A 72,089-nucleotide genomic window follows, 5' to 3' on the forward strand; every position below is an offset into this window, starting at 1 on the left:
TAGTTCCCCCCTAGCCATGAGCAATTGACATTTTTCCAATTGTTTACCTCAGACTTTATTCATGTGAAAAGCATTCTATAATTGTGTTTGTATAATTCCTGGGTTTGTCTTGGCAGTGAGACTCCCCAAAATTTCATATTGTCTACAGCTATTTTCAGTGGAATTTCTCTTTCTATCTTTTGCTGCTGGGCTTTGTTGGTAATATGTAGAAATGATGATGATTTATGTGGGTTGGTTTTATATTCTGTAACTTTGCTAAAGTTGGTGATTATTTAAAGTAGATTTTAGTTAGTTCTCTAGTATTCTATAAGTATACCATCATATTATCTGCAAAGACTTATAGTTTTATTTCATCATTGCCTATTCTAATTCCTTCAATTTCTTTTTCTTCTCTTATTGCTGCAACTAACATTTCTAGTAGCATTTTGAAAAATAGTGGTGATAATGGACAGCCTTGTTTCAACCCAGTCTTATTTGGAAAGCTTCTAACTTTTCCTCATTGCATATTATGCCATGGTTCTCTTGAGTATTGTACTTGAAGACAGAATTTTATGTTTTGGTCTGGTTTTCTCATGAGGGAAAGTTTGAAAGTTCCCTATTCCATTGAATGCCCATGTTTTCCCTGAAAGATTATGTTTAATTTTGTTGGGTAATTGATCCTTGATTGTAATCCAAGCTCATTTGCCTTCATGAATATCATATTCCAAGCCCTCTGGTCTTTAATGTACAATCTCCAGAGTTCTGTGTAATCCTGACTGTGGCTCCATGGTATTTGAATTATTTATTTCTGGCTGCTTGAAGTATTTTCTCTTTGATCTAATAATTCTGGAATTTGACTACAACATTCCCATGTTAAGATCTCTTTCAGCAGGTGATCAATGGATTCTTTTAATTGCTATTTTATCCTCTGTTTCTAGGATATGAGGGCAGTTTTCCTTGATGATTTCTGAAAAAAATATTGTTAGAGCTATTTTTTTGATCACAGCTTTTAAGTAGGCCAATAATTCTTAAGTTATTTCCCCTAGATCTATTTTCCACATTTTTGTCTACTCTTCAAAATTCTTTTGATTTGGTTTGATTAATTGTTGATGTTTCATAGATTCATAAGTTTCCACTTACCCAATTCTAATGTTTCAGGAATTATTTTCTTCAAATAGCTTTTGTACCTCCTTTTCCATTTGACCTATTACACTTTTTAAGGAGTTGTTTCCTTCAGTCAATATTTGTCCTTCCATTTCCTACAATTTTGCTGTTGACTCTTCTCAATACTCCATTTGTTTTCTAAATTTTTCTTCCTCCTCTCTTATTTGATCTTTGAAATTCTTTTAGAGATCTTCCAAGAAGGCTTTTTGGGCTTGAGACCAATTCATATCCACCTTTGAGGTTTCACATGTAGGCATTTTGCCATTGTTGTTCTCTTCTGAGTTTGTTTTTGGATTTTCCCTCTTTCCTGGTTTTTCATTTGTTGGTTTGTTTGTTTTTATTATTTTATTAAAGTTGAGTTATACTCTTGGGACACAAAATATACTGTCTTAAGCTTCTTGTGCTGGAGTCAGGGACCTGGTTCCTGATTTTCTGCTGCAGGGCCTAAAGTGGGCAAAGTGCTAGTACTTAGTCAAGCCTCTTGTTGCCTGGGTACTAGGGCTTCCAATTTGCCTGTGCTGGGCCTGGAAACCTTAGAGCTAGTCTTCTGTGCTACTGGTGTGTTGAGGTAGGACCAAGGGGCTTCAGTTGCTGATCTGTGCTAAGAGCTGCCCATTGGCTTGCCCAACACTACCTGCACTGCACTGCACTCCTCTTTTGCCTAAGTGAGAGAGACTTTTGCAAAATTCTAAGTTCTCTTGGGCTAGAACATTATTTCCCTCTTTCATTTTGTAAATTCTCTTACTCCAAACTTCTTTTAGAGGCTTGATTTAACGTTGTTTCTGAGGGAAATTGGGGAGAGTTCAGGTAACTTCCTGGCTTCTCTCTGCCATCTTGGCTCTGCCCCTCTCTTTGGGTCATTTTATTTCTCTGTCATCTAGCATGACACATTAGTACTTGTGTCATCTATCATGACTAATTCTGACCTTTAGGAGATTTGTGGATAGCCCTCAGAAGTTATAGTGAAAATGGTAGTATTAGTGGCAATCTTTGGAATACAACAGGATTGATAGTAGAAACTATTTTATCAATCTAGAACACCGCCACTGAGTTGGGTCCATATTTAGACTGAGTAGCCATAGCAAAACAGAAATGAAATTAAAATTTAAAAAGGTTTTATGTCTTCTCTTGCTCCTTCCTCCCCTGTTATAGTTATAGCATGGACATGTTATAATTATGTTGTTGTCTTTGAATGAGTAGCCTTGTGGATAGATTTGAGTGGCAGTATGAGGCAATGGAAAAAGATCTGGTTTTGGAGTTAGAAGACATCTTATCCTTATTACTCATTACCTTTAGGTTATATAATCTCTTTGTGCTTCAGTTTCCTCATCTGTGAAATGAATGAGAGGAATTAAGAAATTTCCAAGAGGACATCATATCTATGATGAGTTTTTAAGGTCTTAAAAATTCTTAGACATAGAGGTGTGTTCCAGCATAAGGGACATGTTGAACAAACGTTAGGGATTTGTGAATATGCCAAATTTGGGCAACAGTATTACAGTCCATCTGGATTATTGAAGATAGAGCTCAAATTAGGATAGGATGTTTGGGGCTTTGCTCTAAAATTCTGGAATTTACAAGGATATGATGATGATGATGATGATGATGATGATGATGATGATGATGATGATGATGATGGTGGTGGTGGTGGTGGTGATGGTGATAATTATCTAGCAATTATATAGCTGTTAAAAGTTTGTAAAATGCTTTAGAAATATCTCATTTTGTCCTCTCAACAATTCTGGGAGGTAGAGGACGAGTATTGTCCACATTGTATGGATGAGATATCTAAGGCAGACAATACTTAAGTGACTTACCCAATGTCACACAGCTGTTAAATGTCTGAGGTTCAATTTGAACTAAGTCTTCAAAACTCCAGGTCCAGCCCTCTATCCACTGAGATGCCTAGCTGCATCCTAGATAGATCAGCAAATTGGAATCAATATTTAGCAAATAATAAGCTTGCCTTATTAGTTAAAACTTCCTTTTAATTTTCTTTTAACATGTGGCATTCAATCTCATGGCACATAATGTAAGCCCTCTTCTCACGGTAGTTTCTCTAGCAGTGAGCTTATTATATAACAAAGTCTCTCTGCTACATAGCATATCCTTATAAATGGGGGCCTTAGGTCTGATATGCTACATAGCATATCCTTATATATTTCCCTACCTCTATGCACACACACACACACACACACACACATACACACACACATACACACACACACACATACACACATACATGTATATGCTCATTTGAATTTCTCTGTCAAGGACAATTTGAAGTCACCTTCTCTGCTGTTTTCATGGGTACATTTTGTGGTGCTTACCTTAGATATCACAACTGCTAGTTATGGCTGTGTGTGAAAGATTATAATGTGAAATAAGTATAGAATGGTAAGATGGAGACAGATTGGTAAGGAGGAGAGGTGGAGACCTACAGAAGAACTTGAAATGACAAGCTCCAGACTGTTTTCCTAAAGTCATTGAAAAATGGGAAAAGACATGGTCAGGCCTATGCTTTAGGGAGACTATTTTGACAGATATTTGAATAATGAGTTAGAAAAGTGAGGGATTGAAAGGGGGAGGGAGGGAGAGTTAAGAGAGTATTTCAATATTCTAGATGAGAGGAAATGAGAGCTTCAACTAGAGTGGGGATTGTGTGAGGAGAAAGTGGAATGAATGTGAGAAATGCTATTCAGGTAGAATCAATAGGTCTTGGTAATTGGTTGAATATATACATGACAAAAGGGAGAGAGAAGAGCATGAAAGCCCTAATTCACTAACAGTTGTTGAGTCAGGGTTGGTAGCTTGAAATCTAACATCAGTGACTAATGACAAAAAAAAAAGTTCTAATTTGTTTTATTTTGCCTTTTAGAAATTATATCCTATAGCAAAAGAAAGAACCAATGGGGTGAGAGTCTAGAGATCTGAGTTGCTATCCTGACTCTGTTATTAGCTATGTGACCATAAGCAAATTACTTCACCTCTCTACACCTAAGTTTTATCACCCATAAAAGCAGGATATTGAACTATGGAATCTTTAAGGCCTTTTCTAACTCAAACCTTCTATGAGTCTATGAGTCATCATTTCAGGGAAGAAATAGTCTTCTTTACCTCAGATGATATCCCTATTTGTTACTGTACACTTTAGCACTGAGGTACTTAATTAAGAATTATGACATGTTTTAAAATAACTCTCATATAAAAATATCCTGAAGTAGTGAAATAAAATATTTCATTGTCAAACTGAAGAACTTTTAGAGTGGATTAATAGGACAACTTCTCAATTAAATCCTGTACTTGGATGCTAATTAGTGCATCATACGTAATACTTTCTGGCAAACTTCTGCTTCCAACTAGTTGAGATTCTATATTATTTTAAAGATTATGTTGGCATAATAGAAATACAATGAATATTTTATTGAGTTTTAGTTTGATATGGATTTATAATTTAACCAGTATGAGGAAGCTCCTGGAGTTGAAACTCCCTGTGCTGATACAAATTGACAATTCACAGTCTGAGAGAGTTCCTTCTCTCATACACTGAGAAATTAACCTGCCCATTGTTACATATATAGTATGGGTCAAAAGTATAACTTGAACCCAAGTCCTCTAGATGCTGAAACCAATTGTGCAACCATCATTCCATATTACCTCCCATTTCCATGGGAGAAAAAATACAGGTTAGATAGAAATTCATTTCTATTCATTGATCAATGAAATGAAAATTTTCCAAATTGCCTGATCATTGCCCCATCTTGGAACAACTTCCACCATTAGAATCTACTATCTTGGACAAACATCAATTTTGTGGTCTGGCTCAACAGAGCAGAATGTAGCACTGACATTTGGGGAGAAGAAATGTTGCCTCAGAAAAGGCAATGCCTGCTTTGATTTCACCTTCGGTCTCACAAAGCAGTTTCTGAGAGGACTGGAATAGATTTGATGACATTTTTTCCTTGCTGTAAATCTCTGGGATCTCCAACAGTGATTCTGCCACGTGTAATGGGACAGAAAATCAAGGACAGCTCAGTGTGAACAAAAACACTGTACTTTCCTTGAAGGCAAAAAGGTAGAGCCATGGAAACTAGGATTAGAAGTGCTGGTAACTGCATGGAAGTGTCAAATGTGAATTGCCTATGGAGTCATCATTTAGAGAAATGAGAGTGAGAGAAGCAGAAGAAAGAATAAGCAGATGTAGATTAGCTCTTATAAGGATGTGAACAGAAGATCATAACCTTAGAAAATGGTGATTTCTTTAACTATATAGATTTTTTTTCTTTTTATATATGTACTATATATGTTTATGTAGGTATTTCAGTTGGAGGACTCATTAATTTTTACCACTGCTGGCCAAAACTGATTCAATTATCAACTTATCACTATCATTTTTCTGTTTTAAGGAATGAGTCCTTATTGATCTGTCAATTGATCTGTCAATCCTTATTGATCTGTCAATCGAGCATTTAATAAATATTTATTAAGCACCTATAATGCCAGATATTCTGCTAAATACTGGGGATACAAAAAGAGAGGCAAAAGACAGTCCTAGTTAGCCAACAAGAAGTTTACAACGTAATAGGAGAGACAGCATGCAAACAGGTAAATAAGAAGTAAGCTTTGTACAGAATAAATAAGCAATCCTTAACAGAGGAAACATGCTAAAATTAAGAAGGATTGGGGAAGACTTCCAGTAAAAGATTTTAGTTAGGACTTAAAGAGAATCATGGAGGTCAGTAATCAGAATAAAGGAAAAAGAGTGTTCCAGGCATGGGAGACAATCAGAGAGAATGCCTTGAGCAGAGAGATGGATTATCTTGTCTGTGAAACAACCAGGAAGACAACGTTACTGTACCAGAGTAAGTGGGAATACCAAGCAGAGCATTTTGTATTGGATCCTAGAGGCAATAGTTTACTGAGTAGGAGATTGGGGTGAAGGAGGGAAATAATCTTTCCTGTGCTTTAGGAAAATCACTTTGGCAGCTGAAGGAAGCATGGATTGGAGTGAGCAGACACTTGAGGCATCTGATTTTGTCTGCTTATGTAGAGTTGTCTGTTTTTAAAGCATCCTATTTAAAGTTGTACTACATACTTTGATTTCTGTTTATCCTTAATTTTTTTTTCACTCGACTTACTTAATTGTCACTCAATAAGGTTTTTCAGTCCAAAAATCCCTTTTTGAAGAGATAGTGGGGGAGAGGCAAGAGGAAAAAGAAGGGTGAGGATGAATATGGGACACTTCTTTATAAAGTCACTCTAACATGTTGACGTTAAAACAGCTACTGTGTACCTGAAATAGTCTAGGTTCTGTGGCATAAGGGTGGAAATACAAAGAACTGCATTCTTGCCTTGAGAAAATTACAATTTCGTTGGGGAGACAAAATGTGAAATAAAGTAAACATCTAATTGCCATAATAGAAAAGACAATAGTTTGGGAATTAGGAAACCTAGATTCAGATCCAGCTCTGACATTAAGTGGCTTGGTAACTTTAAGTAATTCAGTTCACCTTTCTGGATCTCAGCTTCCTCATCTATAAAATGAGGGTATTGGCCTAGATGATCTCTCAAGTGTCCCACCACCTCTCCCATTCATTGAGTCTAAAGTGTTTGATTATGTGGTACAGTCTAAAAGCTTCCTCCACTGGCTTAATGATGCCTGAACTTTCTCCATTAAAATGCCACTCCTTTGGCTTTAAGTGGTCTTCTCCTACTTTAAAATGCAAATACCTCAGGGAAGACTACTCACTAAAGCCTTTCAGTTCATTTACATGACATTCCCTTTTCTGCCTCCTACCTTTGCAGAGTTCCTCACTCATGCCTAGAATGGAGTCCCTCTTCACCTCTCCCTTATAGCATCCCTGTTTCCTTCAAAGTGGACAGCAAGGTAGTACACTACATAAATCATCAGGTCTAGAGTCAGTAAGACTCTGCTTAGTGAAGTCAAATCTGGCTTCAGACACTTATTAGCAATGTGACCCTTGGCAAGTCACTTAAACCTGTTTGCCTTAGTTTCTTCATCTGTAAAATGAGATGGAGAAGAAAATGGCAAACCATTCCAGTATCTTTTGGGATCAATTTGTGCAAAACATGGTGATAAAACTAAGTCCTCTTGTAAGTCATTTATAGCTTAATGTTAATGAGATCATATTCTTTCCTAAGAGCTGGTTATTGCGTTAGGACACTGGACATTGGGGTAACGACTATGCAAGAAAAGAGTATTAATGAGGAGGGAGGGGAAATAAAACAGCAAAAGTGAACTGAAGAAAAGTCAAAGACTGACAGACTGTTTGTTTATTAATTTGCTTATTTGTTATTTTTTTCTTTTAATTTGGATGAGGATCTTCCTTCTCAGGAACTGTCACTCTTGTATCTTTCTCTCTGTCTCTCTCTTTCCTTTTCTCCTCAGCCCTCATCCTCTCTCTTTCACACACACACACACACACTTATGGTTGGGGTGGGGTTAAAATAAAGTACACATGATCTAATGACAAACAATATTTTCTCCTTTTTCCTTTTCATTGCAATTAGAAAGGTATGCAGCATATATATTGGTCCTAACTAGAGAACAAGGGTTCCATGGCAAAAGAGAGTTCACTTGTGGTTTGACTTTCTGTCATATCTCAGAGGGATGACATTGTCTGTTTCTTCCTCTTAGCCTTAAGCTGTGCCACTGTATCTGCATTCTTTTCTATCAGGACTTCTTTCTGGATCTTAAATGTAAGAAGGTTGGGTTTTATAGAACCTATCTGTTCCATAAACACTAGGCATCTATTTTATAGGAAGAAGCTTTGTTTCCTCCATGTTTTCAGGGAATTCTCAGAAACATGTTACCTCTTCTCTAAAATAACGTGTGCATACCCTTCCTCCATTTCATTTCACTGAAAGAACTTTTCAGCTTTTAAGAAAAAAAAATAACCAGTGGTACTCATTATGTTGTTCTAGCCTCTTTCTGTGGTTCATTTGATATAACGTGAGTGACAGGAAGACATGAAATGAATTTAAAGAGATGGAAATTACAAGTTTGGTAATTTTAAAAAATGCACTTCCTCAAATGGATTTTCTTTAAATTAAAAAAAAAAAAGATATTTACTTCACAACACAATACCTCAAACTATGGGGTTCCATCCATGGGGTATAATATAGCTGAGTAAAATTTAGTTGTGGAAAAAAAAATAGAACACATTGAGATAAAGAGAGAAACTCTAAACCACAGTCTCCGTGAAGCAAAATCATTTTTTTTGTGTAAAAACGATCTGTCTTCTAATTTAGAATCTTCAGCCATAAATGTGAAAATTAGAAACAATGGCCATTTGAAGCTATTTTCCAATGCAACTTTAGGCTGAAATTTGGCTTCCCATGTAAACCTTTTGTTCCTTCCTTTCTTCCCTTTTTCCCTCTTTTTGAACTAGGTGTCTTCAGAGAAAACCTCATTGACAATCCCTGAGATCTTATTAAAGTTCTTTGCTACCATACAGGGTCTGGGGGTAGGGAAAGGAGAGAGTGAAACTAAAAAAGTAAAACATATTCATCACCTCCCTGTAACTTTGCTTCTCATCATGAGTCCCATTCTGGGTGAACCCCTTGATGGAGGGGAGTGGGAATTCCTAACACCATGTAGCACTGAATTAGCAATAGCAGCTAGGGTCCAGGATATGTAGGCACCACAGAGACTCATTACCTGAAAGGAGAGAAGTAGCGAACGCCTACCACAATATTTTTCCACATGTAAACCATGCGGAACTTTTTGTTTGTGTGTGTGTGTGTGTGTGTGTGTGTGTGTGTGTGTGTGTGTGTGTGTTGTTTTTGCTTCTGCTTTTTGTGGTTTGGAGTCTGGTTATTTGAAATTTAAATGACTTCATCCTTCCATCATACTGTGACTGACTCTGGGTAGGATCCCTATTTTAAATCCCTTTGCATTTTTGTGTTATATTCCAGGCCTACCAGGCCTGGTAGAATAGAGGGGATAGATCACAGGGATCTATATCATTGGAGACATTTGAAAATCACACGTATTTTCTCACAACTGCTGTTATGAGAGACGAGGGGAAAACCACTTTAATATGTTTGAATAAGAAGTAATTTACAAAATGTGTCAAAGGTAATGTCTTTCAAAGGCTCCTTTACCTTTGTCTAGAAATGCTAAAACTCTGAAGAAATACTGGGAACCTACTTCTTTCTCTGACCCATCTTCCACACAGCTACCAAATTGCTATTCCTAAAGCATATATCCTTGTCCTGGTCAAAAAGCTGTGGAAGCTTGCTCTGGCCTTTTGGATAGAATCCAAAGTTCTCTGTTAGGTATTTATAGCCATTCCTAATCTAGCTTCAATTTATCTTTTCAGGCATGTTACACATAACTTTCTTTTATGATCTCTAGTTTATAGTCAAACTCAATAGGCTAATCCCACTATTTTAAAGGTGAGCCTCTAGTATTTTCAAGACCTCCAATTCCACAAGATATTGTGATAGGGTTAATTAAGAGACCACAACTCCTACCAAAATTTTCTGATGATTTTAATTACAAGGAAATACAAGTACAAGTACAGACCAGATCTTTGTTGATTCCTGAGACAAGGTTAATAAGTTACTACCCTAAGGTTAAGACAGTCTCCCTGCCCCAAATTACCTGATGCCTAGTCCTTATTGTTAAACGTCTCAAATAAGGAAAGTGGCTTATCTACACACAATACAGAATTGCATTGGTCCAGAAATAGGCTAAAGAATAGACTTTGACAGACCTATCTTGACCTTTCAGGAGGTCCCACCAAGCTGACATAGACAGTAGATAGGTAGGCTATAGGATGGCGAACAGGGCCACTTGTTGGTCAAATGCTCATGGTCATCTTCCCATGTTGGGCAGCAGAGGTATGGAGGGGCCACAAAAATAGCTGGGGGACCTTCCATGTAATTGAAACACCTCTGCCACACTGGGCTTGGTCATCACAACAAGGAAAAATAAGGGTGGAGTTCCTCTGGTTAGCTTCTTATAATTGAACAAATGAACTTAAAACCTGCAGTTCATAGCACAGAGGCCTAATATCAGAATTTATAATCTATGGAATCATATCAAACTGATTAATACTGATTAGAATAAAATAGGGGTATAGTAATATATAGATCTAATTAATCATCCATCACAACATATGTACATATATATTTCTGTTATGTATTTCACTTTGTTCAGTGGAGTTGCCAGCTACCTGGCAATTATCTATTAGCTGGTGCTAATTAAATGTTTATTTTCTAGCTTTGAATCTCAATTTATTGACATGCTGTTAAAGGGACTATAGTGGGAGAAATTACCTCAAAGAGGATTCTAGGTCCTCTAGATTAAGGAATTCCCCAATAATGGTGATGGTGTATGTTCATCTCAGGTATGTATTCACATGCTTGGTTCTCTAGATACATCTGTCCAACAATAATACATTGTTGTTTTTATGAGATGTCTTCAAGCACCTTTTGAGGACTTTGAAGACCTGGAAAAATGACTATGTATTCATTGCACTCATCAGTGCAAAGGTGAAGTAAACTTATTCTACTCAAAATGCCCACTTATATGTCTGCCCACACAAGGTTCTGTAGAAAGATATGACTTGCAAATATTATTATTCTGTCAGCACCTTGGAATGCTTTCCACATTTAAAATTGCATGTCTTGAAAGAGCCTGCTTCTGTCTTCAGGACTGACCTACACAAAATGAAAATAGGGTATAAGGATATGGTTGTTAACTGCACAACTGAAATCACAGCAGGAATTTTTTGAAACATTGACAGATTTTGAAGTATTCCATTAGCAGTGTGATAGTGTGTGTGTGTGTGTGTGTGTGTGTGTGTGAAATTACCATAATCAATGCCTGATAGCTTCTATATAGAAGAGTAATAAAGATATACATGCCATTAGATTGAATTGATTTCAAATTTTTATAAGAAAAGGCGAAATTGGTCCTTTTCATCATCTTTGGACCTAAGTTAACTCTAGAGTACACCTTTTGTTGATGTCCCCACTCCACCAACACTCCCCTACACACACAGTAGAGCTTCCTTTTATTTGTCATCTTATCCATTGAAATGTAGACTTCTTGAGGGTGATTATTATTGCCCTCATATGATTAGTAGTACTCCAAAAGATCAGCACAATGCTTGGTACATATTAAGTACTTAATAAATAAGCATTGAGTAATTGTCAATTTCCAGTTCTCTGGAGGTTTAGAAAATTTATGCATAATAGGTCTTAAGAAAGATGTTCAAGGAAAGCTCTCTCTCCCCATACCCCAGCTTAGTGCTTTCCAATCTAAGGTTCATCTAAAAACAAGGGAGGGTGAATTTTAGAGAAAGAGACTTTGTAGTGCTTAAGACATTCTAAAAAGAACAAGCAAACTTGCCTGATGAAGAATGTAGAAAATACTAAAGGAGAATAAGCTAGATCTAGTGAAGGGAACCCTGGGAATTGAGTCCAAAGATATGTGTTCATGTCGTGACTTAGACTCTCATAAAATCTTGTGCAAATAAATTATCATATTTCTCAGGTCCTCAGTTTTCTCAGTTATAAAAGTGAAAGAATTGGATAAGGTCCCAATTTATTTTCCCCAGCACATTCAGGGGTCTATATCACAGCACTATTACATATATTAATTAGGTAATAAATTAAGATGAAGAGGATGATGAATAACAAAAATAATAGCATTTATATAGGACTTTTAACATTTGCAAAGTTCTTTTAAGTATGTTGACTGATTGGATCATTACAAAAATCCTATGAAGTAGGTATTTTTATTATTCTTGCTTTATAAATAATAATAATAGTAATAAAAATAATAGATCTTACAATATGCCAAGTAGTATGTTGAGTTCTTTATAACTATTATCTAATTTGATGTTCACAATAACCCTGAAAAGTAGGTGCTATTATTATCTTCATTTTACAGATGAGGAAACTGAGGTAAATGGAGGTTAAGTGATTTTCTCAGGGTCATAAAGCTAAGTATTTGAGGCAAGATTTGAACTCAGATATTCCTGACTACCAAGTCTAGCACTCTATCCATGTAGATGAGTCAACTATAGTCACCTTGACTATGGATGTAACCTAGACTGGAAATTTATAGTCATAGAACTTTCCAGGCATAAGAAAGCTTAGATTGAATATTGTGCAATCTCTCCTATGCCTCATTTTGTAAATAAAGAAACAAACTTACAAAGATAAAATCACTTGCCTAAGGTCACATATCTAATTAGAGACAAAGGTCCTATTGAATCCTGGATGTCTGCTATCCCAGACTAATGATTTTCTAATTATACAACACTTTTGTATTGTGTAATTTATTTGTAATATTCTAGGTGTTTAGAATGGGAAGGGACTTAGAAGTAAACTTTCCTTAATAATAACTATTTTGCAGGGTTTTTGTAAGAATCAAATAAGATAATGTAATATAAATGCTCATTCCTTTTCTTCTTTTGTCTCACCCCTCCCAAATTATATGCCTTGTGTCTTATATATTATTTATATAATTCAGACAAGTAGTTGAGAGTCCTCCTATTCAAGTCACTGTTCTTGGCCAGGTCAAGAAGATCATGACAATTCCTTAGACCTCACTTGTAAAATGGGAACAATATCTTCCCTATTTCTTTTTCAGGATGAAAAAGATCATAGCTCTAGAGTCGCAAGAGATTTCTGTGACCATCTAGTCCAACTCCCTCATTTTCCACATGAAGGAACTAAGGCCCAGAAATATCAAACAAGTAGCATGTTTCGGAGATAAACTTTGAAACCAGATCGTCTGATGCCAGAGCCAATGTTCTTACTCTAGCAAGCTGCCTGTTGTTTATATAATGAATTGAAAAAAAAAATACAAGTACCAGAGGAGGACTGGTGAAAAAAAGTCCCACTTACCACCTCCACCCTTGTTCGTTTGTGATGTGAGTCATACTTGTACAGGGAAATGTAGATTGTGATCTGCAGAGCAGATCTTTTTACATTATCTTTCCCCTCAGCTACCCTTCTTCCAAACTCTCCTATTACTGTGAGAATTCAGGAATTCCTCCTCCCTGAGTTATTACTTCAGTGTCATTAATGACTCATTACTCTCCCTCAACCCATTTAGCTAGCATGTCATCCCCTTTTATTATTTCCATCTCAAAAAAAAATTTCACATTCATCCCTTTCTCTCTGCTCCCTTGTTTAGGTTTTCATCACCTTATTGCAATAATACTCATTGCAATAAGCACCTAAATGATCTACATATCTCAGATCACTTTCCACTCCAATCCTTCCACATAACTGCTAAAGTGATGTTCCTGAAAGTATATCTCTGATGGTGGCAACAGTAGGCAAAAGAACAGAATTATGAAATTGGACTTGGAGTCTTGAAGGCCTTGACACTATTTATGTGACACTGGGCACTTAATCTCTATATAGCTAAAGACACTTCATAGTAAGTGATAGAAGGGATATGATCTCCTTTGGTAGTGAGTTTACTATACTGCTGAAATAGTTCCTTTATGAAGTTGCACAAGCATCATATATCATATTCTATATGCTTTCACATTTGACTCCGTGGGATTCTAAGTATAATTTTCATTTGGACAATATTCTATATATTCAGAAAAAAAAGGAAAGGGGAATGAAAAATCTACAATGTGGAAAGAATTAAGTTAGAAGTATAGTTAACCATATTTTAAAAAATTATAATTTATTTTAATAACAAAAGATAAGGCTATTTGCCTTTCTGTTTCTGAGTGAGGAACAAGAATATTGGGCTTTAGGTGAGCCATGCTGGGAAAGGAGGGTAATATTTTCCTTCAGGCAGACATTGTCCAGGGAGGAGATATCTTACAATCACTTTTATTTTTCCAATTTAAGCATTGTGGAAGGGTTAGGGAATTTGTTTTTTGTAACAAAAAATGTTTGCAGTCATAATTAAGAAATGTGTTAAATCTGCTGTCCCTTAGCCTAATTAATGTGAGAACCTGATTGGCTAATAAGAAGGGTGGATTTCTCTGGGGCAGCTTTATTAAAACCCAACAGAATTTAGAGGAGATGGAGGATGGAGATTGAAAATCCAATATAGAAAGACAAGAGACTTTGGGGTAAAGAAGTAGCTGCTTATTGGCATGTTAATGGCAGGAAGGGTTTATGCACACTTTAACAGGGGTGCAGTTATCAAGCAGTGGAGAAGATTAAAGTCGGTGCAACTGTGTGAGAGACTGATTAAATGAGAAGTCATCCAAGAGCAAGGAAAAAATGTAGCAATATTTGGGTGGCAAGGAGATGAAAGATAAGATAATATTTCTGAAATAAGATAGGGGAATCATGAGATGGGCAAGGCAGTCATGGAAGGAGTGAACTTCCTATTAATAGCTCAGTGGAAATGGAAATCAGGAGGTTGAGACATGGAGCTAATGATTAAGAAAACCACTACAAAAAATGAAGAGATGATAATTTGAAATTCCAGAGAATCTGAATAGCCCATGTGTTGATATTCATTTATTATGGATTCATGTCCAAATAAGAAGAGCAATCATAAAACAATAGTGAATTAGAATCTCAAAGCCACATGGAATCTTTGCTGTGTGATATGGATTAAATAGCATAGGCCTTCAAACTACTTTGCATGAATGTATCCTGACCTTGCCAGTTATTTGGCTAAAATTTGATCAGATACCTCACAAATTGTGACTTGTTGTTTCATTGGAGAGGACCACAAGTCCTTTGCTGCAGGGGGGCATAGAATCAGCCAGGGGAATAAACACTGAGCCCAAACTGACATAGGTATGCAGAGGTCTGCGTATCTAGTGGGTGGTTAGGGGAAGAATTTGGGATTTGGAATTGCTGATGAGGTCATTAGTGACCTTGGGTAGAACTGGCAATGAATTTCAAAGTGTTAACCCCTTATAGCAATGTCTGTATTTGGAGGATTTCCAGTGAACCTAGGGTTATTTTTGTATTTATCTTCACTACCCCTACTCAGAAATTAGCAGTTACTATTCCTCTATTCAACACTAAATGACAATTTATTCCTTAATTGAAAAAATGAAAAAAATAAAATAAAACAGTATCATAAAGGATTTAGCAAATGCTCAATACTGCAATAGTTTACAAATATGTGTATTGTGAAGTCTTCCAGAACCTGAGAAAAATATTCTTTCTCTGGCAATCAAATGTCAGGAAATCAAATGTATAGTCTGTATCTTTAAAGTTTTTGAAAAAAGTATTATGAAGGAATGAAAACAGAGTCATTTTATGGCATGGTTAATTCTTTTCTGTGTAGATATATTAATTATTTTGAGGGTCACTAGAGCCATCATGGTTGCAGATGTTATGACTTTAATTTCAGTCTACACACAGATCGTATCATAAGCAACCAGGCCTATTTTGAAATTCTTAATCAAAGATCTATTTATAATGTCGTTATTACCACAGCATTTAAAGACTTGGACAATATAATTATATTCATTTGGGTTACAAGTGTCAAGAAGGAAAGGGGGAGGTTAGGAAATAATATCACTGTAGCTTCTCCTTTCTCAGAATTACTAGTATCTCTAAGGAAAGAATATGGGTTATTTCTATTGCCAAACTGACCTTTTCTATATCAAATTAAGAGAAAACTTTGCTAAAGAGATATGACTGATATTCTTTTCCACACTGAATCAGATTGGCACACAAATGTGAAATTCTAAAATCTAAAAAATTTTAGTAACCATTTTCAGTCTTTACTTCTAGACAAATAGGCAATGCATTTATCTGTGGCTCTCTCCTCTATAGAAGGCAGGCAAAACAAACAAACAAACAAACAAAAAAAAAAGCCTTTTCTAACTTAGAAAAACTTCTATTAAGGCTTTGTAAGAACAATCAATTCAATGTTAAATTGAGTGGTGAATGACTCATGTATTCAATTAACAAATGAATATATATTTATCCCATAAATACGCCCCATGCATAGTGCTGCATGAGTGAAAATAGAAGAAATTATCCTCAAGAGATTTACAATCTAGTCAAGGGCATAAATCAGGAGCAGGTGAAACAAGAGTAAATATTACCAATCATTTTCTTTTTCTGAACTTTGACTTCTTAATCTGTACAATGCAGGAATTTGACTGGATAATATTTAAGATGTGTTGGAGCTTTAAAACTTTGGTTCTTAATTGATATTTCAATTATTTTCCTCTTTAGATATTCTGATTATGTTGATAGTATTTGACATCAGTTTAGCACTTCTCCCACAGTAACCCTCTCAAATAATACAAGTATTATCATATCCAGGCATACATACCATCATACTTTTAAGTTTAATCTACATTATTAACACTTTTTCTATCACTCTCTTATATCTAGATAATCAATGAAACAATAAACCAACTATGATTTGTAATGTCTGCTCATTCCTGGGTGTAAATGTTCACACTAAAAGAAGAAGGAGTAGACTGGATCATCTAATTATGTTGGTTTTATAGATCAAGAAATTAAGGTTCAAAGAATATTCATGATTTTCCCCCAAGTGGCATGGCCAATCAGTATCAGATCTGGAATTAAAAACCAAATCTTCTGATTCTAAACTAAGGAGGTTTTTTGCTACACTAGGTATTTCTGGACAGAATGATAATCTACCTTAAAAGACATCTAAAATGCCGGATGAATGGAGTATCTGGTTGCTAAGCATAATCAACAAGTTATACATGTGAGAAGAATCGCAGAATACAAGCAGACTCACACATATCCCCTAAGGAGACAAAGCTTGTTAAATGACTCTTTATGAAAACTAAGTCCAGTTACATGTCAAACTACTAGAAGGCTTTCCATTTTACATGTCACCAAGAGGGGAAATTTACATGTCACCAAGACAGCAAAGAAAATCCAACAAATGTAAATATCATGAAACAAACTGACACAATATAATAATGATCAACAATATTAAATAAATAACATCATTTCCTTGTGACTTAGTAACCCACTCTCAATGTCTATTTAACAGGACATTTCATTTTGAGACTCAGAAGTCACTTGTAGTCATTTGGTCCCTGGAAACATCTTCCCTTGGACAATCTGTAATTTGCCTTGTCTTCAGGGTAGATCTGAAGTCTGTTTCTCCTAGTAGATATGCTTCTCTGGCTCCAGTCACTTGCATAGATTTCTAGGTAATTCTGCTAAAATTTTCTAGTAACAAGACCCAGTATAATTTAGTACAATCTCCTAAATTTGGTTTTCTAGTAACCAGCTCATGTGGTAAAAACCAGCTCATGTGGTAAAAACAAACTCAGATGTTATGGTTATGATCTTATTACAGTGTTATAAGAAGAAGACCAAATTAGGAGCCCATAATTCCCTCAAAGTTTGGAGGATTTTAGTTTGTACACACCACTGGCTGTTTCCATCTTTATCTAAATCCTGTTCCTAATATGTACACTGTCATTAATAATCTGAAGGAAAAAACAGTCTTACAAAAAAAATCCATGAGAGCCTGACATGCAAAATGAGGACTTCTGTCGCTTATTATTATCAGACTAAAACTTCAAAACAGGAAAATGATCTTCCTTTCTTACTATTACTGATGCAATTTTATATGTAAAGTGCTTAATCCAGTTTTGAGGATTTGTTACTAAAACATACTCAAAGCCTGATTATCCCATTAGAAACATTTAGAAGCTTATATACAGACATACATGTGTGTGCATATATATTAAAATTTGTATATATGTGTATAAATATATACACACATACACATATGCATATATTTATATACATGTACATAGATATACTTATATACACATATGTCATGCAAAAGTATATATATGCATACATATATACACACGTATATGTATAGATGTATGTATGTGTATACATGTGTGTATCCTAGTTCTTAGAGAAAACTGATCCTGTTGCTTTCTCTAAGTTTACTACTCCATTTAACTAAAGAAAATTTAAAGAAAACTTTTATGTCTTTGTCTTATTCCCTCTTTTTGAAGATATTATCCCCATGTCATCTTGAAAGAATGAGATACTTCAAAGACCTAATCTTATACACAGATATATAACTATTATCATGGGAATAGAAAGCCCAAAAATCATTTATTTATTTCTTCAAATATGGAATTGACCATGATTAACTGACATTTTAATTAATTGGGGTACAGTGTCCTGAGCAAAGGGAACAAAGCCACAGTTCAAATGCAAAATCTGGAAGCATTTATGGGGCAAGTATAACACATGTCCATGTGGAGAACAGCAGAACCTAGTCTAATGTTCTAAAGATTAGGGGCTTAGAGAGTGGCACATAAGCCTTTATACCAAAGGGAGGAAGGACAATAGGTAGAAGACAGAGTATCCAGATCCAGAATGTACCTGTAAGCTCTGCTCATTTGTGGTCAGTTTGATCTGGTCTTGTGGTTGCTGGCTTAGCAGAGGTGTTTTGGATTCACCCAGTGGACACTGCAAAGGATCATTAATATGTCAAAGTCAAGCAACATTTACTCCATCTTTTGACTGGCTGATTTTGATTCCCAGGTTATTTCAGCCTTTCCTGGAGAATAAGGGAAATAAGAAAATCAAAGTCATTGATAAATTCATTATTCATTCCATTTCTACAATCACAACTTTAGATTAAAATAGTAATTCTTTTCTACATACATCAATAATAACTCAGATGTTTCAGTATTAATCTATTAAGTACTAGGGTTTAGTACTGCAACAACAAAACTTATACTGTTCACCTGCCTTGATCACAGAAATTTACCATGAAAGGAAACAAAAGAGGGACATAGCATTATAATGTCAAGACTGTCTCTTCAAAGGCACAGACTGATCTGTCATAATCTATAACAGAAAAAAATTTCCTTAGCTCTGTTTTATTCCAGACATGAGTAATATTTGGTAGCTAATAAAACTGCAAAATTCCACATTATTCATAAAGTGTCAGAAGTCAAGCTCAGGATTAACCAGTTAGGAAAATTTCCTGTTCAGAAAGGGAAAAAGAATAATGGAGAAACTGAATCAAGAGTCTCCTATCTCTGTTCATCCTTTAACTTTTCCAGACATAAACATTTGCCTATAGCACTTCACATACTGCACTACCTACTGCTTACATATCACACGTTGCACATGACATTCCCCTTGAATGGTGCACCATTGACTTAATGACAATTCAGACAATCATACCTGAAATCAAAACCCATAGCAATATAAAATTACAGTCTTATGGGATTTTACCTCAAATAACAAAATTTCATTAATCGCAGCACAGAGCTAGATTATTATTATTACTTTCCTCATGTTGGAACAAAAAGTTAACAATGAGAAAACATAAGGATATTTCATTTTTCTTCATCTAAAAGGATGGAGATTAAGGTTTTTCAAGGAACAGTTTACTAGAAAAAGAAGGTAAATGATCCTACAGGACTGAGAATTGGACAATAGAGCAGAGGATTCCTATCACAATCTATTCCTCATCTATCCAGAGAAACTAAAATAATTTTCTAGGCTAAATGTTGCCCTCTACTTGACACTGAGAAATGACTTTGTCACATGCCAAATTATCTTAATGTCTTGGAGAGGGAGATCTTGAATTTAGTCTCCTAATCCTTCTATTACTTCATTAGATTAATGATATAAAGAGCTAGAAGTAGAATTCCATCACTTAGTCTGACTCTTTCAGATTAGAGATTAAAAAAAAAATATCGTAGAGAAACAAAATTATTTACTTAATGTCAGTTTCCTACTTCAAAGCCTCAGTCCTTTCTGGCCCTTAGTTGAGGGGGTGAAAGCTTCTAGGGAAAGAGCAAGTCAGCTAATATTTACTAAGCACCTATTACACATATAAGATGTTGAGGGAATAAAGACCAAAAAAAATTTCTGATTTCTAAGACTTTATATTCCATTGGAATATAATATATAAAGGGAATCACATTTGCTAAGAACTGGAAGGCATAGGGGTGGAGCCAAGATGGCAGAGTACAGCACACACTTTCTCTAGTGCTGCCCCCAAGCCCAGACAAATATGTGTAAAAAATGGCTCTAAACAAATTCTGGAGCTGCAAAACCCACAGAATGAAGGAGTGAAACAAATCTTCAGTCCAAGACAGCTTGGAAGGTTTCTGGGAAGTGTCTATTGCATCACGCAGAGGGCTAGGTGCAGTCCACCATGGGCCTTGCTAACACAGACAGGACCTGAGAAGGCCTTGGGAAGAATGAATCTCTTGCAACAGTGGCATTTTCCAGACTTCAGGATCCCCAAAATACCAAGGACAAATTGGAAGGTCAGTGGAAACCTGTAGGACCAATGTAGGAGAGTGCCATGATGTGGCCCAGTCCCAGGGCAGCAGGGAGGGAAGGGGGTGGAGGAAACTGCAGCAGCCTCAGAAGAAGCAAGGGAAGAGACAGTGGCTGTTTCTGGATCTCTAGAGTGTGGGGGAATCAAGTGCCTGACAGTACAACCCCCAGCTCCACTGAAAGCAGAGGTCCACCTTGACAAAGAGCTCAAAAGTCAAATAAATGCCTGGGGAAATGTGCAAAAAGTGAAAAAAGAATCAGACTATAAAATCTCACATTGCTGATAAAGAAGACAAAAACATACAAACAGAAGACAACAAAGTCAAAACTCTTCCATCAAAAGCCTCCCCAAAAAAATATAGATTGGTCTCAGGCCATGGAAGAGCTCAAAAAGGATTTTTAAAATCAAGTAAGAGAAGTAGAGCAAAAATTGGGAAGAGAAATTAGAGTGATGTAAGAAAATTGGGGAAAACAAGTCAACTGCTTGCTAAAGGAGACCCCAAAAAAGCTGAAGAAAATAACACTGTAAAAAATAGACTAACCCAAATGACAAAAGAGAATCAAAATTCAACTAAGAGAACAATGCCCTAAAAAGCAGAATTGCCCAGATGGAAAAGGAGGTCCAAAAGCTCACTGAAGAAAATAATTCCTTAAAGATTAGAATGCAGCAGATGGAAGCTAATGACTATGGAAAAATCAAGAAATTATAAAACAAAATCAAAGGAAGGAAAAAATAGCAGACAATGTGAAATATCTCATTGGAAAAATAACTGACCTGGAAAATAGATCCAGGAAAGACAATTTAAAAATTATGGGACTACCTGAAAGCTGTGATCAAAAAAAGAGCTTAGACAACATCCTTCAAGAAATTATCAAGGAAAACTGTCCTGATATTCTAGAATCAGAGGGTAAAATAAATATTATTATATTATAAAAAATCCACTAATAGTCTCCTCAAAGAGATCCTGAAAGGAAAACTCCTAGGAATATTGTAGCCAAATTCCAGAATTCCCAGGTGAAGGAGAAACTATTGCAAACAGCCAGAAAGAAACAATTCAAGTATTCTGGAAATGCAGTCAGGATAGCATAAGATCTAACAGCTTCTAAATTAAGGGATCAAAGGGCTTAGAATATGATATTCAAGAAATCAAAGGAACTAGGATTACAACAAAGAATCACCTATCCAGAAAAACTGAATATAACACTTCAGGGGGGAGAAAGGTCATTCAGTGAAATAAAAGACTTTCAAGCATTCTTGATGAAAAGACCAGAGCTGAATAGAAAATTTGATTTTCAAACACAGGAATCAAGAGAAGCATGAAAAGGCAAACAGGAAAGAGAAATCATAAATGACTTACTAAAGTTGAACTGTTTACATTCCTGTATGGAAAGATAATATTTATAACTCTTGAGACTTTTCTCAATACTAGGGTAGTTGGAGGGACTACATACATATAGATAGAGGGCACAGGGTGAGTTGAATAGGAAGGTATGATATCTACAAAATTAAAGTAAGGTTTGAGAGAGGAATATCTTGGGAGGAGAAAGGGATAAAAAGAATGGGACAAATTACTTCTCACATAAAAAGGCAAGAAAAAGCTTTTTCAATGGAGGGGAAGAGAAGGGAAGTGAGAAGAAAAAAGTGAACCTTACTCTCATCACATTTGGCTTAAGAAGGGAATAACATACAAACTCAATTTGCTATTAAAATGTATCTTACACTACAGGAAAGTAGGGGAGAAGGAAATAACCTGGGGTTGGGAGGATGATAGAAGGGAGGGCAATTGGAAGGAGATCGTAATTAGAAGTAAACAATTTGAGGAAGGATAGGGACAAAAGACAGAATAGAATAAATGGGGGGCAAGATAGGATGGAGAGAAATATAATTAGTCTCTCACAACATGACTTTTATGGAAGTCCTTTTCATAACTACACGTCTATAACACATATCCAATTGCTTTCCTTCTAAGTGGGGATGGGTGGAGAGAGAGGAAGGGAGAGAAGTTGGAACTCGAAAGTTTTAAAAACAAATGTTAAAAATTGTTTTTATATGCAAGTAGGAAATAAGATACACAGGCAATGGCGTATAGATATCTATCTTGCCCTCCAAGACAATAGAGGGGAGAGGGATAAGAGAAGAAAGGGGTGTGGTAGAAAAGAGGGCAGATTGGGGAAAAGGGCAATCAGAATGCGTGCTGTTTTGGGTTGGGCAGAGGGGAGAGATGGGAGAAAATTTGGAACTCAAAATCTTGTGAAAATGAATGTGGAAAACTAAAAATAAATAAATTAGAAAAAAAAGAATTGGAAGGCACCTCAGCAACCATGTAGCCTAAAGCATAATAGGACAAGAATTCATTTTACAATATTCTCAACAAATGATCTATCCATTCCTCAATCTTCTGCTGTGGAGATGATGGTCCCCATGTATGGAACATAACATAAAATTATTTTGATGTATTAATTGGTTTTAGTAATATTTTCCCTTCCTTTTTTGTTTAAAAAAATATATTTGATATATAGGATTTCTCTCTGGAAGGGAACTAGCATGTTTGGGGAGGGTATATAAGAAATCTACGTGATGTAATATGATGAAAGATAACAAAAAAAGACTATTAAAAATAGTCATCTAGAAAGAAAGATAGAGATCGTAAATTTTGGAGGGATGAAAACTTGAGTGGAAAGATTAGTACACTAAAGGACCATTGAAGGAGCTATAACTTGGTTCAACCAGTCTGGAAAGCAATTTTTAAGTATCCAAAGAAAGTAAGTAATGTGTTCACATCCTTTGATTGATACATTCTACTGATATACATATATTTCAAGGAGAAAAATAACAAAAACAAGAATCTATGTACATGAAAAGAGTTATAGCAGCACTTTTTGTAGTCATGAAGAATTAGAAACAAGGTAGATACTCCTTTCCTGATTATGATGAATACAGAGAAGCATGGGAAGGCTTATGTAAAATCAAGCAATACAGCGTAAACAGAACCACAAATATAACATACACAGTAACTACAACTCTAACTGTTCATAAGTCCATCATGTTTCTCTGAATCTGAATATTATAATATTAACCTAATATACCCGATTATTAACCTAATTAACCTGAATAAAATTTCATATATAGTAAGACTATTCAGGGCAGCTAGGCAATGAAGTGAAGAGAGACCCCAGCCTAGAGACCAGAAGATCGAGTTAAAATCTGGCTTCAGACACTTACTAGCTGTTTGAACCTGGGCAAGGTTCTAAACCCTGTTTGCTGCTGTTTTCTCCTCTGTAAGATGTGCTGGATAAAGGAATGGCAAACCACTCCAATATTTTTGTCAAAAGACAAAACAAAACCAAGGAGGAAAAAAAATGGAGTCACAAAACGTTGGACATGACTGAAGAATGACTGAACAATAATACTATCTCCTTATGTCTGTGACTGACAATTTGTTCAGTTGGTGATTGTGCAGTGTTTGTGCACCGATTCTGTTTGAAGTTCCTGCATGATTTTTTAGTTCTTGTTGATGGATTATTAGCTTGTTACCCTAATAATTCTCCCACTTCATTCAAAGTTTAACAAAGGATATGTTCAGATAATATGCCACAAATTGCTCGGTGAAAACTATTTGGGTTTGTTCATTAATTAGTTCAGCAATCCCTATCTAATAAAACCAGGCAAACCACTTTTCCAATAAACTATCTACATTCTTTCACCCTCAAAGACTGGACTAGTAGGCTTAGAAAAGATGAATATTACCAATTATATTTTTTATAATAGTAAACAACACAGAGATTTAGATAAGTGTTTCAACAAGGCATTGGCTTTGGAAAAGATCATAATCATATCTTTGCTCCTTAGAAGCAGGATATAAAAGGATTACTGGTTAAAATTCTGTTGTCAACCTCTCCAACTAATGACTACTCCAAAGCAATGCAATCTCAGTCCAACATTCCAGTTCTGTTTTGCATCGTTTGTAACATGTTTCCACATTCTCTTGAGATTTCATAGGGTTCTCTTCCTTTTCAGGCATTGATTCATTTTCCTTTGTCTTGAAATATTTATTCTAATATATTTGAATTTCATTTAGATGTGCTGGAGGACATATTTATTTTGTTGATATCTTCTCTGTTGGTTAATATGCTTGGAGACACAAAAATTTTAACTGCTTTATTCCTTTTGAGATATTGTGTAATTTATTTTCCCACCTGACATCAATTGTTTGCATTCTAATTCCCTCATCTTTCATGTTGGATACTCCAAGATCTGGATCTCAAATCTCCTTCAGCCTCCTCCTAGGTCAGGGAATTCACTTTTTAAACAGTCTCAGTTTCTTCCTTAGAATTGTTCTCAGCTAGATGCTAGTCCCCCTTTCCTCAGGCTTTGTAGAATCCCATACACACGATAGAACCCTTCTCCAGTTCTCTCTCTTCCTTAATTTTCTGGCTAAGCAATGTTATGTCATAGCAAAAAGTCCTAGAAAGAACATGCTTATGCTTTCTTTTTTGAAGAGTTTGTGTTTTGAATAGAGAATGGGGAGGAAGATGGAGTTGTATTTTATTGCTTATTGCTTCAGAATGGTGGAGTGCATAGAATGGTAAAGGTCTGAGAATCCTATAATAGAAATGCAACAACAAGGGAATTGATGAATAAATTGCAGAGTAGGAGTCCATGTGTACCAATATACAGCCCTGTCAGAGTATAGAGGCTGGAAGGAAAAACTGCTGAATGACAGAGTAAGGAATTAGAGGTTTGCTTCTTTATCAGCTAGATCATCAGGTTGTTAATATCGCTAGAGTTCTTGGTGTCAGATCACGGAGACAGCTGCAATAGTTTTACCTCTTGTGCTTAATTCTCATTTTGTAGAGTTTTGAGAGGTTGTGAAGTTTGGAGAAAACATCTCCTTCATTTTATAGTTCTTGTGACCCAGAACTCCCTCAGAATGAATAGCTAGTAAAGATTCTCAAGAATTTCTTTTAGTAGTCTTTCCCTGTTGCTGCTGAGTTGAGCATGAGGTGGAGGCTCCCAGGTGTTTTCAACATTTAGATTCACCCATGAACCGCTGCCATGGTAGAAAAAGGCATTGAGGTTGGATGTTTAATAGACATTAACACCACTCTATAAGAAGTACCAAAGACCTCACTCATCCAAAATGACCTAGTTTGTGGAATTCATGAAGCTGCCAACGTCTTGGACAAACTCCCAGCCCATCTTTATGTTCTTGCTTCAACTGAGATGAAAGTGTATATGTAAATCTGGTTGAGGCACTGTGTGCTGAACACCAAATCACCTTGTTCAAGGTTGATGACAAGAAGCTGGGCTAATGGGTAGACCTCAGTAAAATTGACAGAGAGGGGAAGCCCCCTGTAAAGTGGCTGGATGCAGTTTCATTGTTGTTAAGGACCATGGCAAGGAATCTTCAGGCCAAAGATGTCATCAATGAATATTTCAAATGCAAGAAATGAATAAATAAAAGGCTTGTTCTAGAGCAAAAAAAAGGGGGGGATTCTTTTTCTTGAAATGTTTCTTCAGACTCACTCAAAGATAGCAGATATTTCATCAAATCTTTTATAGTTATTTCTCTATGACAATTAACTCTGTCTCCTTGGAGGGGTGAGAACTGGGGAATAATTATATGAGTATCTGTCAGCACTTCACAAAGACTTCCTTAAAGATAATAGTTAACTGTTAGTGCCCAAGGCTCTAGGCAATCTTACTTAAAAATACATGGATAATGTCCATAGTCTCTGTGAGGGGGATTATTTAAACTGGGGTCACATGTATTATAGTATTAGATAACTGTGAGATGTTATTACTTGTAAGTAGTAATTTAATGGATTAAACAGCATAAACTAATTGACACCACAGTGTTCATTTTATTATAGATTTGTTCTTTATAATAAAATGAATATCAGAGCAAGAAAAATAGTGGTATCAAATTAAAACCAAAACAAAACAAAACAACCCCAAACCAAAGGAATCCTTGTGGCCCACACATTCACTTAGAAAACTATCAATTAACATTATCTCTATTGTGTTATATTTTTACTTCTTTTGTTAAACATTTTCCAATTACACTTGAGTCTGGTTTTACTGTGGGTGCTTTATAGTCCAAAGTTGATATCTCTGATTTAAAATCTTATCACATTTGTGTTCTGGCATTTGAGTATAAGGCAAATTTTTTAAAAAAAGTATTATCCCTCACAGAAGTTGATTTTAAACCTTACAAGTCAACATTGTACTGTGAATATAAATTTGCAAGTCAAAATAAGTCTATCTGGGGCTGATTATATGTAAGCAAAAATAAAAATCTTTGTGAACATGACTTCTCCATGTAGCCTTGGAATTATCAGCACAACCTACATGATAATGTTTGATGGTTTTAACATCATTATGAATTAGCCTGAAAGACGTACTGATGAGTACTCAGGTATGGCTTTCAAGATGCTGGAAAACATTAAATAAAAAATAGTTATAAGGTGAGATGATTTTATTGAAGAATATATACAGGTTCAGGTAAGAATCCTGCCACTAGATCCAGTCCCACTAGCCCTTCTGAGCAGGCTTACAAACTTTCTGTAGAGGCTCCCAGACCTTAAATTCTGGAACTTTGAAGTACTATACTCCCTATGCTTCTAGTCTTACTTTGGTCAGAAATATCCAAATGGACAGCACTGACAAATTGAATTAACTCATTTGCTGGAAAAATGGTTAGCCAAGGGCCCCAAATCCACATTACTTGCCTGTACAAAATACCAGAATAGATATGAACACATATGACTAGGTTGATGGAGAGATAGTTAAATTGATAAATACATAGATGGATATATAGAAAGATATATAAGTAGATTAAATAAGTAGAGATAGAGATATATGGAGAAGGGACTAGTCTTGTGATTTCACAGTGCTTCTTAAACTATGGATTTCAATCCCATATAAGATTTAAGAATCACTGAAGGGGTCCTGAATGGAAAAAAGCTTAAAAAGCCCTGGACAGAGAACTCCCAGGTAAATAAATTCCCTCAACCAATATAAGATGGCATGTTCTCTACAAATTACAGTTTTGTACTATTGTCTAGATGCAGGGGTGGGGAACCTGCAGCCTTGATGCCACATGTGACCCTCTAGGTTCTTAAGTGTGACCCTATGACTGAATCCAAACTTCACAGAACAAATCGATTTGGCTAGAGCACTGGGAGATTAAGTGACATATCTAGATCCTACAGCCAGTATAAATTAAAGGCTGGATTTAAAACCAGAACTTCGCATTTCTGGGGCCAACTCTCCATTCACTACACTACAACACTCATCAGTATTGTGTATATACTCACATATATTATATATATGATATTTCTATTATACACATAAATGTACATACAGCAGTGTGTGTATGGGTGTGTGTATACACATTCATACCTATATTTACATGTAAGAGGGGGATGATAATTGCACCTACACCCTAGGTTATGAAGACAAAATGAAATTTTGGCTAAGCACTTTGAAAACCTAAAAGTGCTACAGAAATGCTAACTAGTATTATTACTATAATAAAGAAACTTTTTCAAGTGAAAATTTACTTCAAAAGGTGAAATGAAAATAATATAAATGATATAAATGTAAGTTCATCCCATCTAATGGTCTAGGCCTAGTAAGCAGACCTCATGACCTATATTTAACCTGTTCATGACCAGTGTTTAACCCTGTTCTATGAATGCTTACACATGCGTAGATACCAGATGTGCTACATGCACATTCTCACCCTTTGTCCGTGGTTTTGCTTCCTGGGATGAGTTGATTATTCTCCCATTAACCGAACATCCTGGGATAATGAAGATGTCTTTCATATGTGATAATGCCATATAATTAACATGGTGTCTTCTTTGTTTGAAGGAGAACATAAAGTAGATCTATTCCAATCAGATGTTGGAATCTCATCCATGTAGTGGATATTCTGCCCAGGCTATTTCCTAACCAAGACTCTAGAAACTGAAACAGTACTCCCCACATATATGAAGGTATTCTCAATTTGGTGATATATGTAAACTTTCGTCTATACTTATAAGCAATGAACTATAATCTTTATAACCCTTATTTTTTGTGTGAGTATGATTTATTGTAAGTGCAATTTAAACTGTAAGCAAATTCAACCATGAGCACATTGCATTGACAATACAGAAGGCAGCCAATCTAAAAAGAGGCAGAGACAGACAGCCAATCTAAGGAAGCTACCCATACAAAGATGGCAGTGGATGGAGGGGGATTCCATGCATATAGAACTGGGCATGCTCAGAAGCTTCTCAGAGCCATCTCCATGTTAGAAGTGAGCATTCCCCAAAACAAACAAAAAAAACCCCTGGTATTCATAATATTTACTAATCATTAGGCAAAAGCAAAAATAATCAAACATCATAATCCACCTGTAAATTTGGCTTGTTCTTGCCCATTGATATATATACATATACATACATGTATATGTATCATACATGTATGCATAAGTATGTATATATGCACACACAACACATGTGTATTATATGTATACATACAAACATACATGTGCACACACATATATACAACACATACATGTATATATGTATTCTATGTGTATGTATATATATATAAGTATCTATTTACACATACACACATGCATATACACATATGCCTACACACACATACACACACATAGTATTTGTGGGTGATAAGAGAACTCAAATATTGAAATACAACAAGGAGGCACATAGGGAATGCTATAAGTCCAGAGCAACTCACAACTTAGCAGGTCTTGATGTATTTGGTACCTTAGAATTCATTGACAATACACAGTGCTAATGGTCTGCTAGCTATTCCTTCTCCCGTTCTCCAGTTGGGCAAAATTGTTTTTCTTAAGCAGGTCTTTTGACTCCTAGTCACCTTTAGTTATGCACTAAGAATAGTGTTACACTCTTTCAGTGACAAGATTTTCACTTAAACAGAGAGTCTCTGATCTGCAAGTAGCAGGGATTGTTTTTTGTTCAATTAGCTCCAAGTCTTTTCTCACAAGGCACAATTCTTAGAAAAAGAGAAGTGAGATGTCTTTGTCTCCTTGTTTTCTCCCTTTCAACCCAGAGAGGGCAATAGAGAGCAAGACAGATAGTCTCTCCACCCACCGCCATCCCTCCAGATTTGATTTTTCTTAGACTTTGGATGGTACCAGAAAATAAAGAGATGAATAGGTTTTCATAAAACAGAAGGGATGAACTGTTGTCCAATGAATTTCTAGCAGCTTCTCTGGACCCCACTTATGAAATGCACTTCCTACTCACCTTGGCCTTAAAGAACCACTAGCTTCCTTTTTCTAGGATCACTAGCACAGATCAAGTGACTTTCTGATCCATTCCACATTCCCTCCATTTATTAGCAAACCTTCCTCTTGAAAGTAGCTTGTATTCCTTTGCAAATACTTTCCATTCACCTACTTCAGTACATTTCATGTCCTTTTCAGGGCTTCTTAAACTTTTTCCATTCAGGATCCCTTTAGCTTTTCTTAAACTGTGGGTTGTAACCTCATATGGGGTAGAAAGTTTAGGTAAAATGTTAGCTCCTTAAGGGCAGGAACTGTTTTTATTTTGCCTTGCTAGTCCTCAACATCTGACAGAGTGCTTTGAAAATAATTGGCACTGACTAAACATTTGTTAAACTGAATTGATTTACATGGTACTTGATGGAGTTGGTTGTTCACATTTTATTTGTGGTGATTTGTCATTTTATAATATCCAATGGTTTCTACAAGGGTTTTGAAAAAATGAACAATAAATATGCCATATGTTCATTTAATTCTTTGAATAAAGTTCTTCACTAGTAGATATCAAGGAGCTAATTATTTACACTGACTATTTCAGAGTTAAGCTTCAATTACATTATTAAATAGAATGGGTCACAGATTTTCCAAGCTCTGTCATGCTTCCAAACAATTTGAAGTACAGCTCAGTTATTGTGGTGGGGCAGCTGCAGATCTTGGTTCAATGACTAGAGGTTCAAGTAGTTCTAATATTCACATTACATTATTTTATTGACTTGTCCATCCTTGACATATGGCCTCACTGCAAGTGGCCATATAAAAATGAAGAATTTATCTTTCAGACAGAAGGTAGACTTGATTTTAATCTAACTACTAATATCTACTGTTCTTTTAAAGTGTATCTGTGAATTCTTGTGTTACTCAGAATACCTAAAACATTTTTCACCAAAGAAATGTAAAAAATCAAACAAAACCATAATATCTCCGGACTCCATTTTTATAGATCATCAGTTTACCAAATAAGGCTAGTAATCATTTCAATTCAGCAATGAAATAATCTTGCTCTTTTTTTTTTGCCTTTAAACATTTATACAGTTTCTTTTATGTATATGTATTTTTAAAGTCAGTCTGTATCTCTTACTATTCTCCATGGAGGAAATATATTTTAAAAATAACTAGAAAAAAATTCCTCAAGACCCAGACAAAACAAAATCCCATATTTGCTATGTCTGAAAATGTATCCCTTTGTGCATTTTAAATTTACCACCTCCCTATAAGGAGCTGGGTACCATATTTCATCTTACTTCATCATTTTTCCTTGTCTTGATTAGAGGTCAAATTTTTAAAAGTTATTTTTTCCTCCAAAATATTATCATTTATAAAGTAGTCTCCTAGTTCTGTTCATTTCAGTCTTACTCAGTTCAAAAAGGTCATCCTAGTTTTTTCTGAAATTCTCCATTTCATCATTTCTTACAGCACAAAATATTCTATTACGTTCATATATCACAATTTGTTTAGTCATTCTCCAAATAAGACATTCATATAATTTCTTTCCCTTTTTTTATTCATATTCATGGAGAGTTTCTTTTTTATTTCTTTATTTTTAAGTTTATTTCTTTATTTTTTTGTTTTAAATTTTCTTACCCTCCCACCCTCTCCCACTTCCAAAGAGAGCACACAATCTGACATAGGCTCAACGTATAGGCTCAACATTCCTGTTACACACATTTTCAAATTAGTCATTTTGTATAGAAAAATGAGAATGAACAGGAGGAAATAGGAGAAAGAAAAAAAATGAACAAAAAAAGAAAATAGTCTACTTCACTCTGCATTCAGATTCCATAGTTATTTCTCTGGATGTGGTTGGCATTTTCTATCTTTTGGAATTGTTTTAGGTCCCTGTATTGCTAAGAAGGACTGTCTATCAAAGTCAGTCACCACACACTGTGGCTGTTACTGTGCACAACATTCTCCTGGCTCTGCTTACTTCACTCAGCATCAGTTCATAGAAGACATTCCAGGTTTTTCTGAAGTCTACCTGTTCATCATTTCTTATGTTCATATACCACAACTTGTTCAATCATTCCCCAATTGATGGACAGGCTCTCAATTTCTAATTTTTGGCTACCACGAAAAGAGCTGCTATAAATATTTTTGTACATGTACATCCTTTCCCCATTTTTATGATTTCTTTGAGATACAGCTGTATAGTGCCAATGTGATATTCACAGGGCCTTTGGTGGCTATGAATATGCCAGCATAGTTGTGAATTGCAAAGCATAACAGATTCTCCCCATGGAAGATAGTCTAAAACATTTATTCAGACACCAGAAAGCTGAATCCCAACATGAGAAAACTAAATCCATCATAGCAACAAAGAAATCTATATACAATTACAACGTAAGGGGCAATACCATTCCCGAGCCTTCCCTCTGTCAGGCTTCCCACAAACCATCTCCCTTAAACAAATCACAAACAAGCTCTCCCACTCATGTAGACTGTGGCCTGCTATCTCTTTCTCAGCTCTGACTCATTTCCTGCTCCACCCCTTCCTGCTCCATCAGTTCAAAAAACTCCTCCCACCACAGAGTTCCTGTGGCTAAGACTTCCATGTGACCACAGAGGTCACATGGGCATATTAATGGATGGGAAAGAACTTCTCATTTAAATTACCATTACATATATTACCATGGAAGTGATATTGCTGGGTCAAAGGGTATGAACATTTTTGTAGCCCTTTGGGCATAGTTCCAAATTGCTCTCCAGAATAGCTGGATCAACTCACAGCTCCACCAGCAACAATTTAGTGTTCCAACTCTCCCACATCTTCTCCAACATTTATCTTTTCCTGTTTTATCATGTTAGTCAGTCTGATAGGTGTGATGTGGTACTTCAGAGTTGTTTTGATTTGCATCTCTCTAATCAATAGTGATTTAGAACATTTTTTCATATGACTACATAGATGGTTTTAATTTTTTCCTCTGAAAACTGCTTGTTCATATCCTTTGACCATTTATCAGTTGGGGAATGACTTGTGCTCTTGTAAATTTGACTCAGTCCTCTACATATTTTAGAAAAGAGGCCTTTATCACAGACACTAGTTATAAAAATTCCTAATTTTCTGCTTCCCTCCTAATCTTGGTTGCATTGGCTTTGTTTGTACAAAAACTTTTCATTTAATGTAATCAAAACTATTGACTTTGCATTTCATAATGTTTTCTATCTCTTGTTTGGTAATAAATTCCTGCATTCTCCATAAGTCTGACAGATAAAACTATTCCTTGCTCCCCTAATTTGTTTGAAGTAAAAGTCTTTATATCTAAATTGTGCACCTATTTGAACTTTATTTTGGTATGCACTGTCAGATGTTGGTCAATGTTCAGTTTCTGCCATACTATTTTCCAGTTTTCCCAGCAATTTTTGTCAAATAGTGAGTTCTTATCCCAGAATCTTGGGTCTTTGGATTTATGAAACAGTAGATTGCTATAATCATTGACTGCTATGTCCTATTAACCTAACCTGTTTCACTGATCTACCCCTATTTTTCTTACCAAGTGAGAAGTAATTTTGATGACTGCCACTGTATAATACAATTTAAGATCTGGTATGGCTAGGACACCTTTCCTAGCATTTATTTTCATTAATTTCTTTGATTTTCTGGACCTTTTGTTCTTCCAGATGAATTAAGAAATTATTTTTTGTAGTTCAATAAAATAATTTTTGTCAGTCTCATAAGTATGGCACTGAATAAGTAAATTAATTTAGGATATACTTAGAGAATCAAGAAAAAATTGCTACTTGAAATAATAAACAGCTTTAGCAAAGTTGCAGTATATAAAATCAAACTACATAAATCATTGGTATTTCTACATAATCACTAACAAAGCCTAACAGTAAGAGATAGAAAGAGAAATTCTATTTAAAGTTACTTTAGACATTATAAAATATTTGGTAGTCTACCTACCAAAACAAACCCAGGAACTACATGAATACAATTACAAATTTCACATAAATAAAGTCAGATCTAAATAATTGGAAATAAAAACATCAGTTGCTCATGAGTAGGCTGAGCTAACATAATAAAAATGACAATTCCACATTCATATAATTTCTAAAGGAAATGTATGAGCCATTAGCACATTTTTATAGCCTTTTTTTTTCAATTTGGTGTCTGAATTTTCATTCTGTGTTTAATTGATTTTTCCTGTCTTTAAGAAGAAAAATTTCAGGTGACCTGATGGAAAGTTTCATGTGAGGCATATATATATATATATATATATATATATATATATATATATATACATATATATAAGCTGTAGCATATTAGCAACATCATTCTATAGGTGAGGTGTGGTGTGAAAAAAATTTATAGACATGCATAACCCAAAAGAAAATAGGTCAGACATATAGCCAGAGTGAGGAATAATAAATTGGTAGTCTCAGTATTTCATTTGTGTCCACAGAGTTTACATTATTTTCAATCTGGATATTTGTTTCTGTATTGGCATATTCACAAGAAAGGCCTGTAGTTAGATACTTTATGGAAAAGAATATTCTATGGAAAGATTAAAAATCACATGTGATGAAAGGTATGAAGTAGTCATGAAATGCCTTAGTAATGAAATATGAACTTTTTAAATGATAGATTCAAAATAATTGAATGCTCTGAGATACTAATTTCTTTCAGTATTTAATATTTCATAAATAATACATGTCTGCTATTTTTTAAATTTTAACAAATAAGAAACCAAACAATGTTAATATTTAATTGTCTAGGAAAGATAATAATTTTTTATAGCTTTTTTCAGGGAGTGTGATGACAATCAGCTTAGGATCTTTTGCTGTTTTTGTTTCACTAAAAGTATCTCTGATTGAAAGATCTTTCTCACTCAGTGATGGACCTGCCCATTTGGGAAGCTTGGTTAGGGGAGTTATTTTGTTGGAAGGTCCCAAGTACCTTTTGTTTTCTCTACTGAGGCATTGAATCAGAGAGTTATGTCCTCTAGCTCTAAAAAATTTATAAATACTCTGAGGGTGTGGTATTACTTTGGGGCTAAGTTTTTGTAAGAAAGTTGGAGTGCCATATAACGGCACTGGGAAACCACTTTAAGAAGCCCTGGCTTTGAAAATGTAGATGTCAGTGCTTCCCTGTCTGGTAACTATGGTCAGACAGTCGGGATTCAACTGTTTGTTGAATTCAGGCAGAGGAAACCATGTCTGTTGATCTTTTGATTTCTCTGTATTTTTTTTGAAGGTCAGGGTGCTAACTCCCCTGAATCAGGGGAATTATATATGTGTTTAGTTAAAGGAATGATATATGTGATTAATTAAAGTGATTGCTAACACCTCAAAAGTTGCCTTTCTTTTTATGAATGCAGATCTAAGAACCTGTGATAGTAGGGCCCCCTGCATATGTTGGGTAGAGAGATAGGCTATAAACTAACTACGTGTATGTGTGAGAATGGGAGGGGGGCTATGGTTCTCCATACTAAATTCAATTGACAGTAAAGATTCTATAAATATCCTTGTTTTGCCTTTTCTCCCAATCACCCTAATAATCCTGTAATACACCCCATATTTTAGTCAAGGAAATCTATTTATCATTCCTTTTGTAAATACTGTAATTTTATTCCTTTGTGTCTTTGCTTCTGCAATTCTTTCCACTTTTAATATAACACCCCCTTAACCAGCCTCTTCAATATCTATCTATGTCAATTTTAGTCATGCTTTAAAGTTCAATTGAGAAGTCACATTTTCTATCAAGTGTTCCCTTATTATATGAGCTAGAAATGAGCTCTTCCTCTTCTAAATGCTCATAGTACATGCCCTCTGATGCAATTCTACATACATGTCAGACAGTCAGTTGGAGGAAATAACATTTGAAATGATCCTTGAAAGCAGCCAGGGTTCAAAAAGAGTAGACATAAAAAGTGTGTACAGGGCATGGAAACAGGACTGAACATAGGATCAGAGGGAATTATGTAGTACAGAATGATTTGACTGGAACATACATGCTTCTAGGGTTGGTGGAAATGGGGAATAAGTAATAAGCCAGGAAATGAGCCAGGTAATAAAAAGCTTTACATGACACAGTTTATATTTTAGAGGTATGTATACATCTCTACATATATGCCTAGAAATAATAGGCAGTTGTTACAGCTATCCACTGGCTCAGTGGATAGGGTACTGGACCTGGAGTCAGGAAGAACTGAATACAAATTTGATCTCAGATATTTATTAGCTGTTACTGTCCGTCCTTTATTCTGGAAGAGGACCATGGGTTCAGTGATCATATATAGGTCAGGATGGCTAGAGATAGCCCTGGATGCACTGGGAAACCTTTATTTTTTCAAGTTAAAGGCTTTAACAGGTCTCAGCTTGATTGAAGCAATGCTCATTCAGTGACTAAGGCTTAATAAGAAATAAGACAGACAATGCCCTCTTAAAAAAAAAAAAAGATCTGGGAGGGGAAGAAGCTCAGGGTTTCTGGGCAAAGCAGATGGTTATTTACATTCATTTTGAGCCAATCAGGATCCAAATGATAACCAAATAGGGCTTGACCTGGGACCTACTGTTGGTCAATCAATGAAAGCAAGTGACTGAACTTTTATCTGCCTTAGTCTACTAGAAAAGGAAATGACAAATCACCTACTTATCTTTGCTTTAAAAATCCCTGGGACAGTGTGTTCTCTCAGATCACAAAGAGACTTACAGTGCTGAAGAATAACAATCAGGGAGTCATGGAAGTTTCTGGAGTTGGGCAATGGAATTACTAGACTTCTGATGGCCAATTTTTTAGTCTTTTGTGATGTTGCTTGGAGAAGGGATAGGCTCTAGGCAGGGAAATTAATGAAAATTTATTATATTCCAGAAAAGAGGTGATGAGTAACTAGCCTGGAATGGTTTTTCTATACATGAGCCAATAGGATGTAGAAAGGATAGTAGGATATAAAGGTGAGGGATAGTAAAGAATGAAGGATGGCTTTCAGGTTGTGACCCCACAAAGACTTGGAGGATGTTGATGCCTTTGACATAAATGAGGAAGTTAGGAAGAGGGTCAATTTTTATTTATTTAATCTACCTCAATAATATTATTTCTATTTATAGCTCAAAAGTTCTATCTATTGTTCTACATATTTGTTTAATTTCACTCCTAAAAGACTGAAAACAGAAACAGTTTTTGTATCCCACAAAGCGTGCAGCACAATGTGGTCAACATAACAATTGCTCAAAAATTATTTTTTAATTCAATTAACAAATTAAACTGTAGCAACAACATAGCCTCAAACAGTGCAATTGAATAAAATGCATCCAATAATCTCTTCACATTAAAAAAATACCCCTTGGAAATTATAGTGACAAGAAATATGTCTTACATTTTTCACATATATCCTATACCCTAGCAGTGTTTTGACTTCTACTTTGAAATTTATTTGACAGTTGGGAAATTCTTGTGAATCAATAGTGATGTATAGAGGCCAATATATTCAATGGTCACTCCAAGAATTTTCTATAGAAAGTTCTCTCTCTCACTCTCTCTCCCTCTCTGCATCCCTCCCTTCCTCCTTTCCTTCCTCTCTTTCAAAAAATTAAGATTAAGTTTCTATTAAGATTAAGATGAACTAAACCATCTTAATAACCTAACAGGCTTTTAACCACAGGTAATATCAAGAACAGATAATCTATCCACCTTAGACATCTTTCCATCTGCCCTGATGTCTCCATCTATTTATTTAAACCTCTTTCTATAGGGAAAATAATCAAATAAATTCTGCCACTGCTATTGGAAAAAGCAGATTGAGCTACAGATCCATTCACAATCTTCAGAAATCCCAGGTCAGTCAGTTAATCAATGGCATTTATGAAATTTTCACCATGCTCTGTACTAAGTGTTGGAGAAGCACATGCAATAATAATAGTACTAATACTACTAATAACGATAATAAGGGTCTCTTCCCTTAAGAGCTTACAATCTAATAGGAAAGACCACACATGAAAAGGTCTTTGAAAAGGTATAGATGGTGCAGAAAGATATCCTGTCCTTGGGGTCATGATGAAGAATTTAGAAGAGTAATATAGTCAGAGAGAGAAGTCCTAGGGACAATAAGAACTTTTAAGATGTGAATTGAAGGTTGAGGATTGAGGATCTACAAGAATGAAGAGAACACTGGGGGCTTCATAGAGATATTCAAAAGCCTGAAGGAATGTAGCTTGGTGAATCTATGAGAAAATCTCCTTTCTCAGGCCACTGCTTTCCCTATATATCTTAATTCTATAATTCAATTATGGGAGCAGCTAGGTGACAGTGGATAGAGCTCTGAGTCTGGAGTCAGGAACAGCTATGATAAAATCTGGCCTCAAACACTTGCTAGCTGTGTGATCCTAGGCAAGTAACTTAAGTCTCTTTGTCTCAGTTTCCTCTTCTGTAAAATGAGTTGGAGAAGGAAATAGCAAATCACTTCAGTATCTCTGTTAAGAAAACCCAAAATGGGGTCACAGAGAGTCTGACACAACTGAAGTGACTGGACAACACTTCTATCATAAATTCCCTGAGGAACTGATTCAACCATTCTTGAGAGGAATTTGAAATTATGTTCAAAGGGCTTTGATGTAGCAATACCACTATCAGGTCTGTACCTCAAAGAGATCCAAAATGGGGGAGGACCTATGTGTACAAAAACATTTATAGCAGTACTTTTTGTGATGGCAAAGAAGTAGAAATTGAGGAAATGCCCAGTAAATGGGAAATAGTTGAACAAACTGTGATACATGAATGAAATTGAATACTATTGTGAAATAAGAAATGATGAGCAGGTATATTTCACAAAAAATCTGGAAAGACTTACATGAACTGATGAAAAGTGAAGTGAGCATAACCAGGAGAAAATTGTACACTGTGACAACACTGTACAAAGATCAAACATGAATGACCTAGCTGTTCTCAGTAATACAATGATCCAAGACAATACCAAAGGACTCATAATGAAAGATGCTATTTACATTCAAAGAAAGAACTAATGGAAGAGTCTGAATGCAGATCAAAGCATACTCTTTTCACTTTTCTGTGTGTTTTTTCTTGTCTGTTTCTTCTTTTACAACATAGCTTACATGAAAATATGTGTTACATGATTGCACATATATAACCTAGGTCAAACTGCTTACTATCTAAGGAAGAAGGAGGGGAGGGAGGGAGAAAATTTGGAACTCAAAATTTAAAAAAAATGATGTTAAAATCTGTCTTTACATGCAATTGGAAAAAAATAAAATTGTTAAAAACAAACTCTTTGAGAGCAGAATGTATCTTATTTTTGTATTTGAATCCCCATTGTGTGGAAAATAAATACCAGTGATATTAAATATAAACAGATGCCAAGTGACAAAATGATTTAGAAAACTACCAATTAACGTCCTTTGTATTGTATTATGTTTTTATTTTATTTTAAAAATATGATTCAGGTCATATAGGAGTTTTGAGGACTTCCTGTGGTCTGCAGGCCTTTAATTTGACTCCTCAGATCTGCGCCATTACATCATATGCCTTTGTAATTTTCAAGAAACTCATCTTTCACAAAAAAACCTGTGATTTTTAATGTATCAAAAGGACCACTAGGTGCCTTATTAAAATTGCTTCATTAACTAGCTAGAAAAACACATTATTGTGAGGGGAAAATTTTTCAAGAAGCCAATAGATAGCCTTATATAATGGAGACAAGGTTTAAAAATTAAGAATTAATTTTAAGCATATGTGAAAGGACTATATTTAGAAATTATTTATGTATTAATGCAACATTGCACATCTTCTCTTTGGTGTCCCCAAGTGTTACATCTCTCCCAGCCCGATTCTCACTGTACTTGAAAGGTAGTTCCAAATTCTTGATGCAGTGAATCTCTGAAGATTGCAAGCATAACACCACCACTACTTGTCCATATCCCTGTTAAGCTACTTCAAATTGCTAGGAAGAATGATAAGATGAGAAGTATTCATTGGTTAAAGAATGAGGAATGGGTATTTTGTTCCTGACTTCCCAATCTTTTTCTTGTCCTAGCTTTTGGAAATGTGGAAAATGCTGGTTATCCAACTTCTAATCCTCTTCCATGTGTTAGTTATCCCTCCTCTGGTGCCCTTGATGAGTATTACTGTTGCATATATTTTACCAAATTCAAACTCTGGATTATTCTCACAATCTACCTCTTTAATTGCTACCTATATGATACTGAAGAGAGCTAGAAGTCACAAAAATGTAGAAAACCACTTGATACTGGCTAAGAAAAAGAGGGATAGACAAGCAGAGTCCGTTAGATACTCAAGACACAGCATTCAATGAATATGGCAATCTACTGTTTGATAAACCCAAGGACCCCAGCTTCAGGGGTAAGAACTCACCATTTAACAAAACCTGCTGAGAAAACTGGATAACAGTGTGGTGGATCCTGGGCATAGACCAATGCTTGGCACTGTAAATAAGAATGAAGTCCAAATGGACAGATGATCTAGGTATAAAGATTGATGCTTTAAACAAATTAGGGGAGCAAAGAGTAGTGTATTTGCCAGATTTCAGTAGAATGGTGAAACTTTTGCCCAAACAAGAGATAGAACATATTATGAAGTTTAAAATGGATAATTTTAATTACACTAAATTGAAAAGTTTTCAGACAAATAAACCCAATGCAACCAAGATTAGGAGGGAAGCAGAAAACTGGAAAAGAATTTTTGTAACTAGTATCTGTGATAAAAGCCTCATTTCTAAAAGATAGAGAACTGAGTCAAATGTACAAGACTGAAAGTCATTCCCCAATTGATAAACAGGCAGTTTTCAAAGGAAGAAATTTAAGTTATCTATAGTCATATGAAAAATGCTCTAAATCATTATTGATTAGAGATGCAAATCAAAACAGCTCTGAGGTACCACATCACACCTATCAAATTGGCTAACATGACAAAACAGGATGATAATAAATGTTGAAGAAGATGTGGGAGAGTCTGAACACTAAATCATTGTTAGTGGAGCTGTGAGCTGATCCAACCATTCTGGAGAGCAATTTGGAACTATGCCCAAAGGTCTACAAAATATGCATACACTTGACATATATTGACCCAGCAATAAGGCTTCTAGGACTGTATCCCAAAGAGAACATGAAAATGGGAAAGGGTACCACATGTACAAAAATATTCATAGCAACTCTCTTTGTAATTGCCCAGCACTGGAAATCAAGGAGATGCCCATCAACTGGGGAATGGCTGAACAAGTTGTGGTATATGAATGTAATGGAATAAGAAAGTGCTATAAGAAATGATGAGCAGGAAGACTCCAGAGAGGCCTGGAAGGACTTATATGAACTGATACTGAGCAAAAGGAGTAGAAACAGGAGAACTTTGTACACAGCATCAACCACAGTGGAGGAATTTTTCTGGCAGCCTTGGCACTTCACAGCAATGCAAGGACCTAAAAAATTCCCAGTGAACTCTTGAGAAAAAATGCCATCCACATTCAGGAAAGAATTATGAAATGGGATGGCAGAATGAAGCAGATTATTTTCTCTTGTGTTTTGTTTTGGTTTGGTTTGGTTTGGTTTGGTTTTTCTCTTGGTTTCTCCCATTCATCTTCCATGAAACATGATTAAGGTGAAAATATATTTAGTAAGAGTGTATGTGTAGAACTCATAGAAGATTGCATGCTGTCTCGGGAAGGGAGGGGGTAAAGAGGGGGAAGTACAGGGGAGGGAGGAAGAAAAAATCCAAGATATATGGAAGTGATTGTAGGAAACTGAAAACAAATAAACAAATTAATAAAAATAAAATTAATAAAAAATTTTAAAAAATAATTAAAAAAAACTTTCTTTTTACCTCTGTCTTTCTATAGCATATCTCTCTCCTACTTCTTTTCTACTAACAATCCTGTTCCTGTCCTCAAGGACTCTGAGTCCTCTCCAAAAATAGAAATGATGCATCAAAGATGAAACCATTTCAGCTATCTCCACAGTGTAGGACACCAAGAATCCAAAAGGAAGTTTAAAAAAAAAATGACTTTACACTGACACTGAGCTCACTTAATATTGCTCTTCCACTTCCCACATTACCAACAGTAAGATTGTACAGGCAGACCCAGTGACCCAAAGACACAGGCTTACAGCAAAACTCACTTCTACATTTGGTCTCTCTTCCCTCTTTCTAGTGCAATGGAGACCCTAGTTCCAGGTTGCAAAAATTTTCCCGAGTTGTGATATACATGCAGCATAACCATAGCCCTTCAGATTCTAAAGCTTGCCAGGGGGCTACAATACTATAGCACCAGCACAGCAAAACTTTGAGCTGCTAGTTCCAGTATAGACAATCCTGAAGCACAAACATGGCAGTATTGTCCATGTGAGATCAAAAAAGTAAGGGACAGTGGGAGTGGGGCAAGACAACAGGACAGGAGACCATGTGTGTATATAGAGTTGGTTAGCTCAGCATTCCCCTAAATGTGAAGGAAGGAGCACAGTATCTAGGTGAGGCCAGTTTTACTTCCCCAAATGTTACTTATGACAGAGACTTAGATTGGTGAACTGCGAACTGCCAGTGTGTGAAGAGGCCTGAGATGCTTTGAGATCGAGCTTCCAAGGAAACACTCATTGTGGGGGACAGAGTCAGAAGGTGAATATGGAAAAAATCATGTGAGAATAAAAGACAAACAAATTACCAATGGTCTTAGGGAAGAATAAAACTCAAAGATACTAAGCAAAAGCAGATAAGTCAACAGGAAGCACAGAAAGAAATATGGCATCCAAAAGTCATCAATGAGTTCAGATATGTATGAATAAATACAAAATATAAAAATAAGGGAAATATTATAAAACTTATTAAACACAGCAACCCTTCTAATATGAAAAGAACATGGAATCACAATGCACTGTTCCTGAGTGGTTCAAAAGAGAAATGAGAATTAGGAGAGCAAAATTTATGACCTGCACAGCAAAAATAATGAGCAGAACAGAAAAACTGGAATCTGTAACAGCAAGTCTCACCAAAGAAACAAAATACAGAATAACAGATTAGAAATGAAAATACATAGAATTACAGGACAATCTAGGTTAAGCAAAAAACAGTAAGTGGAAAAAAAAAAACTATAATCAAGATGCAAGCAAAACATGCTGATGTTGACTGGATATGTATAGACAACCTAAGGGTCATAGGTCTCCCAGAAGAATACAATAGGACAAAAACATCATCAACTCAACATTGTTTATCTTTCATTCTCAGAGAGGACTATGGCATCATGAAGCTGATGCTAATGGCATGATTGGGTGCTTGTGCTTGGACCCCAATTACAAGCTCACATTTCTCCCTAACACTAATCTTGACAGTTTTCTCCCTGGGCCTAGGATACTATGCCTAGCAGTAACTCATGAGTGGACCCCAGTAAGACAAACTACCTTTCTCCGTGATTATTCATGAGTGGGCCTCCAGTAAAATAAACTATCTTTCTCCATCACAAGAACAGGTTGACCTCTGAAGGAATCTTCTTGTAAAAACAGGACGATTTTGTGACCACAGAATTATCATGCATTGATTCCCAAAGTTACCATATTCAATCCAGAGGTCAAGCTATACACATCAGCTCTCAAAACCATCTTGCTGCAAACGTAATAGATCAAAATACATTCATGAGAAACCCTTTCCCCTGATTTCCAGTAGTGAATGACACCTGTGATCAAGGTTGTAGGCTTTCATCTATTTAGTGTATCTGGCAGATAAGCTACTACATTTCCTGTGTAAGCTTTATCATCATTCATGTTAAGTTGCAAGCTCTTTAAGGGAAATGATGACATGACTTGCAGCTGGTTTTGATCTGAGTGAGGTAGGGCTGTACAAGGTCACCAGCTTTACTTTATCCTCCAGAGTCATCTAGATCCAGTGGTCAGATATTCACCAGGGTGACTGGAGTTGACCCAGCATACAATGGGAGACCTTGGCCCTTTTACGCTAAGGTCTTTGGGCAGCGCACCCTTAGGTAAGAGAATAATACCATATGTAGACATCTTAATGAAAGACATAATAAACTAGAGCTGTACAAAACTTCTGAACATAAAAATGCAATTCAAAATGAAAGAATTCACAAATCACCTTCAGGGCACAACTGGGGGAGGGGGTGGAATAATTAGGAGGGGAGAAGGATGCAGACTTGAAGATACAATGGTTAAATTTAACAATTCAATTCAGAAACAATAAGCTCAGTAAGTGATCTGGAGAAAGATCTTGAAAAACAAAGAGAAAGAAATTTGAAGAATACAAGTCTATTCTGTACTTACCAGAAAATGTAAGAGAAAAAGGAATAATGTGGTCCAAAAAAACACTGAAGTTCAAGATAAACCACAGGATAATTTTCCCTGCAAATCGGATTTTAATCAGAAATGAAAAAATAGAAATAAAAAAGAAGTATTTGAAATATTTTTAGAAAAAAAACCAGAAGGAAAATTTTATTTGCTTCTTGAGTAACCTAAACAACAGAAATGCAGAAGAAGTGAATAAATGCACCAGGCAGGACAACAATAGCAGCAGAGTGAGGGCAAAGAGACAAGTGAGAAACTTTTTCCTAAATGTACAAAAAACAAGGACAAAGGTGGAGGTCTGGTGGAAAGGAGGTCTTGGAGCATTATAGACTGAATCTAGTGATACCCTTCTTACAGGTGAATCAATGTTGTGGGTTGTGTGTGTGTGTGTGTGTGTGTGTGTGTGTGTGAATATACATTAAAATATGGGAGGATATGTAAAAGGGGGAGGAGAGCAGAAAGATAAAAAGGAATCTATGATGTACTAAGGTCAAATCAAAGGCTAACAAGGAGGGGAAATTGACTCCTGTGTTCTCAAAAAAAGAAAAGCCTGCAGGGCAGTGGGTCAAGAGGAAATGGTTAAGGAAGAAAAGAGGGGAAATTAAGAAAACTTTGCTTTGGTAGTGAAAGGGGATTCCCACTGAAAAGTATTCCAATGAGGGAAAAGAGACCGTCTTTGAAGGGATTTTGAAGATCTTGTACTGGGTTTGACCTCTCAGATTTGGTACTTGGACAATCTACCATTCTACCTGAAGAGGTAGGAAGTTTCCTGGGGGCAATTGGCACCTAGGGGAGTGAGAGAAGAGGAATGAATGAAAGTTTTGACATTTGGGGAAGAGAAATGAGGGAAGGATATACATGAGCGGTAGTCTGAATAATAAGAAATGTGGAGAAGAGGGAACCTACTGTGTTCTCTCTCACACCTGCAACAATTGGCATTGTTCTGGGAGTGAGGCATAATGGTTAAAGGTAATCTTTGGGTAAATTCTCTCAGAGCATGAAGGTCTAAAGTAGACAGAAAGGAAGCATAGATAATGAAGACAACAAGATAAATTATTTTTGGAGAGGGGCATAACAACAAAATTAAATGAAATTTTCAGAACTCATGAATAGGACTAATTGAAAGGGAGGAAAGGAAATTCTACTTGACTGAAAGGAAGAAAAAGGGGAGGGAAGAGAATTTTATAGTCATAGAAAAGCAGGAGAGAAAAGGAAAACAATAAGAAAAATCTCAAAGGGAAAGGAGTAACAAATGAGAGGAGGGGATAAAGGAGGAGAGGAAGAGGGTCAGTGAGAAAAGATGAAATAACTAAAACAGCACAGTGAATACCTTTATTACTGTTTTTAATAGAAGAGGGAAAATCACAGTATGAAAAAATGTCAGGGAGAAATGGAGAAAAATATAAGCGTGGCTCCCATAACTTCAAATGTGAGTGGACTAAGTGCTCAAATAATGGAAAAAGGTGAAAAATTGGATAAGAAAATGTATCTGTTATAATCTGTTACTTATACAAAACATATTTAAAAAACAGACACACTAGAAATTAAATTGAAGAGATGGAAAAAATATACTATGAATCATATTTTAGAAAGAAAATAAAATTCCAAAAATGTAAGAATTGCAGTCATGTTCTCTGATGCAGCAAAAATAAGCATTCCAAAAACAAAAAAGAGATCAACAAGGAAACTATACTATACTGAAATGAACCATAACAAACCAGTATCAGTAATAAACTTAAAAACTTTCAAAAGCCTTAGAATTCAAATTCATAAATAAAATATTGTTTGAGCTACAAGAAGACATAGATCATTGTTGTTGTTGCTGTTTGTCCTTCATTTTTGAGGACCAATGTCATCATGGGTGATGTCTTGACTCATGTATGAATTGGATTTATCTGAGACAGATTTGCACGATGTTACTAGCTTCACTTTCTCTTTCAGAGTCAACAAATTTCAGTTGTAAGACAAAAGTCAAGATGACTAGCAATTGCCCAGGATGCAGTGGATGACCTTGGAAATTTCTGTGTCTGACCAAGTTCTTAGCATTCCATAGTGCCTGCTTCAGACACTATCATGGCCATTGGAACAAATCTCATCCACCCATTCTACTAGGGAAATTTTTCACATGCTAGGGGTAGACAGCACCTAACTTTTGAGGCCCTATTACTCTCAGCCTGGTTTAGCCTGTCATTGTTTTACCAGAGCAAGGCCTCAGTGCATATAGTAACATTTCTCTCTCTCTCTCTCTCTCTCTCTCTCTCTCTCTCTCTCTCTGTCTGTGTCTGTCTCTCTGTCTCTTTCTGTCTTTCTCTCTCCTTTCCTTGGTTTTTGATAAATCTCAAGTAAAGATAAACAAAAGAGAAAATATAGAACAGAAAATAAATTGCTGTGGAAACCAGAGATAAAGGATTTATGTTGCCTAATTGAGACAACAAAAGGAAAATATACATACATAGATATATAGATATAGATATACTTCTCAGCAATATATGGAATTTTTATTAATTTGTTTTTAATTTTTAACATTCACTTCCACAAGATTTTGAGTTCCAATTATTCTCACCATCTCTCCTTTCTACCCACCCCAAGAAGACAGGCATTCTGGTTACCCCTTCCCTCAATTTGCTCTCCCTTCTAACAACTCCCCCACACCCCCCTTATACCCTTCCTTTCTCTTTTCTTCCAGGGCAATACAGGTTTCTATACCCCATTACCTGTATGTCTTATTTCCCAATTGCATGTATAAAGCACTTTTAACATTCATTTTTAAAATTTTGAATTCCAGTTTCTCTCCCTTCCTCCATCTTCACTCACCCTCATTGAGAAGGCAAGCAATTTGATAGAGGATATTATACATGTGTAGTCATACAAAACACTTCCATAATACTCATGTCATGAAAGAGTAGCTTTATTTCCTTCCATCCTATCCTGTCTCCCATTTATTCCATTCTTTCCTTTAACCCTGTCCCTCTCAAAAGTGTTTGCTTCTGATTATTCACTCTCCCATCAGCCTTTCCTTCTATCATCACCACAGCTCTTCTTATCCCCTACCCCCCTTCTTTCCTGCAGAGTAAGATAGATTTTCATACCTAATTGAGTGTGTATGTTATTCCTTCCTTAAGCCAAATCTGATGAGAATAAGGTTCCCTCATTCTCTCCTCCTCTCTTTCTCCTCCTCTGAAAAAGCTTTTTCTTACATCTTTTATGTGAGATAATGTGATAGTAATTTAACATGGGGAAATCTTTCATATTCATTAATAGGCCATGTGGCCTGCTTGGGTCACATGGAAGCCTAAGTCACATGGAGCCTGAGGTGGGAGGAGTTTGCTGAATGGGTGGAACAAGAAAGGTAGAACAGTGAGAGGCAGAGCTACAGCAGTGCTGAGAGGAAATTAGTCTTGAGAACAGTCAGAGCTAGGAAGGATGCAGGTTGTTGACTAGTGTGAATGAAGGAGCTTGTTTGTGATTTTGTTTAAGAGGGTCTTCTTATGATTTGTTCCAAGCTTTAGGGATTTTATTCAGCTCTTTTCATAGATACTTTTAGGGATCTAAGGCAGAAACTTTCATTTCCTCCACAGTGGTGTGATCAAAGGACTGATGTTTACTCCTCTCCTGGTTTGTGTTCTGGTCTTTGAGTGACCACAAGCAACTGCTTCTGCCTTGGAACTATGGGGAGAATTCCCTTTCCACAGTCACCACAAGCACCCTCACAACAGGGTTCTTTCTAGCCCCAGCACCACCTTTCAGGACTGTGAAGTAGATATAAGCATGGGCAAAGCAAGAGAATTCTGTCTCAGTGCCAGCAAAGAGATTCCTGCAATCCCCCTCTGATTAGTCTCTCTATCCTCTCACTGTCTGGGAGCTGAGAGCTCTAGAACCTGCCAGTGCCACCTCCACCACCTTCATTGCCACATTGGGCCAGCCTGTGTTCCTCTTTCACCCAGGCCCAACTGGACTTTCCTACTTACCTTCTTAATTGTCTTTGACATTTGTGGGTTAGATGTTTGGAAACCACAATAGATACCAGTGATTTAGTCCCCTAAGGCCTGATCCAGGTTTGATGGGGGGCCTTTCTGTACTGGACTGTGCTCCTCTCTCAGACTGGTGCAACAGATCCTTCCTGTTCACCTTCCAGGTTATTTTGGGCTGGAAATATGTTTCAATCTGTCATTTTGAGGTGTTGTCCTAGAACTTGTTTAGAGTCATTTTTTTTCTTTTTCTTGTTTTTAAATGTTTATTTATTTATTTTTAGTTTTCAACATTCATTTCCACAAAATTTTGAGTTTGAAAATTTCTCCCCATCTCTCCCCTCCCACCACCCCATAATGCCTTGCATTATGATTACTCCTTTCTTCAATATGTCCTCCCTTCTATCATACTCCACCCTTCCCTTATCTCCATCTTTTCTCTTTTCTTATAGGGCAAGATTGATTCCTATACCCCATTATCTGTGTTTCTTACTTCCCAGTTGTATGCAAAAAAAATTCTCAACATTTGTTCCTAAAACTTTGAGTTTCAACTTCTCTTCCTTCCTCCCTCCCCACCCATCCTCACTGAGAAGGCAAGCAATTCAATATAGGCTATATAAGTGTAGTTTTGCAAATGACTTCCATAATAGTCGTGTTGTATAAGATTAACTATATTTCCCTCCATCCTATTATATAACCCATTTCTTCTATTCTCTCTTTTGATCTTGCCCCTCTCCAAGAATGTTTACTTCTAATTGCTCCCTCCTCCCATTTGCCCTCCCTTCCATCATTCCCCCCCCAACCTGCTTATCCCCTTCTCCCCTACTTTCCTGTAGTGTAAAATAGATTTTCATACGAAATTGAGTGTTCATGTTATTAGTTCTTTGAGCCACATGTGATGAAAATAAGCTTGACTTTTTCTATCTCACCTCCCCCCTTTCTCCCTCCATTAGAAAATCTTTTTCTTGCCTCTTCTATAGGAGATAATTTGCCCTAATCCATGTCTCCTTTTCTCCTCCCAATATATTCCTCTCTCACCACCTAATTTTATTTTTTTAGATATGGTCCCTTCATATTCAACTCACCCTGTGCTCTCTGTCTCTGTCTTTGTCTGTCTGTCTGTCGGTCTGTCTGTCTCTGTATGTGTGTGTGTGTGTGTGTGTGTGTGTGTGTGTGTGTGTGTGTGTGTGTGTGTGTGTGTGTAATCCCTCCAACTACCCAGATACTGAGAAAAGTTTCAAGAATTACAAGTATTATCTTTCCATGTGGGAATATAAACAGTTCAATTTTAGTAAGTCTCTTGTGATTTCTCTTTCCTGTTTACCTTTTTAAGCTTCTCTTGATTCTTGTGTTTGAAAGTCACATTTTCTTTTCAACTCTGGTCTTTTCATCAAGAACACTTGAAATCCCCCTATTTCATTGAATGACTATTTTTTCCCCTGAAGTGTTATACGCAGTTTTGCTGGGTAGGAGACAGTTGGTTTTAGTCCTGGTTCCTTTGACTTCTGGAATATCATATTGCAAGCCTTTTGATCCCTTAATGTAGAAGCTGCTAGATCTTGTGCTGTGCTGATTATATTTCCACAATACTAGAATTGTTTCTTTCTAGCTACTTACAATATTTTCTTTTTGACCTGGAAACTCTGGCATTTGGCTACAATATTCCTAGGAGTTTCTCTTTTTGGATCTCTTTCATGAGATGATCGATAGATTTTTTTCAATATTTATTTTGCCCTCTGGTTCTAGAATATCAGATCGCTACTCTTGATAATTTCATAAACGATTATGTCTAAGCTCCTTTGTGATCACAGCTTTCAAGTAGTGCTAAAATTTTTAAATTGTCTCTCCTGGATCTATTTTCCAAGTCAGATGTTTTTCCAATGAGATATTTCACATTATCATCCATTTTTCAATTCTTTTGGCTTTGTTTTGTATTTTTTTGGTTTCTCATAAAATCATTCGCTTCCATTTGTTCCATTCTAATTTTTAAAGAACTATTTTCTTCCATGAGCTTTTGAACCTCTTTTCCATTTGGCTAATTCTGCTCTTTAAAGTATTCTTCTCCTCATTCACTTTTTGGACCTCTTTTGACAGTTGAGTTAATTTATTTTTAAAGGTGTTATTTTCTTCAGCATTTTTTGGCTCTCCTTTAGTAAGCTGTTGACTTGCTTTTCATGATTTTCTTACATCTCTCTGTCATTTCTCTTCCCAATTTGTCCTCTACCTCTCTAACGTGATTTTCAAAATCCTTTTTGAGCTCTTCCATTGCTTGGGACATATTTATTTTGAAAGTTTTGGATGCAGAAGCCTTGACTTTTATGTCTTCCCCTGATGGTAAACATTGTTTGTCCCCATCTGAAAGGATAGGAGAGAATACCTGTTCACCAAGAAAGTAATCTTCTATAATCATACATTTTTCCTTTTTTGTGCATTTTCCCAACCAGTTACTTGACTTTTGGGTCCTTTGTCAAGAGTAGGGTATTCTCTGGGGACCTGTAACATTTTATTTCCTCCAAGAAGGCACAATCTTTGGAGAGTTTATTCCCTGGCCAGGCTAGCAGATGAGATTCAGAGCAGCTACTCAATTCCTCCAGGGGCTTTAGCTGGGGGGACAGGGCTACCACTCAGGGCTGAGATGCAGATCAACTGTTCAATTCCCCCAGAGACTTTATGTAGGGGGCTGGGCAGGACCGCCACTCAGAGCTAAAGTTCACATTAGCTGCTCAATGCCCCCAGTGGTTTTAAGATGAGGCTCTAGCAATGGAAATTGGCCACTGCCTATGGTGGCCACTGTAACTGCAACTGCTGCTGCCCACTGCTGCTTCTGCTGCTGCCACCACCTGGGGCCAGGGCTAAGGGGGAGACACTGCTCCCTTTGCAGGGAGATGAAAAAGCTCTCCCACTGACCTTTGAAATGTCTTTGTTGCCTGTGGGTTGAAGGATCTGTGAACTGATGCTGCTGCTGGGGATTCCACCCCTGAGGCCTGCTCTGGTCCTGCTCCTCCCAGAGACATATGGCCAAGGCTGGGCTGTGCTTCTCTGTGCATCCAGTGAGAGAGACTTTTTCCATTGTCCTTCCAGGTCTCCCTGGGCTGGAAATCTTCTCCACTACATTTCATGGCTTCTGTTGTCCTAGAATTTGTTGAGAATTTTTCTTTACAGGTATTTTATTGGCTGTGGGGGAAGAGCTAGAGTATGTGTGTCTTTCTACTCTGCCATCTTGGCTCTGCCCCTAAAGGTGTGATTTTCTTTGGCCTTTTTTTGGGTCTTTTCCAGCTACCTGTTAACTCACTTTTCAAGCTCTTCCATGGCCTGAGCACGTCATATTTATTTTGCAGATACTGGATGCAGAAGCCTTGAATTCCTCTGACAGTATGCCGTGTTCTTCCTTATCCAAAAGGATGGAAGAAAATACCTTCACCAAAAAAGCAACCTTCTATAGCGTTATTTTATTTCCATTTGGGGGGCATTTTCCCGGCCAGTTACTTGATTTTTGAGTTCATTTTCAAGAGGAGCACATACTCTGAGGACCTGAAATTTCTCAGTTCCTCCAAGGTGGCAAAATCAAAGGAGAGGAGTTCACTCCTCTACTGGCCTGCAAACTGGTCTGGAAGCAACCAAAAACTTTTCTACTCAGAATCTGCAAGTAGTAGACTTCCCTCTCCACAACCACCTTCAGCTCTGTCATGACAGCCCAGTGATCCTCCTCAACCGAGGACTGTGCTAAGGGGCTGAGGTCCAGATCAATTCCCTCAAGGACTTTAGGCTCAGCTGCTGCCACTACTGCTAGCACGTGGGACTGGGGTTAGGGGTGGACCTTGCTCCCTTTTTGCCCAGTTGCAAAAGCCCTCTCACTGACCTTTGAAGCTTTATTTGACACTTGTGTTTTCAGGGGTTTGGGAAACTCTGCTACTGCTGGGGATTATGCCCCTGAGGCCTCTTCTGGTCCTGTTCCTCCTGGTGCTGCACAGCCAATGCTGAGCTGTGCTTGTCTCCATGTGATAGACCTTTCCTTTCAGCTTTCCAGGTTACCTTTGACTGGAAATCTCTTTCACTCTGTCATTCTGTGGTTTCTGTGCTCTAGAATTTGTTGAGAGTCATTTTTACAGGCATTTTATGGGCTGTGGGGGAAGAGCTAGAACATGTGCATCTTTCTACTCTGCCAACTTAGCCCTGGCACCACATTTAGAGTCATTTTTAATGCTATTTGGAGGACTTTGAGGGAGAACTCAAGCTAGTCCCTGCTTTTCTTATACCATCTTGTCTCAGACCCTGACCATAAAGATTTTTTTTTTTAGATTGGCGATGTAGTTGGGAAGAGAGGTATTGCAAACAAATGTTAAAAAAGGTAGAAATAATTGTTAAATTCTTGAAAGATAATAAAAATAAAAAATTTGTTAAGGGAACACAAAGGAAGATAAATAATGATAAGTTATTTAATATTTGATTAAGTTATTGATAAATAAATATCAAATAACAATAGCAATTAAACTCTAAATAATAAGGTGATTGAAAGAAAACAATCATGAAAGCAACAACTACACAAAAAGGAATAACAAAGATGAAGCAATATACTAGAATTTCTAGGATACAACTAAAACTGTTCTTGGGCAGAGACATATTAAACACATTAAACATATTAAAAAAAGGAAAAAATAGTTAATACATTTTTTACAAACATACAAAAAAAATAGAAATTGGTTCAGGGACCACAGACACAGGATATAGTTCCAAACAGAGACAACAATTAAATCCCAAATAATAAGCTGTTGAAGAAAAAATCATAGAAACAGTTACAGAAAAGGAAAAGATAAGGATGAAACAACATACTAGAATTTATAGGTTACAGCTAATGCAGTTGGGGGGGGTAATTTCCTTATAAATGAAAACTAAGAAAATAGAAAAAAGGAGGATCAATTAACTGAATATACTACTTTTTAAAACGAGAAAGCTGATTTCCAGTTCTGGGAGCCAAGGTGGCAGAGTGATAGGTAATTGCTATCTCCCTTACCTTCTTGACCTTGAACAGCCCAGAGATTATGTCCCCAGAAAACACCCTACAACAATGGGAGCAGCAGAAGGGGTAAATAGATTCTAAGCCCATGAAAGTAGATAGATTGCTAAGGAGGCTTCCTCTTGCTGTGGAGAAAGGTGACAAGTGCAGGATCAGAGCTGTCCCAGACAGGCATACCTCAATAAACTGGGAGAAGATCCTGAACCCCTGGGGGGGGGGGGGGAAGCCAGCAACTGTCAACACCAGGATCCCAGGTGTGCCTCAGTACCTCAGTGGAATCTGGAAGGCACTAGCACAGACAGCTTAGTTAGCCTATACTCAAGATCAGTAGAGCAGCCACTGGTGTCCAGACCACCCCTCCCCTACATTTAACAAGCTAGCTCCAGGGTAACTAATTGTGGGGAAAATCCAAGAAGACCTCACCTAACCTTTGCTTTCAAGTACCAGCCAACTAAGCACCAGGTAAGCTGAAGCATTTTAGCTTCTGCCTGAAAAAACCAGAGGCCACAACACACAAAGTCTCAAGTTTTATATATAAGAACTCTGCAACACAGCTCCCTGTCCCACAGATGCAAAGATCTACTTTAAGAGTCAGGTAAAGGGTTATTAAAAGGAGTAAGAAGCAAAGCAGAAAAGAAAAGACTATAGAATTTTTCTATGGGGACAAGGACCAAAACACAAATACCAAAGAGGTCAGCATTGAGACAGTACTTCCATCTGAAACTTCAGAAGGGAATATGAACAGGTCTGAAGCACAAGGAACCTTCTTGGAAGAACTCAGGAAGGATTTTAAAACCCAAATTAGAGAAAGGGAAGAAAAACTGACAAATGATTTTAAAAATATGAAAAAAGCTTTCACTGAAGAGAACAGCTCTTTAAAAAGGAAAATTGTACACGTGGAAAAAGAAGTACAAAACCTAACTGGTAAAAATAACTCCTTAAAAGGAAGAATTAGACAGATGGAAAAGGAGTTGTAAAAGTTAACTGAAGAAAACAATTTGATAAAATACAGAATAAGACAAGTAGAAGGCAATGAATCTATGATACATCAAGAATCAGTCAAACAGAATGTGAAGAATGAAAAGATAATATCTAATTGGAAAAACAACTGACCTGAAAAATAGATCCAGTAGAGAAAGTCTAAGGAATATTGGTCTACCAGAAAGTCATGATGAAAAAAGAGCCGGGACAATATTATCCAAGACATCATGGAGGAAAATTGCCTAGAAGTCCTAGATCCAGAGGACAAAATAGTCATCAAAAGAATCCACTTTTCAACTCTGAAAGGAAACCCAAGCTAAAAATACTAAGGAATATCATTGCCAAATTACAGAATGATCAAGTGAAGAAGAAAATATGACAGGCATCCAGAAAGAAACAATTCAAATATTGAGAACTACAGTCAGGATCACACAGGACCTTGCAGCTTCTACATTATAAGACCAGGAATTGGAATATGATATTCTGTAAGGCAAAAGAGCTGGGACTACAACCAAGGATTAATGACCCAGCAGAGTTGAGTATAATATTTCAGGCAAGAAGATGGACATTCAATGGAATAAGAGATTTACAGACCTTCGTGATGAAAAGTCCAGAATTCAACAGAAAATCTTATCTTCAAACACAGGTCTCAAGACAAGCATAAAAAAGTAAAAAGGGGAAAAAAAAAAAAACTTGTTACATAGAATGGGCAAGCTGTTCACATCCCTATAAGGGAAGACAATGCTTGTTAATCTTGAGAATTGCATATTTATTATGAAGTATAAAAGGGATATACATCCATAGAGGGAGTGGGTATAAATAAAATGTTGTGATGATAACAAATGTGATTTAAAGGTGCAAAGGGATTGTAATGGGAGATGTGAACATGAGGATGCAGAAAAAAATAAATTCCATCACAGGAAGAGGCACAAAAATATATTATAGTAGAAGGAAAGAGGGGAGGCAGAGGAGCATTGTTTGACAAGTATTCTCATCTGATTGGATTTGAGGAGGGTGCAATAAATTCAGTTAAGTATAGAAATACAATTAACTCCATAGGCAATAGGAGGCGAAGGGGAAAAGAAAATGGAGAGGAGGCTAAAAGGGAGGGAGGAAATAAGGGAAAAGGGGATTAAAAGAAAGGGGCCCTGAAAGAAGGGAGGGAAGACTGAGGGAGGCTGTGATCAAAAATTAAAACTCTATAGTAGAGTGTAATAGAGAAGTTAGAACTAAAATCATAAATGGGGAAAATAGGATGAAGGGAAAGGCACAGATAGTAATCATAATTGTGAATGTGAGTGGGATGAACTGTCCCATAAAATGGAGGTGGAGAGAAAAATGAATTAAAAACAATAATCCAGAAGGGGTGGAGCCAAGATGGTGGAATGAGAGCAACAACTCACCTAAGCTCTTGCACAAAATCCTTCAGATATTTCTGAAAGGAGATTCCGACAAAACTTTGGAGGTGCGGAATCCAGTGGGAGACAAACTGTGGTGGATTCAGAACCCAGGACAGACTGGAAGGTCTACAGGAAAGATCCGTTCCACAGGGGTGAGCCCACAGCATACAGCACAGCACGACCAGGGCAGCAGAGAGGAAGGGCTCTGGGAAACCTGAGAGCAGCAGGCAGAACCAGCGAAGAGGCACCCAAGGATGGGAGACGAGCAGAGGTGAAGGAGTGGTGGCCACTGAGCACCAGATATCCGCACAGCAGCTCCTGAGACTTTCAACCCACATATTAAACTTCGATAAGTGACCTACTTGAACTTCCAGGAGCCAGGATGGTGTAGTGATCAGTAAATGTTCTCTCCTCCCACCTTGATGACTGTGAAAGAACCATAAAATATCTCCCCAGAAAAATCCTAGAACAGCAGGATCAGCAAAGGGGGCAAATAGTCTCATAACACCTGAGGCTAGGAAAATAGCTAAAGGAGATTCCTCCTATTGTGGCGGAGGCAAATCAGAAGGACAGAGGACCCAGGGTAGAGTTCACTAAGACCAAGGCAAGCTTCAGTGTCAGGAGAGGAGCCCCAGGAGGGGTGGGAACTCAGACTAGCATCTAGAAATGCCTCAGTACTCCAGGAGAAACGGGATGACAATAGGGGAACTGGCATCACCATCCCCTGAGTTTGCCTTTGCCTCAGTTCAGCTGAGGAGATCTCCTGTGACCAGACCACTCCTCCTCCACACTTAACAAGCTAACCCCAGGGCTGATCAGGGAAACACAAAACAAAAACCTGTTCTTAGCTTTTTCACATGTCAGCTCAACATCAAGTTCAGCAGCTTTTAACTGAAAGAACCAAAAGCCACAACCCACAATCACCATAATGAATAAAAAGAAGGAAAATAAGTGTGAAAAAAACATAGAATCTTTCTATGGGGATAAGGACCAAAACACAAACACGAAAGAGTTCAGTACTGAGACTATACTTCCATTTGAAACTTCAGAAGGAACTGTGAACTGCTCCCATGCACAAATAGCTCTCCTGGAACAGATGAAGAAGGAAATAGAAGAAAAACTGGCCAATGATTTTAAAATTATAAAAGAAGAATTCACTGATTAAACATCTCTTTGAAAAGGAAAATGGAACAAATGGAAAAGGAAGGACAAAAATTAACTGGAAAAAATAACTCCCTAAAATGAACAGTTGGTCAAATGGAAAAGAAAACAAAAAACCTAATTGGGGAAACTAGACAAATGGAAAAGGAAGTACAAAAATTAACTGGAGAAAGTCATTTCTTAAAAGGAAAAGTTGGACAGATGGAAAAGGAGATGCAAAATTTAACTGAAGAAAACAATTTGATAAAAATTAGAATTGGGCAAGTAGAAACTAATCACTCAATGAGACAGCAAGAATCAGTAAAACAAAATCTAAAGAATGAAAAGATAGAAGAAAATGTAAAACATCTAATTGGAAAAACAACTGACATGTAAAATAGATTCAGGAGAGAAAATTTAAGAATTATTGGCCTGTGAAAAAGCCATGATGAAAAAAAGAGTCTGGGCAATATCTTCCAGGAAATCATCAAGGAAAACTGCCCAGAAGTGCTAGATTCAGAGGACAAAATAGTCTTCGAAAGAATCCACTGTTTACCTCCAGAAAGGAATCCCAAACTCAAAACCCCAAGAAATATTTTTCCCAGATTCCAGAACTATCAAGTAAAGGAGAAAATGCTACAGGTAGCCAGAAAGAAACCATTCAAATACTGAAGAGCTACAGTCAGGATCACACAGGATCTTGCAGCTTCTACATTAAAAGATCAAAGGAATTGGAATACAATATTCTGTAAGGCAAAGGAGACGGGACTACAACCAAGGATCAACTACCCAGCAAAGTTCAGCATAACATTTCAGGCAAGGAGAAGGTCATTCAACGAAGTAAGGAATTTCTAGACCTTACTGACAGAAACGCCAGAACTTAATAGACAATTTAATCTTCAAATGCAGGTCTCAAGAGAATCATAAAAAGGTAAACAGAGGGGAAAAAAACAAACAAAAAATACTTGTTACTCAATTTAGGCAAACTGTTAACCTCCTTGTAAGGGAAGATGATAACCTATTAATCTTGAGAATTGTGCATCTATTATGAACTATAAAAGGGATATACATAGAGGGAATGTTTATAAAGTAAATGATGTCATGTTAAAAATATGAATTAAGTATGCCAAAGGCATTGTAACAGGAGGTGTGAAAAGGAGGAAACAGAAAATGTAAATTACATCACAGGAAGAAGTACAAAATTATAGTAGAGGGAAAGAGGGGAAGGAGATGACATTATTTGAGAAATAGTCTCATCTGATTTGTTTCAAGTAGGTAACAGTAAACTTAAGTAGATAATCCTAACTAGTTCCATAGGCAGTAGGAGGAGAAGGGGGAAGAAAGGGGAGGGAAGCTAAAAGGGAGGGAAGAAGCAATAAGGGTAAAGGGGAGTAAAAGGGAGGGGAGCTAGAAGAAGGAAGGGAAGGCTGCAGGAGGAGGTAGTGAAAAGTGAAGACTATTGAGGAGGAGAAGGGAGAAAGGAGAGCTAAAAGCACAAACAGTGGGAAAGAGGATGGAGGGAAATACAGAGATTGAAAAAACTGTGAATGTGAATGGAATGAACTCTCCCATAAAATGGAGATGGATGGCAGATGGATTAAAAGCCATAATCCAACAATATGTTCTTTACAAGAAACTTATTTGAAACAGGGGGATACACACAGGGTAAAGGTCGAAGGTTGGAGCAGAATATATTGTGCTTCAACTGATGTAAGAAAAGCAGGAGTAGCAATCCTAATCTCAGACAAAGCAAAAGCAGAAATAGATCTAATCAAAAGAGATAAGAATGGAAACCATATCCTGCTAAAAGTCATCATAGACATTGAAGCAATATCATTACTAAACATGTATACTCCAAGTGGTATAGCACCCAGATTCTTAGAGGAGAGGTTGGGGGAGTTGAAGGAAGAAATTGACAGCAAAACTATACTAGTGCAGGACCTCAATCTCCCCCTGTCTGAACTTGATAAGTTTAACCTCAAAATAAACAAGAAAGAGGTTAAGGAGATAAATAAAACTCAGGATAAGGTAGATATGACAGATCTCTAGAGAAAAGTGAATGGGAATAGAAAGAAATATACCTTTTTCTCAGTGGTACATGATACATTTACAAAAACTGTAAACTATGTACCAGGACATAAAAACCTCATAATCCAGAGCAGAAAGGCAGAGATAATCAATGCATCCTTCTCAGGTCATAATGCAATAAAAATTTCATGTAATAAAAGGCCATGGAAAGATAAACCAAAAATCAGTTGGAAACTAAGTAATCTAATTCTAAAGAAAGAATGGGTTAAAGAAGAAATCGTAGAAACAATCAACAACTTCATTCAAAAGAATGACAATAATGAGACAACCTGCCAAATCTTATGGGATACTTGAAAAGCAGTTCTTAGGGGAAGTTTTATGTGTTTGAATGCCTACATAAATCAAACAGAGAAAAAGAAGATCAATGACTTGGACATACAGCTGAAAAAGGGAGAAAAAGAACAAACTGAAAATCCCCAAGTAAATACCAATTAGAAATACTGAAAACCAAAGGAGAGATTAACAAAATTGAAATTAAGAAAACTATTGAATTAATAACTAAAACCAATAGTTGGTTTTATGAAAAACTAGTAAAATTGATAAACCTTTGGTCATTTGATTAAAAAAAAGAAAGAAGGAAATCAAATTACTAATATTAAAAATGAAAGGAGTGAACTCACCTCCAGTGAGGACAAAATTAAAACAATAATTAGAAGTTACTTTGACCAACTTTACACCCACAAATTCGATAATCTAAATGAGATGGATGAGTATTTTAAAAAATACAAATTGCTGGGGGTGGAGCCAATATGGCAGAGTAGAAAGACGCACATACGCTACCTCTGAACCCACTGCCCATAAAATATCTGTAAAAAAAGAACCACCAGCGAATTCTGGAGCAGCAGAAGCCACAGAACAATGGAGCGGATGAGATTCTGCTCCAGAGGGCCTGAAAACCTCTCACAAAAGGTCCCTCGCACCCTGGACCTGGAGCAGAGCCCAACCCTGCCTCAGTGGTGCGGAAAGGAGCAGATCCGAGCAGGCTTCAGGGACAGAATCTCCAGCGGCCACGCAGGTCCCCCACCCACAGGTGAGAAGGGTTGGTGAGAGGGTCTCTTCAGTGGATCAAGAGGGGTGTGGGGTGCCCCCATAACTCAGGCCCCCTTGGGAGGCAGCAGCGGAGGTGGGAGCAGACCAAGGCTCCCCAAGCAGGCAGGAGCCCAGATCCATTGTTGAAGGTCTCTGCACAAACGCCCTGAGGGAACTGAGCCTTAGAGGTGGCCCTGCCCTGACCTGAGCACCTGAACTCAATCTCACACTGAATAGCAGCCCTGCCCCCGCCCAAAGCCCTGAGGCTAGGAAGCAGCATTTGAATCTCAGACCCCAAGTGCTGGCTGGGCGGATCTGGAGGTGAGGTGGGAATGGAAAGGAAACTCATAAGTCAAGTCACTGGCTGGGAAAATGCGTAGAAAAGGGAAAAAAAATAAGAGTATAGAAGATTACTTTCTTGGTGAACAGGCATTTCCTCCCTCCCTTTCTGATGAGGAAGAATAATGCTTACCATCAGGGAAAGACACAGAAGTCAAGGTTTCTGTATCCCAGCCCTCTCAATGGGCTCAGGCAATGGAAGAGCTCAAAAAGGATTTTGAAAATCAAGTTAGAGAGGTGAAGGAAAAACTGGGAAGAGAAATGAGAGAGATGCAAGAAAAGCATGAAAAACAAGTAAACACCCTGCTAAAGGAGATCCAAAAAAATGCTGAAGAAAATAACACCTTGAAAAATAGGCTAACTCAATTGGCAAAAGAGGTTCAAAAAGCCAAAGAGGAAAAGAATGCTTTCAAAAGCAGAATTAGCCAAATGGAAAAGGAGATTCAAAAGCTCACTGAAGAAAACAGTTCTTTCAAAATTAGAATGGAACAGATGGAGGCTAATGACTTCATGAGAAACCAAGAAATCACAAAACAAAACCAAAAGAATGAAAACATGGAAGATGATGTGAAATATCTCATTGGAAAAACAACTGACCTGGAAAATAGATCCAGGAGAGACAATTTAAAAATTATGGGACTGCCTGAAAGCCATGATCAAAAAAAGAGCCTAGACATCATCTTTCATGAAATTATCAAGGAAAACTGCCCTGAGAATCTAGAACCAGAGGGCAAAATAAGTATTCAAGGAATCCACAGATTACCGCCTGAAAGAGATCCAAAAAGATAAACTCCTGGGAACATTGTGGCCAAATTCCAGAGTTCCCAGGTCAAGGAGAAAATATTGCAAGCAGCTAGAAAGAAACAATTCAAGTATTGTGGAAATACAATCAGGATAACACAAGATCTAGCAGCTTCTACACTAAGGGATTGAAGTTCGTGGAATAGGATATTCCAGAAGTCAAAGGAACTAGGACTAAAACCAAGAATCACCTATCCAGCAAAACTGAGTATAATACTTCAGGGGAAAAATTGGTCTTTCAATGAAATAGAGGACTTTCAAGCATTCTTGATGAAAAGACCAGAGCTGAAAAGAAAATATGACTTTCAAACACAAGAATGAAGAGAAACATGAAAAAGTAAATAGCAAAGAGAATTCATAAGGGACTTTACTAAAGTTGAACTGTTTACATTCCTACATGGAAAGACAATATTTGTAACACTTGAAACTATTCAGTTTCTGGGTACTGGGTGGGATTACACACACACACACATGCACATGCACATGCACACACACATAGAGACAGAGTGCACGGAGTGAATTGAAGAGGATGGGATCATATCTTAAAAAAATGAAATCAAGCAGTGAGAGAGAAATATATGGGAGGAGAAAGGGAAAAATGGAATGGGGCAAATTATTTCTCATAAAAGAGGCAAGCAAAAGACTTATTAGTGGAGGGACAAAGAGGGGAGGTGAGAGAAAAACATGAAGTTTACTCTCATCACATTCCACTAAAGGAAGGAATAAAATACACACTCATTTTGGTATGAAAACCTATCTTACAATACAGGAAAGTGGGGGATAAGGGGATAAGCAGGGTGGGGTGGGATGATGGAAGGGAGGGCATGGGGAGGAGGGAGCAATTTGAGGTCAACACTCATGGGGAGGGACTGGATCGAAAGAGCGAACAGAAGTAATGGGGGACAGGATAGGATGGAGGGAAATATAATTAGTTCTTACACAACACTACTATTATGGAAGTCATTTGCAAAACTACACAAATTTGGCCTATATTGAATTGCTTGCCTTCCAAAGGGAAGGGGTGGGGAGGGAGGGAGGAAGAGAAGTAGGAACTCAAAGTTTTAGGAACAACTATCGAGTACTGTTCTTGCCACTAGGAAATAAGAAATACAGGTAAAGGGGTATAGGATGGAGATAAGGGCAGAGAGGGATGATAGAAGAGAGGGCAGATTGGCAGACAGGGGCAATTAGAATGCTCGGTGTTTTGGGGTGGGGGGAGGGGACAAAAGGGGAGAAAATTTGGAACCTAAAATTTTACGAAAATGAATGTTAAAAGTTAAATAAGTAAATAAATAAAGAAGGGGAAAAAAAGAGAGAAAACGTAGATCTAGACTGCTTTTGGGGACCTAAAATAAGAGAAAGACTCTGGGAAGCAACCAACATATAGAGGAATCAGCATCTTGATCATGTTCCAATATGTAGCTTACTACAAGAGATTTCAGGGAATTTTCCCCTTAAGAGGGGGTGTTCTAAGATTCTCTGTTGAGCTGAGTTACATTGTTTCTGAAGGGGGACTTTGTTTACTTTGTGTGTTGTCTGGTATAAATTCTCATGTGTATACTTATGATTTCTGTTTTGCTATGGACTTGGATAAATTGGTTGATTTTACTGATCAAAAAAAAAAATACAAATTGCTCAGATTACCAGGAGAGGAAGTTGAATGTTTCAACAACCTCATCTCGGAAAAAGAAACTGAACAAGCCATCAATGAACTCCCTAGGAAACCATCTCCAGGGTGAGATGGATTTACAAGTGAATTCTATCAAACATTTAAAGAACAGTTAATTCCAATACTATACAGATTATTTTTGAAAATTGGGGAAGAAGGAGTCCTCCCAAATTCTTTCTATGATACAAATATGGTTTTGATACCTAAAACAGGAAGAGATTAAACAGAAAAAGAAAATTATAGACCAATTTCTCTAATGAATATAGATGAAAAATTTTTAAGTAAGATTTTAGCAAAACAAATACAGAATCTTATCATGAGAATAATATATTATGATCAGGTAGGATTCATACCAGGAATGCAGGGCTGGTTCAATAATAGGAAAACTATAAGTATTATCATTTCTATCAACAGCAGAACTAACAAAAATCACATGATTATCTCAAGAGATGCAGAAAAAGCTTTCCACAAAATACAACACCCATTTCTATTAAAAACACTGGAGAACATAGGAATAAAGGGAACTTTCCTTAAAATAATAGGAAATATCTACCTAAATCCTTCAGCAAGCATTATATGCAATGGGGATAAGCTAGATGCATTTCCAGTAGGATGTCCATTATCACCACTATTATTCAATATGGTACTAGAAATGTTAGCTGTAGCAATTAGACAAGATAAAGAAATTGAAGGAATAAGAATAGGCAAAGAAGAAACTAAATTATCACTCTTTGCAGATGATATGAAGATATACTTAGAGTATCCCAGAGACTCAAGTAAAAAGCTACTTGAAATAATAAACAACTTTGGGAAAGTTGCAGGTTACAAAATAAACCTGCACAAATCTTCTGCCTTCCTATATATTAGCAACAAAGTCCAACAGCAAAAGGTGGAAAGAGAAATCCCATTTAAAGCTGGGTAGATACTATAAAATACTTGGGAGTTTACCTGCCAAAACAAATCCAGAGACTATATGAACACAATTACAAGATGCTTTTTGCACAAATATAGTCAGATTTAAAGTAAGTGGAAAAACATCATTTGCTCATGGGTAGGACAAGCCAATATAATGAAAATGACAATTCTAACTAAATTAATTTACTTATTTAGTGCCATACCAATTAAACTATAAGATAATTATTTTATAGAGCTGGATAAAAAAATATCAAAATTCATCTGGAAGAACAAAAGGTCCAGAATATCAAAAGGACTAATAAAAAGAAATGCTAGGGAAGATGGCCTTGTGCTACCAGATCTCAAATTGTACTGTAAAGCAGCAATTTTCAACACCACTTGGTATTGGCTATGAAACAGAAGGGTAGACAAGTGGAATAGACTTAGCACTCAAGTTGCAGTAGGCAAGGAATATAGGAACCTCCTGTTTGATAAACCCAAGGACCCCAACTTCTGGAATAAGAACTCACTGTTCAACAAAAAATGCTGGGAAAACTGGATACAATGTGGCAGAAACTAAGCATAGACCCATTCCTGACACGGTACACATGAATAAAGTCCAAACGGGTACACAATCTAGGTATAAAGATTGATACCATGGACAAACTGGAGGAGCAAGGAATAGTGTATTTATCAGATTTATGGAGAAGGGAAGGATTTTTTACTGAAGAAGAGATAGAAAGCATTATGAAATACAAAATAGATAATTTTGATTACATTAAATTGAAAAGGTTTTGCACAACTAAAGTCAATGCAGTGAAAATTCGGAGGAATGTAGTAAATTGGGAAAGAATATTTACAGCTAATCTCGGGGATAAAGGCTACATTTCTAGAGTATATAGAGAACTGACTCAAATGTACAACTCTACAAGTCCTTCCCCAATTGATAAATGGTGAAAGGACATGAACAGGAAATTTTCAGAGAAAGAAATTAAAGATATCTATAATCGTATGAAAAATGCTCTAAATCACTTTTAATTAGAGAGATGCAAATCACAAAAACTCTGAGGTACCACATCACACCTATAAGATTAGCAAACATGACAGAACAGGAAAATGATAGATGTTGGAGAGAATGTAAGACAGCTGGAACACTGATTCATTGTTAGTGGAGCTGTTAGCTCATCCAACCATTCTGGAGAGCAGTTTGGAATTATGCTCAAAGGGCTACAAAAATGTGCATACCCTTTGACCCAGCAATATCGCTACTAGGACTGTATCCCCATGAGATCATAAAAATGGGAAAGGGTCCCACATGTACAAAAATATTTATAGCAGCACTCTTTGTAGTTTCCAAAAACTGGAAATCAAGGATGCCCATCAATTGGGGAATGGCTGAATAAATTATGATATATGAATATAATGGAGTACTATTGTGCTGTAAGAAATTATGAACAAGAAGACTTCAGGGAGGCCTGGAAAAACTTATATGATCTGATGCTGAGCAAAAGGAGCAGAACCAGGAGAACTTTGTGCATAGCAACAACCACGGTGTGTAAGAGTTTTTTCTGGTACTCTTGGAACTTCATAATAACACAAGAACTTAAAAAAAAAAATCCCAGTGGTTTTCTAAGGCAAAATGCCTTCCTCACTCAGAGAAAGAACTGTGGTATTCATTCACAGAATGGAGTAGATCATGTTTGTGTGTGTGTGTGTGTGTGTGTGTATAATGTTTTGATTTGTTACATGATTTTTTTCCATTTATTTTAGTTTGTCTACCTACCATGACTATAGTGAAAACGTCTTCAGTAGGAAAGTACATGTATATCCTAAATAGAATTGCATGCCATGTTGGGGAGGGAGGGTTGTGTTGGGGGGGTAGGTGTGAGGGGGTAAAAATCTAAGTTTTATGGTAGTTATTGTAGAATATTAAAAAAAATAAAATAATTTTAAAAATTAAAAAAATAAAAATAAATAAATAAAAACAATAATCCACTATTCCTTGCTCCACTAATTAGTTTATAGTATCAATATTTATATCTAGATCATGTACTCATTTGGATATTATTCTTGTCTATGGTGGTAGGCATTAGTCTATGCCTAGTTTTTGTCACACTGTTATCCAGTTTTCCCAACTAATTTTTGTCAAACAGCAAGCTCCTATTCCAGAAACTGGAGTCCTGGGGTTTATCAAACAGGAGATTACTATATTCATTGATTACTGTGTCTTGGGTACCTAATGTATTCCACTGGTCTACCTTCCTGTTTCTTAGCCAGTACCAAGTGGTTATGATAATTGCTGCTGCTTTATAACACAATTTGAGATCTGGTAAAACTAGGCCACTTTCCCTAGTATTGCTTTTCACTAATTCCCTTGATATTCTGGACCTTCTCTTCTTCCAGATGAATTTTGATATAATTTTTTCTAGTTCTACAAAATAATTATCTGATAGTTTGATTGGTATGGCACTGCACAAGTAAATTAATTTAGGTAGACTGGTCATTTTTATTATACTGGCTTGCCCCACCCAGGAGTAGCTGATGTTTTTCCATTTACTTAGAACTGACTTTATTTGTGCCAAGTGCTTTGTAATCGTATTCATATCGTCCCTGGGTTTGTTTTGGCAGTTTGACTGCAAATATTTTATAGTGTCTACAGCAGCTTAAAATGGGATTTCTCTTACTCTGTCCTGCTGTTGGGCTTTGTCAGTAATATATATATATATATATGCAGAAGTTTTGTGTAGGTTCGTTTTGTAACCTGCAACTTTGCCAAACTGGTTTATTATTTCAAGTAGTTTTTTAATTGATTATTTGGAATTCTCTAATTATATTATCATATCCTTTGCAAAGAGTGATAACTTAGCTTCTTCTTTTCCTATTCTATTTCCTTAAATTTCTTTTTCTTCTGTCATTGCTACAGCTAACATTTCTAGTACTATATTGAATAATAGTGGTGATAATGGACATCTTTGTTTCACCTTTGATCTTATTGGAAATGCATCTAGCTTATCACCATTGCATATAAGGCTTGCTGAAGGATTTGGGTAGATACTGCTTATGGTTTTATGGAAAGTTCCATTTATTCCTATGCTCTCCAATGTTTTTAATAGGAATGAGTGTAGTATATTGGCAATTTTTTTCTGCATCTATTGAGATAATCATTTGGTTTCTGTTACTTTTGTTGTTGATATGATCAATGATGTTAATAGTTTTCCTAATATTGAACCAGCCCTGCATTCGTGGTATAAGTTTTACCTGATCATAATGTATTAGTGTCATGATGAGTTGCTTTATTCTTTTTGCTAAAATCTTTTTCAAAATTTGTGCATCTATATTCATTAGAGAAATTGTTCTATAATTTTCTTTCTCTGTTTTGGCTCTTCCTGGTTTAGGTATCAAACCATGTTTGTATCATAAAAAACAATTGGGGGGGGGACTCCTTCTTTCCCAATTTTCCCAAAGAATCTATAGAGTGTTGGAATTAACTGTTCTTTCAATGTTTGGTAGAATTCACTTGTGAATCCATCTGGTCCTCAAGAGTTTTTCCTGAGGAGTTCAATGATGGCTTGTTCAATTTCTTTTTCTGAGATGGGGCTATTTAAGTATTCAACTTCTTCTTTGGTTAAACTGTAGAATTTATGTCTTTTAAAAGAGTCATCCTTCTCATTTAGATTGTCAAATTTATGGGTGTTTAGTTGGGAAAAGTAATTTCTTATTATTTTTTTAATTTCTTCCTCATTGGAGGTGAGTTCACCCTTTTCATTTTTGATATTAATAATCTGGTTTTCTCTTTCTTTTTTTTAATCAACTTGATCAAAGGGTTATCAATTTTACTGGTTTTTTTTATAAAACCAACTCCTAGTTTTATTTATTAGCTTAATAGTTTTCTTAATTTCAATGTTATTTATCTCTCCTTTGGTTTTCAATATTTCTAATTAAGTACTTTCTTGGAAATTTTCAATTTGTTCTTTTTCGAGATTTTTCAGCTGCCCAATTCATTGATCTCCTCTTTCTCTATTTTATTCATGTAGGCATTAAAAGGTAGAAAACTACCCCTAAGAACTGCTTTTTCAATATTCCATAAAATTTGGTAGATTGTCTCAATATTGTCATTCTCTTGAATGAAGCTGTTGATTGTTTCTATCATTTCTTGTTTAACCCACTCATTCTTTAGGATTAAATGGTTTAGTTTCCAATTAGTTTTTGTTTTATAGCTCCATAGCCTTTGATTACGTATAAGTTGTATTGCATTATGACTTGAGAAGTATACATTGACTATATCTGCCATTCTTCACTGGATTGTGATGTTTTTATGGCCCAGTACATGATCAGTTTTTGTATATGTGCCTGTACTGCTGAAAAAAAGGCATATTCCTTTATTTACCCATTCAGTTTTCTCCCGAGATGAATAATATCTATCTTACCTAGAGTCCTATTCACCTCCTTAACTTCTTTCTTATTTATTTTGAGTTTAGATTTATCAGGTTCAGAGAGGGGGTGGTTGAGGTCCCCCACTGGTATGGTTTTCCTGTCTTTTTTTTCCTGTAATTCCCTTAACTTCTTCTCTAAGAATTTGGATGCTATACCACTTGGAACATACATGTTTAGTAATGAAATTGCTTCATTGTTTACAGTGCATTTTAGCAGGATATAATTTTCTTCCTTGTCTCTTTTGATTAGATCTATTTCTGCTTTTGCTTTGTCTGAGATTAGGATTGGTACCCCTGCTTTTTTTACATCAGCTGAAGCACAAAATATTCTGGTCCAAACCTTTTACCTTTACACTGTGTGTGTGCCACTATTCAAATGTGTTTCTTGTAATTAGCATATTGTTGGAATATGGTTATTTTTCCATTCTGCTATCAATCTCTGCTTTATGCGAGAGTTCATCCCATTCACATTCACAGTTATGATTATTATCTGTGTTTTTTTCTCCATCCCTTTTCCCCTTGTTTATGTTTTTAGTTCTCCCATCTCCCTTCTTCTCCACAATAAAGTTAATTTTTGACCACTACTTCCTTCAGTCTTCCCTCCCTTCTTTCAACCCCTCTCCCTTTTAATTCCCTTTTCTCTTACTATTTCTTCCCTCTCTTTTAACCTCTCCTCCCTTTTCTTTCCCCCTTCCTCTCTTACTGCCTGCCAGGCCTAGAGGCCTGTGTGGGCTACCCGAGTCTTCTTACCTCACCTCCGAGGTCTTCAGTTGGCCAAAACCGGATGCTCATATGAGAGAAAGGACGTTCCAGAGTCGAACAAGGGTTGAGCTTTATTTCAGGGTCTCGGTTACAAGTGCAGGGGGGTCTTCCTTAGGAGGAAGAGGGGGAGATTTCCTAAGGAGGCTAAGGTCTTAAGGGATTGGAAGTAGAAGTACAAGCGGGGAGAGAGGGGGAGGGGAGAGAGGAAAGAAGAGAAGCGGAGCCTACTGTCTTCTTGGCTCCTCACGTGCTAAGAGAGCTTTCAGGCTTCCTCAATCCTACTTAACCTTCAGCCGCATATTTTGCATCTGAATACCGTGCTGTTAGATAACTAGGTGTGCCCAGATCCGGGACCATCTCGAGGGTGGGGAGATCTCTCTCCCATCACGTTTCTCACGGGAAGAGGAGGAATTACTAGAGATAGCTCGGTTCACCTCGATTCCCTGCCGTTTCCTGGGGGGGTCTCGTGAGAGCTCTAAGATTTAAAAGCTCCCACCTTTACCCGCCTGAGACTGTCCACACGGAATTGAGCTTCCAATCCCAACAACTGCCTATAGAGCTAATTGTATTTCTATACTTAACTGAATTTGTTGTACCCTCCTTGAGTCCAATCAGATGACAGTACCTCTCAAACAATGTTCTTCTGTCTCCCCTCTTTCCCTCTACTGTAATATATTTTTGTACCTCTTTTTCTGATGGAATTTATTTTTTCTGCCTCTTCCTTTTCACATCCCCCATTACAATTTCTTCACATCCTTAAATCACGTTTGTTATCATCACATCTTTTAGTTTATACCCACTCTCTCTATCTATGTATATTCCTTTTACATTTCATAATAAATACACAATTCTCAAGATGAACAAGTATTATCTTCCCTTACAGGGATGTAAACAGGTTGGCCACATTGCATAAAACATTTGTTTTTTCCCCTGTTTACTTTTCTATGCCTCTCTTGAGATCAGTTCTTGAGGTTCAAATGTTCCATTGAGTTCTGATGTTTTCATCAGGAAGGTCTGGAAATTCCTTTTTCATTGAATATCCATCTCCATGCCTGAAGGACTATGCTCAACTTTTCCGATTTGTAGCAATCATTGGTTGTAGTCCCAGCTCCTTTGTCTTACCAAATATCGCATAGCAATTCCTATGGTCTTTTAATGTGGAAGCTGCAAGGTCCTGAGTGACCCTGACTGTAGCTCCTCGATATCTGAACTGTTTCTTTCTGACTGCCTGCAGTATTTTCTCCTTCATTTGATAGTTCTGGAATTTGGCAATGTTATTCCTTGGTGTTTTTAGTCTCGGTTCCCGTTTAGGAGGTGGACAGTGGATTATTTCAACGATTATTTTATCCTCTGGGTCTAGGAATTCTGGATAATTTTCCCTGATGATTTCTTGGATGATATTGTTCAGGTTCTTTTTTATCATGGCTTTCTGATAGACTAATAATTCTTAGATTTTCTCTACTGGATCTATTTTCAGGTTAGTTGTTTTTCCAATTAGATTTTTTATATTTTCTTCTGTTTTCATTCTTTACATTCTGTTTGACTGATTCTTGATGTCTCATAGATTGATTACTTTCTACTTGTCTTATTCTGTATTTTATCAAATTGTTTTCTTCAGTTAACTTTTGCATCCCTTTTCCCATCTGTTCAATTGTTCCTTTAAAGGAGTTATTTTCACCAGTTAGGTTTTTCACTTCCTTTTTCATTTGTTCAATTTTCCTTTTTAAGGAGCTGTTCTCTTCAGTGAAAACTTTTTTCATATTTTTAAAATCATTTGTAAGTTTTTCTTCCTTTTCACTAATTTGGGTTTTAAAATCCTTTCTGAGCTCTTCCAAGAAGGTTCTTTGTGCTTCAGACCAGTTTATATTCCCTTCTGAAGTTTCAGATGGGAGTACAGTCTCAATGCTGACCTCTTTGGTATTTGTGATTTGATCCTTGTCCCCATAGAAATATTATATGAATTTTTCTTTTCTGCTTTGCTTTTTACTGATGATATTAATCCTTTTCTTGGATTTTAAAGGAGATCTCTGCGTCCCTGGCACAGGCAGCTCTGTCCCAAAATTCTTGTGTCTAAAACTTGAGGCTTTGTGTCTTGTGGCCTCTGCTTCTTTCAGCTGGAAAAGAAATTACTTCAGCTTGCCTGGAGATGAACTGGCTGGTGTTGGAAAGCAAGGGTTAAGTGAGGTCTTTTTGTATTTTCCCCACAGTTGCCCTGGACCTAGCTTTTTAAATGTGGGGTAGAGGTGGTCTGGACATGAGAGGCTCCTCTGCTGATGTGAAGCATAGACAAACTCAGTTGTCTGCTCTAGGGTTTTCCAGATTCCACTGAGGTACTGAGGCACACCCGGGGTCCTAGTGTTGGAAGTTACTGATTTCACCCCCCTGGGGTTCAAGATCTTCTCCAAGTTTATTGAAGTGTAACTGTCTAGGACAGCTCTGATCCTGCACTTGTCACCTTTGTCCACAGCAAGAGGAAACCTCCTTAGCAATCTTTCTAGCTATATGAGCTGAGAGTCTGTTTTTTTCCTTCTGCTGCTCCCAGTGTTCCAGGGTGCTTTCTGGGGAGATATTCTCTGGGCTGGTCAAGGTCAGGAAGGCAAGGGAGATAACATTTATAAATAACTCTGCCATCTTGCCTCACAGAACTGGAAATCCCACACAAATCTTCCATATTTCTATATATTACTAACAAAGCCCAACAGCAAAACAGAGAAATCCCTTTTAAAGCTACATTAGACACTATAAAATACGTGAGATACTACCAGCCAAAACAAACACAGGGTATATGTGAACACAATTTCAAAACACTTTTCACACAAATAAGGTCAGATCTAAGTAAGTAGAGAAAAGCTCCACTTGGTCGTGGTGGGGCCGAGCCAGTATAATAAAAAATGACAACTCTACCTAAATTAATTTACTTATTCAGTGCCATACCAATCAATCTATCAGATAATTATTCTATATAACTAGAAAAACTTATATCAAAATTCATCTGGAATAATAAAAGGTCCAGAATATCAAGGGAAGTAATGAAAAGTAATGCTAGGGAAGGTGGCCTAATTCTACCAGATCTCAAATTGTATTATAAAGCAGCATTTATCAAAATCACTTGTTACTGGCTAAGAAACAGAAGGGTAGGAGGAGGAGCCAAGATGGCAGAGTAGAAAGATAAACATATGCTAGCTCCTAACCCACAGCCCATAAAATACCTGTAAAGAAGAACTCCCAACAAATTCTGGAACAGCAGAAGACAAAGAACAATGAAGTGGAGGAGATTTCTGTTCGAGAGAGACCTGAAAAGCTGACAACAAAGGTGGGTCACACACTGGACCCAGAGCAGAGCCCAGCCCTGCCTTGGCCTCGCATCACCAAGAGGAGCAGATCTGAGCAGGCTTCAGGGACAGAATCTCCAGTGGCCATGCAGGTCTCTTCAACCACAGGCATCAAAGTTCAGTTACAGAGTCTTTTCAGCTGGCTGATAGGGGAGCAGGGTGTCTGTATAACTCAGGCACCTCAGCAGTCCGCAACAGAGGCAGCAGCATACAAGGGCTCCCAAAGAAGGCAGGAGCTTGGATCCATTGTTGAAGGTCTCCACATA

At 36.8% G+C, this 72,089-nt stretch overlaps 1 pseudogene; it reads left to right on the top strand.

Moving 5' to 3' along the window:
• Nucleotides 1-25,456: 25,456 nt before the first annotated feature.
• Nucleotides 25,457-25,910, top strand: LOC140509123 (small ribosomal subunit protein eS12-like; annotated as a pseudogene).
• Nucleotides 25,911-72,089: the final 46,179 nt, after the last annotated feature.

This window comes from Notamacropus eugenii, chromosome 5 (assembly GCF_028372415.1).
Source record: "Notamacropus eugenii isolate mMacEug1 chromosome 5, mMacEug1.pri_v2, whole genome shotgun sequence".
NCBI lineage: Eukaryota > Metazoa > Chordata > Mammalia > Diprotodontia > Macropodidae > Notamacropus > Notamacropus eugenii.